This window comes from Mytilus californianus, unplaced genomic scaffold (genome assembly GCF_021869535.1).
Source record: "Mytilus californianus isolate M0D057914Y unplaced genomic scaffold, xbMytCali1.0.p SCAF_5, whole genome shotgun sequence".
Taxonomy (NCBI): domain Eukaryota; kingdom Metazoa; phylum Mollusca; class Bivalvia; order Mytilida; family Mytilidae; genus Mytilus; species Mytilus californianus.
The window spans coordinates 90,730,131-90,802,219 of NW_026262701.1; the positions used below are offsets into that span (position 1 = coordinate 90,730,131).

General features: G+C 32.0%; 1 protein-coding gene across 1 annotated transcript; it reads left to right on the forward strand.

Annotated features, from left to right (window-relative positions):
* Positions 1 to 26,021: 26,021 nt before the first annotated feature.
* Positions 26,022 to 57,236, forward strand: LOC127702811 (neural cell adhesion molecule 1-like). The gene is made up of 13 exons (XM_052207112.1): positions 26,022 to 26,337; positions 27,692 to 28,036; positions 34,072 to 34,383; positions 35,761 to 35,868; positions 36,684 to 36,702; positions 38,110 to 38,189; positions 38,916 to 38,931; positions 40,521 to 40,594; positions 41,356 to 41,374; positions 41,909 to 41,982; positions 46,281 to 46,299; positions 54,626 to 54,699; positions 55,302 to 57,236. Exons 1-13 carry the CDS (start codon positions 26,022 to 26,024, stop codon positions 55,337 to 55,339), a joined length of 1,494 nt encoding a protein of 497 aa, XP_052063072.1. The 3' UTR covers positions 55,340 to 57,236.
* Positions 57,237 to 72,089: the final 14,853 nt, after the last annotated feature.

A 72,089-nucleotide genomic window follows, 5' to 3' on the forward strand; every position in this document is an offset into this window, starting at 1 on the left:
CATGGGGTTCTTTAATATGCTGAATCTAACCGTGTATTTAGTTTTTGGATTTTGGGCCCCGTTTTTAAATTGGTCCACATTGAGGTCCAAAGGGTCCAAAATTAAACTTTGTTTGATTTCATCAAAAATTGAATTATTGGGGTTCTTTGATATGCCGAATCTAACTGTGTATTTAGATTCTTAAATTTTGGTTCCGTTTTCAAATTGGTCTACATTAAGGTCCAAAGGGTCCAAAATTAAACTTAGTTTGATTTTAACAAAAATTGAATTCTTAGGGTTCTTTGATATGCTGAATCTAATCATGTATTTAGATTTTTGATTATGGGCCCAGTTTTCAAGTTGGTCCAAATCGGGGTCCAAAATTAAACTTTGTTTGATTTCAAAAAAAATTGAATATATGGGGTTCTTTGATATGCTGAATCTAACCATGTACTTAGATTTTTGATTTTTGGGCCCCGTTATCAACTTTGTCAACATTGAGGTCAAAAGGGTCCAAAATTAAACTTTGTTTGATTTCATCAAAAATTGAATTATTGGGGTTCTTTGATATGCCGAATCTAACCGTGTATTTAGATTCTTAATTTTTGGTTCCGTTATCAAATTGGTCTACATTAAGGTCCAAAGGGTCCAAAATTAAACTTAGTTTGATTTTAACAAAAATTGAATTCTTAGGGTTCTTTGATATGCTGAATCTAAACATGTATTTAGATTTTTGATTATGGGCCCAGTTTTCAAGTTGGTCCAAATCGGGGTCCAAAATTAAACTTTGTTTGATTTCAACAAAAATTGAATATATGGGGTTCTTTGATATGCTGAATCTAACCATGTATTTAGATTTTTGATTTTTGGGCCCCGTTATCAACTTTGTCCACATTGAGGTCAAAAGGGTCCAAAATTAAACTTTGTTTGATTTCATCAAAAATTGAATTCTTGGGGTTCTTTGATATGCTGAATCTAACCATGTATTTAGATTTTGGATATTGGACCATAATAGGTGAATGTCCAATTTAAAATTTTTAAGTTCTTAGACCACATTCAATCTGTGTTAGAAACCTATGCTGTGTCAAATATTTAATCACAATCCAAATCCAAAGCTGTATCAAGCTTGAATGTTGTGTCCATACTTCCCCCAACTGTTCAGGGTTCGACCTCTGCGGTCGTATCAAGCTGCGCCCTGCGGAGCATTTTATTGTTGTTTGGATGTACAAGTACCCGGCCACGTCCACTTGTATTTGTAGTATTTGTATTTTTATCCATCTGATGAGTTAAGCCTCTTTCAACTGATTTTTATAGTTCGTTCTTATGTTGTACATGTTGTACTGTTACACCACTGTCCCAGGTTAGGGGAGGGTTGGGATCCCGCTAACATGTTTAACCCCGCCACATTCTGTATGTATGTGCCTGTCCCAAGTCAGGAGCCTGTAATTCAGTGGTTGTCGTTTGTTTATGTGTTACATATTTGTTTTTCGTTCATTTTCTGTACATAAATTAGGCCGTTAGTTTTCTCGTTTGAACTGTTTTACATTGTCATTTCGGGGTCTTTTATAGCTGACTGTGCAGTATGGGATTTGCTCATTTTTGAAGGCCGTACGGTGACCTATAGTTGTTAATTTCTGTGTCATTTGGTCTCTTGTGGAGAGTGGTCTCATTGGCAATCATACCACGTCTTCTTTTTTATATTTGTAACATAATTTCATACTGTAAATTCAGAAATTATTGCAATGTTTTTATTATTGCGAAAAATGCAACAGGGTTATAATCACAATAATTTAAACTCGCATTTTGAAATTTTTTTATTAATTAAACAGGATTTTTCTCAATATCGCAAAAATTAAAATCGCATTTGAGTCCAAAATGACAAAATCGTAATAATAAATGCACGCAATAATTTCTGAATTTACAGTATCAATTAACATGTAAATCTATCAGAGGTCAATTCCAATTTTAACATTATTTTAATATTTATTTATGAATATTTTAATAAATCAATGTGAAGATGTCACTAACATGACCATGTCATGACTAAACTGCATTAGATCTTTGTAAAATATATTAAATCTCTTTATGAAAAAGACTAATCATGATAGTTATAGGTCTACTTGATGTAAAAAATACATGATACATTTGTAGGATATGTTTGTTTTAACATTTAAAATATATGAAAAGGGTTGGGTGTTAGATGTCTCAGCTGTTCAACCCTACCACAAAAGCATTGAAGTGCACCCACCAAGTACATTTGTACATAAAGTACAAAGACAACCCACAGTCACTGAAAGCAACATTGGTTTTTAGTTTTTATTAAGCAACTGATCAAGTCTATAAGTTGAGATATCCAAAATCTGTCTAACCCCACCACATATTTTGGTCATGTTCATGTCCAAAATCAGGAACCTCATCAATAGTTGTGTTAGTTGATATCTTAATGGTCTTTTGTTGATGGCAGGTCTTATTCTTAGACTCTTATTGTTAGAATGATTTACAATTTATATAGACTTGGTGCGATATAGGTTTTGACAGATTATACATGTATATACTCTTGACTATTATTAAAGACTCTACATTGTTATCTTAATGTCGCTTGGTTATTTGTGTGGTTCAGTAACCCATGTTACTGTTTCATTGACATATACACCACATTTTTTACTTATTGAATAGGGAATGAGTGGAATAGTAAGTTTATTGTCCCCTGAGGTGCAACTATTGCCCTGAGGCGTAGCCGAGGCCAATAGTTGTATCTGAGGGGACAATAAACTTACTATCCCACAATTACCAGTTAGTAAATGTATTTTTATTAGGAAAGACACAACAGACGATAAATGTCGGGGCTAACTCAACTATAGCAATATAAAAAGCAGAAACACAACCACTGTTTTTAACGTTTAATCATATATAATATTTTGAAATCTATAGCTACGTCCCGCACTAACATGAACCCTAGATACAATAGATAAAAGGCGACATTGTAACTCCTGCGATATTCTCAACATTCAACATCCAATCCCGTGGCTGCATTTGAAATTCTGCGAATAATAATGATGCTTGTGGTCGAATAGTTTCACTGAGGTCCAATAGTTGGAAACTATTGACCGGTCAAATAGTTCAATGCTTGCAATTTAAAAAATAGTGAAAATATTGTGTACTTATTTTATATATACCGGTATATATATAGAATATGATATCTGAGGTATAATAATTACTATTATTTTGTTGTTACATGTACCTACATGTACGATATCAAATTGGGTTATGGATGTCTCAGCTGTTAAACCCTACCACTAAAGGATTGAAGTGCACACACCAAGTACAAAGACAACCAACATTGGCACAGTCACTGAAAGCAAGCTCAAAGTACTTAATCTTTTGATAGAAAACATGCAGTCCAGTATTAAAATGTGCAGTCTAACCAGGAACATATATAGATATACTGTCCCCAGGTCTAACATTTGAAATTGGTTGCTCATCTTTGAAATAAATGAAGAACATTGTCAATGCAAAATATACCTGGAGTCGGTTTCACAAAAAAACATAACATACGACTAAGATTGATAGTAAGTATTCTGAATTGTTCATGACTTACAATCTTAGTCATAAGTTTTTTTTTGTGAAACGGACTCCTGTGACCAATAAACAATCATTGACAATATGTACGTCCCAGAAAATAACAAAGACAAATGTTATCCAAGACGTTTGATATGATAAAAATCACTGCAAGAATTGTTACTTAGTTAATGCCATGTTTTTATTGAGATCAGTTGTGATTAACAATTTTTACTATTATTGTTCATTTTAGTCTGGTCTATTTTCATAGAACTGTAGAAATAAGATCACATCCCATGGGATCCCAATTTACACTGTTTCACTTCCAAAGGTGCATACATTTGGGGATTGGGGCAGGGGTCCCGGGTTCTGTCCACATTTTTGGTTAATGCATAGACTTGTCTTGTAGCTATATATATAGACGTTGCTTTGTTTGCTTTTTTCAACGGTATTATACTCTTACTGACACTCGGTTATTATCGCAATGTTCATCCCTCCCCCTTTTTAATAAAACGCAGCATATTTTAATGCCGAAACTAAATTTGCCACGTTCAATGATTGTCTTCAGTTATTTAATAATAAACACGTCGAATTGAGATGCAATAAATAAGGGAACGTACAAACCAAGAGTGGGATAAGATATCAAAATACACGAGGGTCAATGACATTGTTGTTTTGGTTATGCAATTATTATTTGAGACTTTATTGGTATTGCTGGAATTCTACAATGAAATAAAATAAACTTACCATAAAATTAAGAGTTCACAGTTGATAAAAATCACTTTCCAAGGCAGAATATGTGAAATAGGTCACCGCTTCAGGTATCCGCCATTATCACTCATATGTAAATGCCCGTATGTTTATATATGTTTTTAAGCTCTCTGAATTCTTAGTGCGAACATACACATGCTCGATATATATCCTTTTAATTTCTTAAACGCCTTAGGTCCGGAATGGTTTTTGTTGTCCAGAAATTTAAGAATACATTAAGATACAATTATATACTGTAGAAATTAAGATATATGTAGGTTTTCTGATAAATAATCACGTTTAAAATTGGTGGTCACCTTACTATCGTTTGTACCAATTCGGATATATACGAAATTGAGGGTGGGTCCATTAAAAGTTTAATAACTTTTTTATTCTAAAACATTATAAAGTAATTTTTGGTGTTTTGAAATTCTTAAATGTTGCTCTTTCGAATGGTACATTTTTCAAGCTCAGAATCTTAACAGTTCTCTCTGTAGATCATCTCAAAGTTAAGGTAGCCAGTCCAAAAGGTGACATTATGTCGAGGGCTACATAACTGATCAAAATACCCCCTAGCCGGTGACTTTCCTATGCAAAGATAGCTATATATATATATATATATATATATATATATATATACAAGTCTAAATTGAAAACAACGTTCATACCTATGATTGCGTTGGATAAAAACCGCATTTTTATACGTGTGCTTGTAACAAATTTCGTTGTAGAGGGGTCTAAATACAGCACAAACTACATTTTCCAAAAAGACCAAAAGAGTGAAAAAATATATAATAACAAAACGCATTTGACTAGCAGGTCGAACAACTGATGTTCTTAAACCCTGCTGACTGCCATTGGCGATTGCCAAATAAATTGATCACAAGGTGTAACAAAATGGATCTCTATATTAATTTAATACGAAGTAAAAAACAATAAATTTGCGGCAAAGATGGTAAACCACAACAAAAGGTGCTATATTTTTTTACACCATATCCGGATTTCGACAATAAATGTCTCTTCAGTGATGTTAGGGATCGAAAAGTATTTGCAAGGCCATTTAATATACCTCAATTTAGGATAGACTCTTGAATTTTAAAGAGTAAAAATAGGATGAACGGATTATATAAACCGGAGGGAAAATATAATAGAAGCCCAAACGAAATAAATATATACAAGTCTAAATTGAAGACAACGTTTATACCTATGATTGCGTTGGATAAAAACCGCAATTTTTATACGTGTGCATGTAACAGATTTCGTTGTAGAGGGGTCTAAATACAGCACAAACAACATTTTCCAAACAGACCAAAAGAGTGAAAAAATATATTATAACAAAAGGCATTTGACTAGCAGGTCGAACAAATGATGTTCTTAAACCCTGCTGACTGCCATTGGCGATTGCCAAATAAATTGATTACAAGGTGTAACAAAATGGATCTCTATATTGATTTAATACGAAGTAAAAAACAATAAATTTGCGGCAAAAATGGTAAACCAAAACAAAAGTTGCTATTTTTTTTACACCATATACGGATTTCGACAATGAATGTCTCTTCAGTGATGTTAGGGATCGAAAAGTATTTGAAAGGCCATTTAATTTACCTCAATTTAGGATAGACTCTTGAATTTTAAAGAGTAAAAATAGGATGAACGGATTATATAAACCGGAGGGAAAATATAATACAAGTCAAAACGAAATAAATATAAACAAGTCTAAATTGAAAACAACGTTCATACCTATGATTGCGTTGGATAAAAACTGCAATTTTTATACGTGTGCATGTAACAAATTTCGTTGTAGAGGGGTCTAAATACAGCAAAAACAACATTTTCCAAAACGACCAAAAGAGTGAAAAAATATATTATAACAAAACGCATTTGACTAGCAGGTCGAACAACTGATGTTCTTAAACCCTGCTGACTGCCATTGGCGATTGCCAAATAAATTTAACACAAGGTGTAACAAAATGGATCTCTATATTAATTTAATACGAAGTAAAAAACAATAAATTTGCGGCAAAGATGGTAAACCACAACAAAAGGTGCTTTTTTTTTTACACCATATCCGGATTTCGACAATGAATGTTTCTTCAGTGATGTTAGGGATCGAAAAGTATTTGGAAGGCTATTTAATTTACCTCAATTTAGGATAGACTCTTGAATTTTAAAGAGTCAAAATAGGATGAACGGATTATATAAACCGGAGGGAAAATATAATGCAAGCCCAAACGAAATGAATATAAACAAGTCTAATTTAAAAACAACGTTCATACCTATGATTGCGTTGGATAAAAACCGCAATTTGTATACGTGTGCATGTAACAAATTTCGTTGTAGAGGGGTCTAAATACAGCACAAACAATATTTTCCAAAAAGACCAAAAGAGTGAAAAAATATATTATAACATAACGCATTCGACTAGCAGGTCGAACAACTGATGTTCTTAAATCCTGCTGACTGCCATTGGCGATAGCCAAATAAATTGATCACAAGGTGTAACAAAATGGATCTCTATATTAATTTAATACGAAGTAAAAAACATTAAATTTGCGGTAAAGATGGTAAACCACAACAAAAGGTGCTATTTTTTTTACACCATATACGGATTTCGACAATTAATGTCTCTTCAGTGATGTTATATATCGAAACGGTATTTGGAAGGCCATACAATTTACATCAATTTAGGATAGACTCTTGAATTTTGAAGTGTCGAAACAGGATTAACGGATCATATAAACCCGAAGGCAAATATAATACAAGCCCAAACGAAAAAATATAAATAAGTCTAAATTGAAAACAACGTTCAAACCTATGATTACGTTTGATAAAAACCGCAATTTTTATACGTGTGCATGCAAAACAAATTTCTTGGTAGAGGGGTCTAAATAGAGCACAAACAACATTTTCCAAAAGACAAAAAAAGTGAAAAGGTATATTTAAACAAAACGCATTTGACTAACAGGTCAAACAACTGATGTTCTTAAACCCTGCTGACTGTCATTGGCGATTGCGAAATAAACGGATCACAAGATGTAACAAAATGAATCTTTATTATTAATCTAATACCAAACAGAAAACAATAAACTTGCGGAAAAGATGGTACACCTCAAACATAAGGTGCAAACATTTGTACACCATTACCGGATTTCGACAATTAATGACTCTTCAGTGATGTTAGGAATCGAAACGGTATTTGGAAGGCCATATAATTTAACTCAATTGAGGATAGACTCTTGATTTGGTGGGAGTCGAAATAGGATGAACGGATCATATAAACCCGAAGGCAAATACAGTACAAGCCCAAACGAAAAAATATAAACAAGTCTAAATTGAAAACGACGTTCAAACCTATTATTGCGTTGGATAAAAACCGCAATTTTAATACGTGTGCATGCAACACAAATTTCTTCGTAGAGGGGTCTAAATACAGCACAAACAACATTTTCCAAAAGTCCAAATGAGTGATAAAGTATATTTTAACAAAACGCATTTGACTAGCAGGTCGAACAACTGATGTTCTTAAACCCTGCTGACTGCCATTGGCGATTGCCTAAAAAACGGATCACAAGATGAAACAAAAAAGATCTTATTATTAATGTATTACCAAACGGAAAACAATGAACTTGCGGAAAAGATAGTATACCGCAAACATGAGGTGCAAAGATTTGTACACCATATCCGGATTTCTACAATTAATGTCTCTTCAGTGATGTTAGGAATCGAAACGGTATTTGGAAGGCCATATAACTTACCTCAATTTAGGATAGACTCTTGAATTGTGAGGAGACGAAATAGGATGAACTGATCATATAAACCCAAAGGCAAATATAATACAAACCCAAACAAAAAAAATAAACAAGTCTAAATTGAAAACAACATTCAAAATTATAATTGCGTTGGATACAAACCGCAATTTTTATATGTGTGCATGCAAAACAAATTTCTTGATAGATGGGTCTAAATACAGCACAAACAACATTCTCCAAAATACTAAAAAAGTGAAAAAGTATATTTTAGCAAAACACATTTGACTAACAGGTCGAACAACAGATGCTCTTAAACCCTGCTGACTGCCATTGGCGATTGCCAAATACACGGAGCACAAGATGTAACAAAATGGATCTTATTATTAATTTAATACCAAACAGAAAACAATGAACTTGCGAAAAAGATGGTATACCGCAAACATGAGGTGCAAAAATTTGTACACCATATCCGGATTTCGACAATTAATGTCTTTTCAGTGATGTTAGGAATCGAAACGGTATTTGGAAGGCCATATAATTTAACTCATTTCAGGATAGATTCTTGAATTTTAAAAAAGTCAAAATAGGATGAACGGATCATATAAACCCGAAGGCAAATGTAATACAAGCCCAAACGAAAAAATATAAACAAGTCTTCATTGAAAACAACGTTAAAACCTATGATTGCGTTGGATAAAAACCGCAATTTATATACGTGTGCTTGCAAAACAAATTTCTTGGTAGAGGGGTCTAAATACAGCACAAACAACATTTTCCAAAAGACCAAATGAGTGATAAAGTATTTTTTAACAAAACGCATTTGACTAGCAGGTCGAACAACTGATGTTCTTAAACCCTGCTGACTGGCATTGGCGATTGCCAAATAAACGGATCACAAGATGAAACAAAATAGATCTTATTATTAATTTATTACCAAACAGAAAACAATGAACTTGCGGAAAAGATGGTATACCGTAAACATGAGGTGTAAAAATGTGTACACCATATCCGGATTTAGACAATTAATGTCTCTTTAGTGATGTTAGGAATCGAAACGGTATTTGGAAGGCCATATAATTTAACTCAATTTAGGATAAACTCTTGATTTTTGAAAGAGTCAAAATAGGATGAACGGATCATATCAACCCGAAGGCAAATATAATACAAGCCCAAACAAAAAAATATAAACAAGTCTAAATTGAAAACGCATTCAAACTTATTATTGCGTTGGATAAAAACCGCAATTTTTATACGTGTGCATGCAACACAAATTTCTTGGTAGAGGGGTCCAAATACAGCACAAAGAACATTTTCCAAAAGACCAAATGCGTGATTTGTACACCATATCCGGATTTCGACAATTAATGTCTCTTCAGTGATGTTAGGAATCGAAACGGTATTTGGAAAGCCATATAATTTAACTCAATTTAGGATAAACTCTTGATTTTTGAAAGAGTCAAAATAGGATGAACGGATCATCTAAACCCGAAGGCAAATATAATACAAGCCCAAACGAAAAAATATAAACAAGTCTAAATTGAAAACGACGTTCAAACCTATTATTGCGTTGGATAAAAACTGCAATTTTTATACGTGTGCATGCAACACAAATTTCTTGGTAGAGCGGTCTAAATACAGCACAAACAACATTTTCCAAAAGTCCTAATGAGTGATAAAGTATATTTTAACAAAACGCATTTGACTAGCAGGTCGAACAACTGATGTTCTTAAACCCTGCTGACAGCCATTGGCGATTGCCAAATAAACGGATCACAAGATGAAACAAAATAGATCTGATTATTAATTTATTACCAAACGGAAAACAATGAACTTGCGGAAAAGATGGTATACCGTAAACATGAGGTGTAAAAATTTGTACACCATATCCGGATTTCGACAATTAATGTCTCTTCAGTGATGTTAGGAATCGAAACGGTATTTGGAAGGCCATATAATTTAACTCAATTTAGGATAAACTCTTGATTTCTGAAAGATTCAAAATAGGATGAACGGATCATCTAAACCCGAAGGCAAATATAATACAAGCCCAAACGAAAAAATATAAACAAGTCTAAATTGAAAACGACGTTCAAACTTATAATTGCGTTGGATAAAAACCGCAAATTTTATAAGTGTGCATGCAAAACAAATTTCTTGATAGAGGGGTCTAAATACAGCACAAACAACATTCTCCAAAATACCAAAAAACTGAAAAAGTACATTTTAACAAAACGCATATGACTAGCAGGTCGAACAACTGATGTTCTTAAACCCTGCTGACTGCCATTGGCGATTGCCAAATAAACGAATCACAAGATGAAACAAAATAGATCTTATTGCTAATTTATAACCGAACAGAAAACAATGAACTTGCAGAAAAGATGGTATACCGCAAACATGAGGTGTAAAAATTTGTACACCATATCCGGATTTCGACACTTCATGTCTCTTCAGTGATGTTAGGAATCGACACGGTATTTGGAAAGCCATATAATTTAACTCAATTTAGGATAGACTCTTGATTTTTGAAAGAGTCAAAATAGGATGAATGTATCATATAAACCCGAAATCAAATATAATACAAGCCCAAACGAAAAAATACAAACAAGTCTAAATTGAAAACGACGTTCAAACCTATGATTGCGTTGGATAAAAACAGCAATTTTTATATGTGTGCATGCAAAACAAATTTCTTGGTAGAGGGGTCAAAATACAGCACAAAGAACATTTTCCAAAAGACCAAATGAGTGATTTGTACACCATATCCGGATTTCGACAATTAATGTCTCTTCAGTGATGTTAGGAATCGAAACGGTATTTGGAAGGCCATATAATTTAACTCAATTTAGGATAAACTCTTGATTTTTGAAAGAGTCAAAATAGGATGAACGGATCATCTAAACCCGAAGGCAAATATAATACAAGCCCAAACGAAAAAATATAAACAAGTCTAAATTGAAAACGACGTTCAAACCTATTATTGCGTTGGATAAAAACTGCAATTTTTATACGTGTGCATGCAACACAAATTTCTTGGTAGAGCGGTCTAAATACAGCACAAACAACATTTTCCAAAAGTCCTAATGAGTGATAAAGTATATTTTAACAAAACGCATTTGACTAGCAGGTCGAACAACTGATGTTCTTAAACCCTGCTGACAGCCATTGGCGATTGCCAAATAAACGGATCACAAGATGAAACAAAATAGATCTGATTATTAATTTATTACCAAACGGAAAACAATGAACTTGCGGAAAAGATGGTATACCGTAAACATGAGGTGTAAAAATTTGTACACCATATCCGGATTTCGACAATTAATGTCTCTTCAGTGATGTTAGGAATCGAAACGGTATTTGGAAGGCCATATAATTTAACTCAATTGAGGATAAACTCTTGATTTCTGAAAGAGTCAAAATAGGATGAACGGATCATCTAAACCCGAAGGCAAATATAATACAAGCCCAAACGAAAAAATATAAACAAGTCTAAATTGAAAACGACGTTCAAACTTATAATTGCGTTGGATAAAAACCGCAATTTTTATATGTGTGCATGCAAAACAAATTTCTTGATAGAGGGGTCTAAATACAGCACAAACAACATTCTCCAAAATACCAAAAAACTGAAAAAGTACATTTTAACAAAACGCATATGACTAGCAGGTCGAACAACTGATGTTCTTAAACCCTGCTGACTGCCATTGGCGATTGCCAAATAAACGAATCACAAGATGAAACAAAATAGATCTTATTACTAATTTATAACCGAACAGAAAACAATGAACTTGCAGAAAAGATGGTATACCGCAAACATGAGGTGTAAAAATTTGTACACCATATCCGGATTTCGACACTTCATGTCTCTTCAGTGATGTTAGGAATCGACACGGTATTTGGAAAGCCATATAATTTAACTCAATTTAGGATAGACTCTTGATTTTTGAAAGAGTCAAAATAGGATGAACGTATCATATAAACCCGAAATCAAATATAATACAAGCCCAAACGAAAAAATACAAACAAGTCTAAATTGAAAACGACGTTCAAACCTATGATTGCGTTGGATAAAAACAGCAATTTTTATATGTGTGCATGCAAAACAAATTTCTTGGTAGAGGGGTCTAAATACAGCTCAAACAACATTTTCCAAAGACCAAATGAGTGAAAAAGTATATTTTAACAAAACGCATTTGACTAGCAGGTCGTACAACTGATGTTCTTAAACCCTGCTGACTGCCATTGGCGATTGCCAAATAAACGGAGCACAAGATGTACCAAAATGGATCTTATTATTAATGTAATACCAAACAGAAAACAATAAACTTGCGAAAAAGATGGTATACCGCAAACATGAGGTGCAAAAATTTGTACACCATATCCGGATTTCGACAATTAATGTCTCTTCAGTGATGTTAGGAATCGAAACGGTATTTGGAAGGCCATATAATTTAACTCATTTTAGGATAGACTCTTGAATTTTGAAAAAGTCAAAATAGGATGAACGGATCATATAAATCCGAAGGCAAATATAATACAAGCCAAAACGAAAAAATATAAACAAGTCTTAATTGAAAACAACGTTCAAATCTATGATTGCGTTGGATAAAAACCGCAATTTTTATACGTGTGCATGTAACAAATTTCGTTGTACAGGGGTCTTAATACAGCACAAACAACATTTTTCAAAAAGACTAAAAGAGTGAAAAAATATATTATAACAAAACGCATTTGTCTAGCAGGTCGAACAACTGATGTTCTTAAACCCTGCTGACTGCCGTTGGCGATTGCCAAATAAATTGATCACAAGGTGTAACAAAATGGATCTCTATATTAATTTGATACGAAGTAAAAAACAATAAATTTGCGGCAAAGATGGTAAAGCACAACAAAAGGTGCTATTTTTTTACACCATATACGGATTTCGACAATGAATGTCTCTTCAGTGATGTTAGGGATCGAAAAGTATTTGGAAGGCCATTTAATATACCTCAATTTAGGATAGACTCTTGAATTTTAAAGAGTCAAAATAGGATGAACGGATTATAAACCGGAGGGAAAATATAATACAAGCCCAAACGAAATAAATATAAACAAGTCTAAAATGAAAACAACGTTCATACCTATGATTGCGTTGGATAAAAACCGCAATTTGTATACGTGTGCATGTAACAAATTTCGATGTAGAGGGGTCTAAATACAGCACAAATAACATTTTCCTAAAGACCAAATGAGTGAGAAAGTATATTTTAACAAAACGCATTTGACTAGCAGGTCGAACAACTGATGTTCTTAAACCCTGCTGACTGCCATTGGCGATTGCCAAATAAACGGATCACAAGATGAAACAAAATAGATCTTATTATTAATTTTTTACCAAACGGAAAACAATGAACTTGCGAAAAAGATGGTATACCGCAAACATGAGGTGCAAGCAAAAATTTGTACACTATATCCGGATTTCGACAATTAATGTCTCTTCAGTGATGTTAGGAATCGAAACGGTATTTGGAAGGCCATATAACTTACCTCAATTTAGGATAGACTCTTGAATTGTGAGGAGTCGAAATAGGATGAACGGATCATATAAACCCAAAGGCAAATATAATACAAGCCCATACGAAAAAATATAACCAAGTCTAAATTGAAAACAACGTTCAAACTTATAATTGCGTTGGATAAAAACCGCAATTTTTATACGTGTGCTTGCAAAACAAATTTCTTGGTAGAGGGGTCAGAATACAGCACAAACAACATTTTCCTAAAGACCAAAAACGTGAAAAAGTATATTTTAACAAAACGCATTTGACTAACAGGTCGAACAACAATGTTTTAAATCCTGCTGACTGCCATTGACGATTGCCAAATAAACGGATCACAAGATGTAACAAAATAGATCTTATTATTAATTTATTACCAAACGGAAAACAATGAATTTGCGGAAAAGATGGTATATCGCAAACACGAGGTGCAAAAATGTGTACGCCATTTCCGGATTTCGACAATTAATGTCTCTTTAGTGATGTTAGGAATCGAAACGGTATTTGGAATATACATATAGATATATACCATTATCAAACCCAACAGTGTTAGAATTAGATGTTTATGCTGACAAAAGATATATAGATATATTATAAAAAACGTTTAGATATTAGTCAACGATCTTTCTTAAGAAGGCGCTGGATCTTTACAAGTTCATATTTTACACAGTCTCTTTTGTTATTTCTTTTCCTTTGTCAACTCTAAAATTATAGAAATAATACAGTTTAAATCGCAGGTTGCTATTATTTGAGATGTATAGTACACAGCCACGTTCAATTACTTAACTTGTTATTATTATTATTATAAAATTATTATTATTTTTTTTTATATTACAGTCCTTGGATAGTGTAAATTTCCCACTAACACCATACACCATTACACCATTCACCATACACCATTACACCATACATGCTGTGTCATTACACGATACACGTTACACCTTTGTACCATACACATTACACATTACTCCATAATGCAATTTAATTTCAAAGAAAGCGTGCGACTACAAAATTATTTATTTATTTTAAAAAACGAATTTTGATCACAAAATTAATGTATAAAATTAAAAATCAGTTCTTATCAATATTTTGCATAGTTTTTAATGTCGTACACCGTTCATTCACACCATTCCCGATCGCACGTTACACCATTACACCATTCCCCTTACACCATACACCATAGCACCATCCACCTTTTACCATTGCACCATATGCAATACACCATTACACCATACACGTTTTTTTGGGAAGTTTACACCATCCAAGGGCTGTATCAAACTCCTGAAATTTTAGAAATTTACCAGTTCATATCGCACTATTTTTGTTAGTAGCATATCTACGCAGTCTCTGTTGTAAATACCTCACCTACATCATTGTTGAAATTTCTGAATTGTACAAGCGTTGTTTTGTTCGGTTTTCATTGTATAAATTTCAAGATTGTTATAGTTACATCAGAATAGATTAATATGATTCATTTTACATTAAAATCATCCTGATGAATGATATCTATAATGATATCGGGAAACCGCCTCCACTGTGTCCAGCACTCTTGACCACTCGGATGCCTAGACTGAACTAAAATTCAGCTTTCGGTGGCCTAATTTTACCTTTCCTCAACAGAAAAATCTAGAGTTATAACATGGTGGCCTTCGGCTGTTTTCTGCTCTTTGGTCGGGTTGTTGTCTCTTTGACATATTCCCTATTTCCATTCTCAATTTTATGGAGATGGAATTGATTGCAGATTATTTTTATTATCTGTCGTAAAGGATCGTAAGATGCAGTAAAAAAATATTTGAAAAGTATGTCTAAACAAGTGACAACTCTACGACAGCTCCATCCATTGGATCATCAATGAAGGTGATACACTGCTGAAAACACATATTATATTCATAATAACTCTAAAATATCAGCACAAAAATGTTTAATCTGCAAATTTGCGAAAGCAAATTTTTGTTCTTGCCTTGGTTGGATTCGAACTCATAATATTGGGAAATCGTGACAACTCCGCCGGCACTGTGTCCAGCGCTCTAGACCACTCGGCTACCTAGACTGAACTAAAATTCAGCTTTTGGTGGCCTAGTGTTACCTTTCCTCGTCAGTAAAATCTAGAGTTATAACATAGTACATGATATATCAGGCATTTTCAGTACGTCTAAACAAGTGACAACTCTACGACAGATCTATCCATTGGATCATAAGTGAAGGTGATACACGGCTTAAAACACATATTATATTCATAATTACTCTAAATATCAACACAACAATGTTAAATCTGCAAATTTGCGGAAGCAAATTTTTGTTCTTGCCTCAATGAGATTCGAACTCATAATATTGGGATATCGTGACAACTCCGCCGGCACTGTGTCCAGCGCTCTAGACCACTCGACTACCTAGACTGAACTAAAATTCAGCTTTTGGTGGCCTAGTGTTACCTTTCCTCGTCAGTAGAATCTAGAGTTATAACATAGTACATGATATATCAGGCATTTTCAGTACGTCTAAACAAGTGACAACTCTACGACAGATCTATCCATTGGGTCATAAGTGAAGGTGATACACGGCTTAAAACACATATTATATTCATAATTACTCTAAATATCAACACAACAATGTTAAATCTGCAAATTTGCGGAAGCAAATTTTTGTTCTTGCCTCAATGAGATTCGAACTCATAATATTGGGATATCGTGACAACACCACCTGCACTGAGTCCAGCGCTTTAGACCACTCGGCCTTCTAGACTGACCTAAAAATTCAGCTTTTGGTGGCCTAGTGTTACCTTTCGTCGTCAGTAGAATCTAGAGTTGTAACACAGTACATAATAAATTAGAAATGAAGATGGAATTGATTGCAGCAAAGCTAAACTATCTGTCGTAAAGGATCGTAAGATTAATTCATTTAAAATTTAGCCCTACAATGTTTGATCTACAAATTTGCATTAGCAAATTTTTTGTTCTTCTCTTGCTTCTGTGCCATCGTGGCAACACCACCTGCATTGTGTTCAGCGCCCTAGACTGCTCGACCACCTAAGGCTCATAAAATATAGCTTTCGGTGGTCGATGTAATACCTTTCCTCGTCGGCTTTATCTAGGGTTGTAACACAGTACATGATATATAGTGGCAAGTATATGGTGTACTTTTCAGATTAGCTATTTTGTCTATCGTAAAGGATGATAATGTTAATCACCATGCCGGCACTTCAATTTTTTTATTCTATTATACTCGTCTAAACATGTGACAACTTTATGATATACATTCTCCATCGGATACCATGTGGTTATACAGGACTACAGGCCTTCAAAAATTCAAACTGATCACACGCACGATACACGAACGGACGATCCACGCACGGTGATTGAACGGTGAATGGACGATCCACGATCCACGCACGCTAGGAGATGAGCGTTAAATGGAGGATTAACGATAAATTAATGATGAATGATGAATCCACGATAGACGCATGTTGAATAATGAATGATGAACCCACGATACACGCACGGTGAATGATGAATGATGAACCAACCCACGATACACGCACGGTGAATAGTTCATTGACAAATGAAAGATGATTGCATAATAAACAAAATGCCATGTTGTTTAGAATTGCATTTGAAATTGGCATATGATAATGATAATTAAAATGTATAAGGGTAAACAATTAACGGTCTAGATGATTCTGCAACATTATAACACATTTAAGAAAATAGACTTTGCTCTCATGAATAGTTGGAATGTAGTAAAATATATTGAAACACGTTTTCTCTAATCATGTTACAATAAAAGATATACAAGATACAAATTTAATGTATTATACGAAAGGGTTATTAGCTACAGTGATTGGATGCTTATCACTCCCAATATATCAATAATACATATTTGAGAGGGTGATAGAGCAGGTTCAAGTTGTTACCCCGAGGAAACAATGTCAACTGAGGCGAAGCAAAGGCTGACAATGATTTTTCGAGGGCTTAAAAATATGCTCTATAACCTTCTCATTTATGTGTTATTTAAATTATTAGACTGAATGTTCTGTTACTACTGCCTATTAAATTTCAAATTCGTATTTAATAAAGCACGCAATTGATCAAGCGTCGTCATGAAGGGTAATAGACTATTTGTTCTTTGCTGTTAATATACATGCAGGAAATATTTGCAAATGGACGTTAGCGACGAAATCAATCGTACCATAAAAAGATAAGGACTCCCAGAAGCAAGTGCAGCAGACCTATATACTTCGTGCAAAAGCTTACTTGCGGGAATTCAGAATTAAAGATAAATTTGTGGGAATTAAGATTCAAAAATTCATTTGCAGGAATGCAGCAATACATCGTAATGTACATCTTAACTTGTAATCGATACTTGTAAACAAATAATGTTCTGAAAAACAATCTCAGATATTTCTTTCTTCAAATGATACCAATGTTAATTGTTGTTGTGCATTGTACTGTTGAACAGTTAAATAAATGTTTTTTTACATATAAATAGGAAATTCAACGCAAACAAGAAAAAATTCAGTCACGTCAATTATGATTTATTTTCGCTGAACTCAGGCTATTTCTTTATAAGATATGCAAGGTATGCAACGGTACACTAGGTCGTTGCGAAAGTATGTTTCGTAAATGATTTGAAATTTCTTTAAATGATTCTTTCATGACACACGCTTCTTTTATACATTATGCAAGATAGATTGATCCTTGTAGTTTGCCTAATGTTTAGTAGATGGTATTCGTGCATATTCATGACGGGAATAATAAATCAATTGAATAATTCGAGTTCTGTCAAGTGAGTTTTCCGGGATAAAAGTGAAAACGTTAGTTACAACTGGATAAAAAGGGTATGTCAGATAATTTCAGAAGGTATGCTTTGAAACAGTCCGCCTTTTGAACCCTCTTTATCCTTAAATAGCAATCTAGCGTGACATTATCATAACACGTGATTTGCGACTTAACGTCTCAATTCTGACCGGACGTGTATCCATTTCTATACATACCGCACATCAAATCAGATACCCTTTGAAGCATTGAATTTTTGCCGGATGTGAGAAATCAAGGCATGGGCTTATTTTATATATTGTAGCAGAATGGAGTGTTAGTTCCCCTTTTTAACTCTGAAAGCTAAGTCATAACATATAAGTCATATTTATTCGACTTTTGTATTTATAGTAATTTGTTTAGAAAAGTTTAAAAATAATTATGTTCAAAATTTAGAAACTTTGAGATCTACAAATATAGTATTTAACAAATTGTATCAACGAGTCTAAGGACTGGTTACCAGTCCACCTGTGGAAAGCCGTGCTTTTCAATCATTTAGTTACTGCATTTGCCACATACCTACAGTTCCACGTATTGCTCCATATCGATTAAATTTGAAGGTGATATTATAAAAGGTTGTATTTGGAAATTAGATTGTATATTTTGTTTACACTGTTTTTTGTTTCATTGACTTTAGATTTTTCCTTTATGGTTAATATAGTTGGCATCCATCGTCAATCAGTCAATAAGCTAGCATGTGGTCCGCAGTCCCGAATCTTATAGCTAGATATTTTTAACATCCTCCAATGCTTGAAACATTTGTAAATCTATACAGTGTGGGTTATTGCATATAGTAAAATTAAAACCCTGACTTTGAATAGAAATTATGCATGGGACGAATTGATTCGGCCACTTTCAATTTTATCAGATATATTTTTACGTCATCGGGTTATTATATATCAAGCAAATTGCTGCTGTGATGTTTGGTGTATCGACTGTGTTATATATGAAAAATAGGGATATTGTGTATGATTGCCAATGAGACAAATATCCATGAGCCATCAAAGGATGGGATGTAAGAAACTAGTGGTCACCGTACGACCTTCAACGATGAGCGAATCCCTAAACCGTATGGAACGCTTTATGTATTAAATTGACAACGGTTGCCACACGAGAGAGCGGAATCTACTAACCCTTCTGGAGCACCTGAGACCACTCTGGTTTTGGCGGGGTTTGTGTTACGCCATCCTTATTTTTTTGGTAGCGTTTTGTAAACTATTGTTTGTCTTTTTATCCTAGAATTGCAAGTCTGTCTTTGACTTAGGGGTTTCGAATCTCTCACCTCTTTTTTTCCTATAAATACATTCCCCATTTCCATTCTCAATTTTATGTATAGCTTTTGCGATCATTTTATGAAAAATATAATAAAAGCTTGGTAATGAACAGGATATCATACATGATAACATTATTATTAGATATTTACATGTATGGAATCGACCTCACTTCTAGAACGTAGTAATGGTAATTTTTAATACAAAAATCGCCACTATACCTATGCGTGTAGCGTTTGTAAAGTTTAATTAGCCTTTTTTCTGGCGGTCAATAAAATATTCAGTATTCCGGGATATAACCTTAACCTATTGTAAAAGATTTTAAGTTTTAAAATATCATTTTATATTAACTAATGTTTCAGCAAACATACCAACAAGTGTGAGTATAGGAAATGTTGGGTTGGACAAGAAATTAATTGCTACAGAAGGACAAAATCTGATAATAAGATGTTCTGCAGTAGGTGGAGACCCTGCACCTGATGTGAAGTTACTGATATCAGAATCTGCCGTTGCAGTAGCCAAGAAATCTGTACAGTATACATTATCATCAGTAAACAGATCTTACGATGGTCAGAATGTAACATGTTTGTCAGGTTATGAAGAGATACCTTACTATCCATTTAATGTTTCAGCAAGAATTTATCTGAAATGTAAGTACTGAATGCTGATGTTGTAGGGGGATAGAAATACGTTGAAAAAAAACCCTAACCAAATGACATCTAGAGGGCAACGCAAAGGGCATCAGCTATACGTTGTTGTCTACACATAATGTCAAATTTTTAAATTGGTCTAGTCTACGAAAATGATGAAAACATTCAACATCGAAAAAAATTAAAGACCCCATTCTCCAAAAAAAAAAAAAACACCAAAAACATAAAGATATGACAAACGATACTACTGACGAGGTTTCGGAATTGATCAGCATAAAAAATATGGCAGAGACGACACGTTTTTTTTCCAAAGGATTAAGCGCTCACACACATGTTTAACTTGACAACCTTCTTTATGCGCCTTTGTCTCGAAAGTCAAGATCCTTGGGATTTCGTTGGTTTACGCATAGATGTATAAATCTATAGATGAAGCTCAACTCTGACTTCAAAGGTTCTATGGGCGTTGTAATGGCTTTTACACTTATCTGATAATGACACGAACCAGTTGGTCATAGAGATGTGAAATGACAATCTAGACAATAGAAACTGACTATTTAAAGCTACTAAGCAGTAAACCTGCAAAAAATCAGAATGGAACAAAATTAAAATATATATTTTAAAATGACTTGGTTATGAAAAATAATGAATGCACTCAATATTCTAAGGTAAAACAATATTACAAATTGTTCTCATTTTGAAATTAATAAATACAAATATCTTTCATGTTTACCCAGAACTAATGTTTTCATTATATTTACATAAATTATTTACATTTTTAGATTTCATATCTTTTATCACAATTTAACATTTTTAAACAATGTATGTTAACTATTATAAATAATCGATATCAAAATATAATTAATAGAAAAATGGAAAAAGTTGAATATATACTCCATATTATTTATTTAGCATACCTTACATGGAATGTTTTGGAGGACAATAAAACTCTTTACTTATACTAATTTCAATAACATCATGTATGAAATTATTATAATTTAGCCATAGATGTGCATCTATGATTTAGTTGACTAACTTATTCGTAAAAAAAAGAAATCAAATTACTTAAAAAAACAAGTTTTCATCTAAAAATGTAGGATAGAAAAAAATGATGAAATGAAAAAAACAGTACTTTCTTTTTCTTTTTTTCCCAATTCGATGCAGTTTGACACATTAATGAAGCATATCAAAGAAAAGGCGTATTTTAGAAGGTCAACAACGTGGTATTCCCATTTTCAGGAACTATCAGGAACATAGTTTTTATAAAATATAAAGAAACACGCCTTAAAAAAATATTTTTGAAATTATTTCAATAATTTCCCTATAAAATGCGCCATTTCTGACCGATTTTGAGTGTATGTGTCTGCCCAGCGCTCTGAAAATAGACACACTCTCAAAACAAAAGGGAATTAACTCGAGAAGACAATTAAGAGAATATATTCTGCAGTGCTGGTCAATAAAGATCAACAGATTAGAGATATAGCTAGATTTACTTGATTGAGGACAACACACATGATACATCAAAGACAATCAATTTGGTCATAGTACTTTTTTTATCTAACAATAGATATAGAGAACAGTAGGGAACTTCTGACGAGCTTCATCTATGGGTTTATATATCTATGGTTTACGTCTGTCATATTTGTTTTTTGTTTATTGATAAAGCATAAATCAGGTCGTTGGATTTCTCGTTTAGATTGTTTAACGTTTTTCATGTGGAGGCCTTTTAAATCTCACTATCCGGTATGGGTTTTTCTAATAATCGACTATAACCGACTATACGGTGTGGGATTTTCTCATTGTTGAAAGCCGAACGGTGACGACCTATTATTACTTGTATTCACTTATTTGAACCTTGTTTTCATATTTGTTGGAATTTCATAATATGATAAAGTTTCTTTGATTAAAACCCCAGGGGCTTAATTCAAATTTCACTCAAGAGAGGTAAGACGCCAGGTAGGCAATTTGAATGTAGTTTAATTTTCTTATAACTTCGGTATAACTTCAATTTACTAAATTTCTTTAAATTTGTTCTGCTCATTATTATGCCATGATTATGTGATAAACACTCCAGCATTTCACTTTGCAATAAGATAACAATTAATACATGAAACATCCTCCATTTTAAATAACTGCTCCCCTTGAAACTGTAATAAGAATTAAAATAACACAAACGTTTGCGCTATTACAGAATAATTTGTGTTAATTTCCAAAGGTTTGCATTAAATTCAAACATAGGAAGAAATATATATATAAAAAAAGTATAGAAGTTTAATTGTCAAGTACAACAAATATACTAGGTTAAAGAGACTTTTGAAAGTGTAAAGTACATTTTAGAAATGATGTTAATGTAGATAAACGAGATTGTTGTTTGTTTTATTTCATTATCATTTTCAGTAAAGCCATATCCTCCTACAATCAACCCTGATTCAGTTAACACAGAGGAGATTAAACCACTGGTAATATCCTGTACATCAACTGGAAGCCGTCCAAAGGCTTCAATATACTGGTTACTTGGAGATGGTAAAACTAATATTACATCCAATGCAACACAATTACTAAACTCTCATGATCCAACGACTGACACATATAGTGTAACATCTACATTAACATACATTGTTGATAGAATATATAATGGGGAAAACTTGATATGTGGAGCAATTAATGCGGCTACATTGGAACAAGGATGTGGTGTAGAGACTTTTAAAACACTTAATATTACATGTAAGTTAAGAGCCATATTTTAAGTCTTTTGTAGATCACAAAATTGAATGAAATGTTTATGAGAAGACCGTATATTTTTCGTTCACAGAAGCCGCAGAGGTGCTATTAGAGTACTTATGCCTTGTATGTGTCTGAGATTTATCATAAACTTATAATCAAATACCAATGTCATGTTGTATTTAGATGCCTCTCTGACAGATTTTAATTGAGGCTCCTCCCATAACCCATATGTCATTGTTCATTGACTTTGATACAAATTCATAACGTCATGAAATTAAACTTACTAGTTTAGTACCTGGGTATTCCAGCATTACAAAGTTTAGGATTTTCAAAAAAAACATCTTTGAGCATCACTGAGGACAAATAAATTGTCCAAATGCTCATCTGGTGTAGTAAAATTGAAACCGTTAACGTTAAGTCCTAACATAATTAGTCATTCTCAATTCTATAACATCATGCACATGCTTCAATAAAAAGATGTGCAATCAAAAAGACCACAGAAACCACTGTACTTGTGCATGATCATATAGCTTTTGGATTATTTTGGAGAAAAGCAGTCTTCTAAGTCGTTTTGACAAATACTACACACTAAGATGAATTCAATTCCACTGGACTTGTGATCATAAAACTTTTTGTGAAAAAAACATATATAGATATAAGAAGATGTGGTATGAGTGCCAATGAGACAACTCTCCATCCAAGTCAAAATTTATAAAAGTAAACCATTATAGGTCACAGTACGGTCTTCAACACGGAGCATTGGCTCACACCGAACAGTAAGCTATAAAGGGCCCCAAACATTACTAATGTAAAACCATTCAAACGGGAAAACCAACTGTCTAATCTATATGAAAAACGAGAAACCAGAAACACTTATGAACCACATCAACAAACGACAACTACTGAACATCGGATTCCTGACTTAGGACAAGTGCAAACAAATGCAGCGGGTTTAAACGTTTTAATCGTACCAAACCTTCACCCTTTTTCTGAAACAATAGTGTAACATTACAACATAGAAAGACACACTATAAAATATCAACTGAAATAGCTTAACTCAACCAAAGGACATATTAACACCATTGAACATACACTGAACAAATAAATTTGACCTATGACACAATGTAAATAAAAAATAAATAAACTAAGGGAAGAAAAATAAAAGTAACATGTTATATCGGTAAGAAATATTAAACAATTAAAGAAAAACAATATGCTCGAACAAAAATATCAGCCATTTGCAATAACTTTAAACACAGGTAAATGAAAATAATTTTGTTGTTAGGTATATGTGTACAGTACCAATAGAGAAAGGAAATATTTTTACAAAATAAATAATTTTAATGTTCATAGTACGAAGTGAAAATTTATAGTAATACCAAACACTTATCAAAGCTGGTATATAGACCAGATACAACCCTGAATAACATTAAATAACAAAAAAGCAATACAATTAGTACCAACAGGTCAAATAAACAAGAAAGTACGATTTGAGAGTACTCGCAGTTACTGACAGCTAGTTAAAAGCCAAAACAATTAATAATAAAAAATCATGCATCAGAGACTAAAATCAACTAAAACACATCCCAGGGATTTAGTATTTTAACGTCATGGACAGTCAAAGAAGACATGACTAGTGCAATGCCAAAATATAAATGTATCGACAGACAGTAGGATAGTTAGGAGTTTAACCTCTTTATAGATCAAAACGAACGTGGGTGTGTCTTTATACATCTCGTTTGAAAAAAATACAAATTTAGTTATGTTTTAATTTGCTGATGACAAAATCGATATTAGCTATACATGTACTTGAAGTAAGTCGAAATAAGTCAAATACTGTACACTAAATTGAATTGAATTACTAGTAAGATGTACTTCAGAGTTAGAATTCAAATAGTAGCTTCACATACAATTACTCAATTACTTGTTCTGTATCTTGTGGAGTGTACAAGCCCCCAATAGATATTCGATAACTCTGGAGTACTTTTTGCGCTACACTGACTGATGTTAAGTGTAATAATTGAGGTCATTGTTTCATATAGTTAGTGACCTACACACTTCCTGATAAAAAAAACAAGGTGTTGTGTCAGAAGTCATCTTTGAGAGAATAACAACCGTAATCGTAAGCAAATTAGCTCAGAACTTTATTGAAGATATAAAAAAAGAAGATGTGGTATGATTGCCAATGAGACAATTCTTCACAAGAGACCAAATGACAGAAATTAACTATAGGTCACCGTACGGCCTTCAACAATGAGCAAACTTTTCTTAAATCAGTTAATTAGGATTGCGGGAAATCGTACATTCCTTTTTTGGTGTTAATTGAAACAATTTTGCGGAAACTGTATGTTACTTTATGATGTTCCACCAAATATCCTAATATCATGAAAAATAGGGAAAAAAAATTGTTCGTCACCATGTTGTTGAAGGTTTTTAGGAACATATAGTATATAGACCAATATCAAAATTTTGAGTCCTGACTGTTTTTCAACTTCGAACTCTATTTGGCCTTTTTACTTTTTTTGATATAAACGTCACTGATGAATCTTTTGTAGACAAAACACGCGTCTGGCGTACAACATTTCGAGCCTCTTATCAATGATGAGTTTATCGACCCTTACACCATTAAAACTCCCTTCGGTAGCATATTATTGTCAAAGTTATGAATATACTGATTTTGTTATAACATTACAATAAACCCATCGTACATTGTAGATACCAGGATCAAAATTATGTTCGCCAGACGCGTACAAAAGATGCTCCAGACATCACAGTTAACAGTCCTACATATACACAGAAGGATGCTGACTTTATAATGTTTATAAATTATCAATTATCCCTACAAAAATAAAAACAGAATAAAAAAAGAGTTTTAACATCGCCATGTTGTTGCAGGTTTTTCAGGACCATAGAATAAAATAACAAAAATTGACCCTCTTGATAACCATGCTTCTTTCAGGAGCATATTATTGTCATAGTTATAAACATACAAATGTTTTTTATTACGACAGATGTTCCAGTCATTACAGTTAGCAGCCCTACATATACACAGAATGATGCTATCAGAACAGTAACATGTAATCCTAGTGGTAACCCAGACAGTTATATTTATCATAAATGGCAGCACAAGTCTAAGTATGGAGATCTTATACGAGAGTTTGGTGGAAATAAAACCTTGACATTACCAGATATTACAGTGTTATTAAGATATCAGGACAGTGGAGAATACTGGTGTACAGCTAGTAATGGTTTTGAGGACAAAAACAATCAGTTTGAACAGACTGGTTATGGATTAGTTACTGTGAAAGGTAATTTGAGTTTGTTATTAATAAGAACATATAAAGCTGATTTGATAGTATTCACCTGTTCAAAGACCATTTTGCATAACGCTTTCATGCTTGGATGGGTTGTTTTTAATCCTATTTCCTCGAGTGCTTTGATTTCACAATTTGCATGAGAGTTATGACTTCGTCCATTTTTTTAACATTGTATCAATGACACCTTGTGAATGCATACTTGGTATGATTGTTAGCCTTTTTTTTGTATTTAACCATATTAAACTGTCATCCTATTATTTTTACAGACGTTTTGGGACTTTGTAATGAGCATATTTGAATGTCGTACCACAATGACACAATGATACACAATTAAATTAAATATTTATAAAACACAACGAGTATTGTTCTACGGTAAAGGAATCTTGCTAGAATTTTGGGACATGAGAATTGAAATACTGATGATACCAGGATAAAATGTTGCAGTATATCTTAAGAATATTAAAGTTATGAAATCTTAAGTTATACAATAATTTCTGATTAATTTCCAAAATTTCCTGATTTTTATAATTATCACTTAGTTGCACGTTACTTTTTTTATCTGAATATGATCATAACCATTATTCATCAACTTTACTGTCAATATAAAAATAAATTTACATTGTTATGTTTTAGTCAGGGCCCAACATATACATTTTAAAAACTTGTCCTTTAACATAACTCTAACAATAAACAATAAACAACACTTTGTTTTGGGGAATTTCAAAAGGTCATTTATTCAGCAATTTTATATAATGAATGATTTTCCTACATATTTTTTTTTTTACATTGTGACTAATGTCAACGCATATTTACAACAAATTTTATGTTTAGACTTGGCTCGATAAAATGAAATATTCACCATAAAATCAGAATTCTTTAAAACTTCTTAGTATCCATGTCAGCTTCAACTTGAATGACATCTGTAAAACTGAAATAAGAAATTCATTCAGGATATGTTATTAGTTCATGCAAAAACAAATGCACTACCAAAACATTTTGCCATTGCATTATGGAAGAGGTACCCATTTTGCGAGCTCTGCTCATATTATCACCAGTTTGTTAATATCTGCATTATATAAAAATATTAACTTTAGAACGTGATTATGTTTTTATAATTTATTATATTTGAGATTAAAAGTTTGTCAAAATTATCCACATCTTTATAAAGGATTACAGTAATGCAACTATATTTGATTGTGCTTAATTTTGTTTTTTTGTTTTTTGTTTTTTTTTTTGTTTTTTTTACAAAATTTTAATTAAAGACTAAAACATGCTTGAAATTATGCATACAACGTTTCCTATGCTTTCATTTTAGCAAAACACAAATATCTATGTAATATTTCAGCTCAGCCAGTGTTTACTTCAGACACCATTGACAGAGTCAAACAGTTCGGTGAAATCGATAAAACAGTAGTTATATATGTTGATGTGTATAGTGTTCCAAAATTTACCAGTTCTATATGGACTCGGGATGGAAAACCAATAACAACACAAAATTCAACAAAATATCAATCATCAAGTTCTCCGACTATTGTTAAGGATACAATTTATGGGAAGGAAATACAACAAGATGGTTATAATCTAACACTAACAATACATGACTTGAAAGCAGAGGACTTTGCTAAGTACACTGTAACACTTAAAAATGGATTTTCAGATGTAAACTTTACTATTGTATTGGAATCTGCCAGTAAGTAAAAATAAGAAGATAATGTGTGATTGTAAACTGGTCTATTGTACTTGAGTTTGAGAGTAAGTATATTTTGGTTCAGAACAACAACAAAAATTAAATATCAATGTTGTCTATCATAGTTCATATTTATCTCTCGGTATTTTCTTAAATCTTATTTTGGTTTGGGATTTTTGTTTCTGAGTAAAATGCTTTTGCATACAACAAATATATGTAAGCAGGTTTAAGAGCTTTTGGGCAGTCGGGTAACCATCTGTCAATATGTCACTGATTCTTTAATTTGTGATCTTATGCTGTGTAGGAGCATGCTTTCTTTTTGAATGTTTGATATATGCAGAGTACAAACAAAATTGGTACATCAATTTGATGTTATAGAGTATATCAATTATTTCATTATAGTTTAAATTAGTGTGTTATCCCCGTTCAATATACAATAAAAATGAGCCATTGTTTGGTAAAATGCAGACATTGGAAGAAAATCTAACTCAAATGGAGGTTTTTCCCAATATTTTAATAATGTGCTTAGTAAATCAAAATTTTATTCCACATTTTCCAGTCTACATAAAAAGATCAATTAAACGAAGCAAGATAGGACATTTTTATTAAAAAATCACATGTTATTCAGAAGATGGAATTTATTTTCATATATGCCACACATACACACACACACACATACAGAGAGAGAGAGAGAGAGAGAGAGAGAGAGAGAGAGAGAGAGAGAGAGCGAGAGAGAGAGAACACACATTTTCATAGTAAAGAACCATACTTAAAATTTCGAAGGGTTCAGCCACGTAGTGTTTAACAAAGAAATAAAATATTAATAAAAATCAAGTTTTCATGATTATCGTGTACTATATTATATATATCATTGTATTTAATGTAATTTGCATTGCACAAGATCTTGTCTTCCTGTACTATTTACATATAAAGGATTGACTAGGGTATAGAAACAATTTCATTCATGAACTTCTTTCGTCCGAAAATAAACATGTGATAAGGTTGGATGTCCTTCTGGCTGTAGTAGTTTCATAAATCCGCTACAAATCCGGTCATTTAATCCGATGCTTCGTGTATTGCGAGTGTCACGTTCTTTTCTCTTGACGTTAAGGAACCATTGGAATATATCTTTGAAGGGGACCAATAGTTGGCCTGTTGAAAAGCAAAATGTTTACCCTTTTTCATCATAACCTTCTATTGTTTTCCATGCAGTCATGCAATTTGCCACTTTTTATCCCTGTCATATCATCTTGCAGAACGTACACGCCTATTATATATTAATAGTTAATAGTTTTTCGTCCTTACTATGCATGACATAATTGACATTTGATACTAAGTATGAAACAATCAATTAGTTCTGTCGACCTTCTAGTTGTATTCAATATAAATTTGGTCGTAAATATGCCTTAAACATTTGTAATTGGACTTTATCACACCAAGTAACCCTATCAAAAAATGCGGAGGGATCCGAATCCCGAAGAACACAAATTACTGATGAAAATTAAATAACGATGGGTAAGTAAAATCTGGATTCGATTCCCACGTAGAAATTGTGCCTAATACATCGAGTACTGCATCATAGAGAATATAGTATGTAATGTTTGCCTTTTGTGAAAGAGGATATCTTCATCAATTATTCAAGAATCTCTTTTAAGTCCGTTATATTGTTTATGTTTCGTCTGAACATCTGTTCATCGGTTGTTTTGTCCAAAAAGTGTTGGCTTCATGAATACTTTAAATTGATCTCCCCTATGACAAAAATTGCAATGGCTTACTAAATATTTGGAGGAAAAAAAGTTCTGTTTAATTGGGATGGGTAGTCGACTCCTTATTTTCAATTAACGACCAGTTTTTACTAATGTTAAGTTTTACACACAACATAAAAAAAAGGATCTACACACTAGTTAGGTGATCATAATCTGCAGTTCAATCATAATAGGCGTAATTGTTATTTCATGACGAGTGAATAACATGTAGTCATTATAGTTTTTTTGATTGTTGTAAAACCTACACCTATTAGACAGACATTATTGTAAACAGCAAAGATGAGTAACAAGTTAATATCTGCAAATTAAGTCAATATGACCGAAATTGTAAGTCGACTACTAATAAAAGTAATTGTCCTTCGATTATAATTTCATCAATTTTCCATTTTTGGCTATTAACATAAATAACTGTCATAAATAGAGAACACACTTTAAGCAGCAAAAATGGTCAGCTAGATCTACAAAGAAAACAAATAAGTGAAATTGCCAGTCGCCTTATAAATGACGATTTTTACGAACTTGGGGCTGATAGTTAAAACAATTGTAGATACAGAGAAATTTTAAACAGCGAAACAGTAATCAGTACTAGATCAACATAAAATCTAACCGCCTTATCCTTATTGAAACTATTGTCATTCAGAATATTTGCTGATACCTTTTGCCTTTACGTAAACTAGGGAGAAACTAGAGTCAATACGACAAGATCTGTAAATAAGTTTAAAAGACTTTGATAGTAATTTGCTTCCATTTAGGATACTCTACACTACGGTATTGCCCTTTAGTCAGTTATACTTCCCTTCTTCGAGTATAGCTGGAGTTGATACTTGTGACACCTGTTTACATTACTTTTGAAATGGAGGTTAAGATAAACGTGAAACGTAGCACATCAATATCAGACAACACAGTAAACATATTTTGAGGTCAATAAACGTGCTTGGATGATAGACAAGTGTCAATATATATAATTAAAATATATTTAATGAGACTGTTGTACAAACAACTTTCCAAATGCCTAAATCATCTACTAGTACAAATGTATCCAGCGTACTGAGTTATATATAAATAACCCTTTTGTTTTAGAATTTGAACTATTGAAAATCCGAAACAAAATCATCGTTTTTCAACTATTTTTTGTTAGTTGGATGTATATTAAGCGGAAAGATAAGTATATATCGATAACTTTTATTCAGATAAAACCAAAATTGATCGCTTTGATTCAAACTTAAAAATTAGTTTTGATTTTTTTTCTTACGTAGGATCCCGTAGTATAGAAGTATTTGATCAACACCATGCAAAAGCTTATTCAAACAAATTAAGTCTACTAAAATTCTTGCTTAAAAACAGAATATCTAAAAAGAAGAGATCTTGTTGAGATAAAAAAAAAAACACTAAAAACTACAAACTGTATAGGTTACTAAACGAAGCTGATATATCGATTGCTACCTTTACCCACTGTGACAAATATGATAAGGACGAGATTCAAAGTGGTTGACCGGGAACAAACTTTAAAATGGAAGAGTGACACTTGAATAAGATGGTACGTTTGAATGAGGCATAAACTTTGTCTGACAAAAATACAAGATTTAAGATGAAAAATGACCATAAGATACATATAAGCTAAACAATAAACCCATTCCTCCCCCCTGTGGTGGACAAATGAACAAAAAAACGGATTTATTGTGTATAATAATCATAAATTCCCATTGCAACCAAAATTTTCAAGTTTAGGACTGGTTTTAATTTCCCTTCTACATGTACATGTAATACCGTCTGATATTTTATTGAATATGACCAATCAATTTACTTTAATTCTTTGAAATTATGAATGATCGTACTGTGATTGCCGTACTTTTTTTATCCTATTTTGAACTCCCTTTTTCTAAAGGGGCTTATCTAATTACTCATGCCTGATTAAATTTAAAGGAATAAAATCTCAACTTAAAGACCTACACTGGGTTAATAAGTTCGGAGTATCTTAAGTAAACAAGAGAGATCTTTTATGACATAAGATCGTCCAAAGTATTTCAGATAATTAGTTGTGTTGAATAGCAAGGATACATTGTACCTGCACGAAAAGATTTGTAAGCGTTAATACATATTTCGTGATGTTTTTTGGTTAAGTTCAAGACTTCTTGGTATAACATCTGCTTCTTTTCTTTCTTTTCCATATGTTTTTCTATTAACAGACGTCATAACAAACACTTGGTGTACACAGGATGTTTGCTGATTGATATTTAGAAGTCACAGCAAATAACACAAAAACGAACTTGATAAGTTTAAGTTATCTATACATTACAAAAAAATGATATAACCTTGATATTATTACACCAAAAGCATAGTTTGAGAATTGTTTTTATAAAAATAGCAGCGAACAAATAAAATAAATCTTATTAAGTTCATGTACATGTATATGTCAACAAGTGCCCCCCCCCCCCCCAAACAACAAAAACAACAAAAACGCTAAAATAAATCGCCGCGAAGTCGGATAGGAAGTTACAAGATTCTATACCTTGATATATATGACATAACGTTAGATTATCAAAATTACACCTACATGTAGCACCTAAGTTGCAAAATTTGTGCTTTTTGTGACATAATTTTATAGGCTTCTTAAAAACTTAAAGAACAAATCGCATTTTAGATATATACCATATTCAACATAGATAAATATACTTGAAGATATACAAAACTATCACATTAAATAGTAGTCTGGGTAAAACAAAAATTGAATTTTAAAAATGAGCAAAAAGCAAAAATGTCACATGCATTCATTTCTAACTAATATTGTCAAACTGTTCTACACATTGTGTGAACTAAAACAAAATGTACGTTTCAAATTTACCTTATGTGTAGTCAAGCATATGTGCAATTGTGGTACTCGTCATAACGAATCCTTGATCGTTGGAGATAGAAAAAACTTTCAAAATATATGTAGGTGCAATCTTGATACCTGCACGTTAATATTTTGATCGTTATTATATTACCCGTAAGAAGTATTGTTACACACAGTGAACTTTAATTGCATAGAACGCTTATAATAAATTACACCCAATATGATTACTCCAACCCAAAATATTGCTGTCAGCGATCAGTTTATTGTTACTTTGGTCTCTTTGACCAGTGCACCGATTTTTTACTTTGAAATCAATTGGGATCGATTGAAATGAAATATGCCAAACGGTGCTACAATATTTTGATATTGTTGATACTTTGGTAATTTCGAGAACTGCTAGACAAATTATAACCGAATAATGTTTTGCCTTAAAATTAAAAAAACTACACAAAACATGTGTTTCTTGAGTATTGTCGAGACCAAAAGTTTTCGATGCCAAATACCTGCAACACTAGTAAGCATCATACATTTATTGTTATAATCAGAACAGATATGATGATCATTCGACATTGTAACGTACATGATACATAAAGCATAAGCCTCAAAATTGGATCATCTGTCAAACGGGAGTAGTATATGTATCTTCTGTCCCTTTTTTATTCCTAAGTCAACCGTGAGCGGTATATCATATTACAAGACGATATGCTACATAGTTTAAAGGATTCGTATTTATGCTTTCAACTGTTCAGACTGCGTTCGAAAGTGTAACTTTCTATTATTTTAAAACTGGATATAATTCAACAATAAATATAAACGTTTGTGTGCATTCTTAACAATAATCAACAGCCTCGTGAACATTTAGAATCTTCTGTATTCGTTTTTCTTGTAAAAAAATACAGTTTCTATCAAGTATTAGTGTGTATTTCTTTGAAACATTTCGCATTCTTTCCTCAAAATTTATTTCAGTTGCTGAAAAATGTACCTGTAACATTAATAAGTCTAAAAGAACAAGCAGCGCGACAATGGACTAATCTTCGAAGTTATCGCTGTCTTTATGGCACATTGAAGAAAAAGGCATTCATTCAGATTAAAATTTTTACATAATGATCATGAATATTACGGTATCTTCTTTAAATTGATTTTCATGACAAGTTGATGATGTCAACATAGGCTATAATTCCAATTTTCAATACAAATTTGTAAATATATTTGACAAGCTAACGAAAAATTACAAATGAACCTGCACACTTAATGAAAGAAGAACGTAGAAGGAGTATTTACAAGAAAAGAATGTACCTATCTTATACACTGTAGTTTATAATAGATTCTTCATTATAATCAAACAATTTAGAATTTATAACTTAGAGAATAAAATGTTGCCTTGTTTTGTCATATCGGTACATATACGAATGTATAGAACGTTTAAATATAATCGTTAGGTGTACCAGAAACACCAGGAAATTTTAGCCGAATAGATTCAGCATCTACAAGTTTCACAGTTCAATGGGATCCAAATTCAGGTGGTGGATATAAACAAACATTTTACATACAGTACAGAGTACAAGGATCATCAGAATGGACCACTGTATCAGCTGGTGAGGAAGATATCAATGAACAAAGGAGACGTAGAACATATGAAGTAAGAAACTTAGAAGGAGGCACAGCCTATGAACTAAGAATGTTTGCTGAGAATACAGCTATGAAAAGAAGTAATTTCACAGATGTGCTTATTGTCTTCACAGAAAGTTCAGGTACAAAATGTCCATTTTCAATGTTAGTATGAATCTATAATTCGCTATTTATTTTTTCATGCTGCCCACACCTGTTTCATTATTACATTAGATTCCCTAACCCTATAACCTGATGTAAACCTTACAAAGATTGAACATTTCATGAATGTTGACCTCCTTGCTCGAGAGAAACAGATTGTTTTAAACAATAGACTTTAATTAATATGTAAATATAATACAAACCAGTAGACCAGAGGTAGATGCAAAATTAAGATGTTAGAAAACAAAATTTTTCCATAAAATAAACGTGTTCGTAAACCGCGCATCTATCTGGTTTTTGTTTGTACATTTTACGGTCTCTTTATCTGAATTACATACAGAGGTGAAAGAATGCTATACATCATTGGAATATAGTAGCTTTTTTTTATTATTTAAATTGCATTCATTTAGGCAGAAAACAAATTGTAACTCTGCAGCTGTAGTACATAATTTCATAATCAAACAAATATTGTGAATATATATGTACTATAAAAGGCAAGCGGCAATTAATCTGTGTACATGTAAATATCATCGGATATATATCATAACATGTCTACATGTATGTTTTGCTATATTAATTCATTATATTTCTGTGTTTTCAGAGTAAATATATTCAACACACGTATCATTTTCATATATCATGCGCATAGTTTCTTTGACAATTGACGGCATACATCTTTGCGCATGACTTGTGACTGAATTCAAAATTACTACATTAAAATAAACATATTGATTTGCAATAATGTAGGGGAATACTTTAATATATGTATTAATGTTTACCATGTAAGTACTTCACGTGAAGTCATCGGTGAATATGATAATCTGGAGTCACGGAAAAGGTATTGAAAAAATATATCAATATTATTTTATTATGTTAAATAGTTTTGTTTGAAGTAAACACATCAGCTAAAATCATCAATTATCAGATTTTATCTAATTATAATTAAACGACGAGTTATACATGTTATAAATACAAATGAGACAAATATCAAACATATGAGAAAATAAAGACGTAAATTATACATATAAAATTATATATCTTACTAAGCATGTCTATTATTTTAATTGTACGTGTCCGTAATTGTGAAAGGAATTGTTATGTTATTTTAAGGTTTGTACTTTAAAAAACAAAACATAAAGCAGTTGATGGGAAATTGTCAAATCGAGCACTTCTTATTATCAGTAATGTAGTAAGTGCTACTTAAATGTAGTATTTATCATATTTAATAGAAAATTGATGATACACAATAAATTGTTTGCAAGACAATCATAATACATCTATATTTTATATATTTGGAGATTATAAAATTAAATCTAAAATGGTCAAACTTGCTTCTTGTTAATTTATTTTTGTTACAGTATCTACGACATCAAGTGCGGTTATTGGTGCTGTAGTAGCTGTCGTTGTCACTTTAGTGATTGTGTGCGCCTCTTTTATAGTGATACTGTTAATCAAAAGGACTCAAGGTAAAATCTTAAGCAAAAGTTAACATCGGCTAAACATCAAAATAAACGGTGACCTCTTTTTGCTGACATCGCTGACTGGAAACAGATTAAAGTTAACGACATGGTTGTCATGTTTTCCTATTTTTGTATTGAATATACTTTTACTTTCATAAAATATATCACTAGTACCTTAATTTAAATGCAATGAAAAGTGATAAGTAGTTGAATACATAAGACAATGAATACTATTGTATACTGGGAATAACGTAGTTATACATTGCTCGTGAATTTGATACACTTTTTTATTTTGTCAATGCACGTAAATCAAGACTCCATCTCCCGTTAAGCCGCAAAAAGTTGAAATAATTGCTTTAAGTAAACATTAAAGGAATTTATTTAATCGGATAAGGAAATGTTTGAGGTACTGTAGTAACTGCCTATTGTCCGACCAGTTTCAATAAACATTAATGTAAATAACATGCTAAGATGAGTCGTTATAGAGGTTATTTCTGTGAGGTATGATTTTTTTTAGTGCAAGATATTCGTTACTATGAAAATAAGCAGTTACTTCAATGTGTAGTTTCTGCGAACTGTTGGAGTTTTTTTTAAATGTTTTCATCTCGTTCAACCTCAATAGCTGAACAAATACGGAAGAAGAGGAGGCAAAGCATTTCCTTCTTAGCGTATACATAGAACATTCAAAAGCTAACATTCATAACCAAGCTTAATCGTCATTTGATTTAATATGTTATTTATCTAATGTGTTTCATATTTCTAATATCATTAGATACTGTTTCAATTTGTAATCTCACATGGTTTAGTGTTTATACTTACAGGGAAAGATAAAAAGGAAAAGTAAGTTGACTATTTTCTATTCAATCATAAATAGTAAAGATAGCATCGCAACGGTATTGAAAATACTATTACAAGAGTGGGTGTAAATTGTCCAGCGTTGTTGGTTAACTTTTGCAGTCAGACCAAAATTATAATTAAATATACTTGTTTTTGTTCTTTGTATCAATCTGATGAGTTAGTCCGTTTTCAACTGATTTTAATAGTTTGTTTCATGTTGTGCTGTTACACCACATTACCAGGTTAGGGAGTAGGTATGCGTTGTCAAAATGTTAAACACCGCTTGATTCTGTATGCGCCTTTCAAAAGTCAAGAGCCTGTCATTTAGTTTTCTTTTGTTTGGTGCTGTAAATCATATTTGTATTCCGTTTATTTGTGTGCATAAATCAAGCCGTTATTGTTATCTATGAATTGTTTAAAACTTATAATTTCTGTACCTTTTATATCATGCTTTACGGTATGCGTTTTGCTCTAATCGAAGACCGTAAGTTGACCAATAACTGCTTACTTATACGTTGTTTGGTCTCTGATGGAGAGTTGTCTCATTGGTAATCATATCACATTGTTTTTTATCATATTAAATTTATAATGGTAATATAAATGATAATAAGAAAATATAAATGATGTATTTCCCGAAACGAACAAATTTGAAAATAAACTGAAAGTAAGCCTAACATAAAAACTAGATATATCATATGGAAACGCTGCTTCAACATTATCTAAAAGTTAAATGACTTACATTAAAATAAAAAGTCACAATGATAACGTTTAATATGTCAAAATGAATAAACATGTTTAACATGGATTGCCTTCATCTCAAAACAGCATCGACAGTGTTTTGTATTATTCAGCTTTTTTTTATAATAATGGTTTCCTGAGGTAAAGATGACCTTTGATGATTTGATGTTACCTTTTCGGTGCTATTGGGTTTGATAATCTATCATTATTGTCATGCGCTCTATATTTGTTTTACTATCCAAATCATTACTTTAAAACGTACTATAACTAAATGCATTTATACTATACAGACGCACCATACTCATTAAAATCGGTAATTTTGCTATATTTGCTTTAAAGATGGTCAACATTAAAACAAAAAGACACTTCTACTGCCCTTAAAACGTACTTTTTAAGTGTTTGAAATATTGTTCAATTGAAAAATACACCACATGTTGCGAAGTAACTAGCATTTTACATATTTTTTCAATTTATCACAAATCTTTAAGAAAGCACAAATCTCTAAACGGATATCTAAAAAGTACTAGACAGATATTTTTAAAATATTTCTTCTTTACTTTCATTTTGTCATAATGCAATACTCAAAACAATATTTTGGATGCTCATAGTAAATCAATCTTTACTTATACAATTGAAACTTATTTTTTATATCAATTATTACTTCTCTTTAAGAAATGATACATACTATGAAAACACTGGCTTCCAGGATATTCAGAATGGAGATGAGTACGAAGAAGTGGAAAATAAAATTGGTAATTTAGCATTAAGAAAGAATATACGGAAGATATAAAGGTGACATTCAAAACCAGTTAGTCGAGAAAAACGGAGAACATCAATAAATAAAAAAAAAGTGGAAAACAACGAAAAAAAGACGAACAAGTGCACACAACATCTATCTAAAAAAAAATAGTGAGCAACACAAACTCCAAAAGCCGGGGTTGTACTTAGGTGATCTGCAAAGCTAATCAGCTGCTGTTTCACATGCGGCACATTATCGAGGAAATTCTGGTAATGACAACAAGAACATATCAGTAATCATTTGAGACACAGATATTATATTACGGTAAACTAACTCAGGATGACGTCCATAAAACCTTGGAAGGGAGGACAACTTACAACTTAGAAACCTTTGTTCAATAGCATTTTTTGTAAGGAGCATTCCTTTATCAATGAAATCATAATAAAAAAATCAACCCCTGGAATATCGAATCATCTTAGGGATATGTATGCCATATGTAGGTGCTTCTGGAATATGCAAACGCAATACGGTACAAGATGTAGCACTACAAAGTAAAAACAATATCTGAATTATGTTCTTATACATTTGAATTTGTTTGAAGCTGCATCATGATAAAATCATTGTAAATTAATATATGGTTGGATAAAAAAAAATCAATTTTATTCAAAGTCTTGTTATTGTTTGTATTATAATATGGTTCTTTACTGAACATTATTTTATTGCTATTGTTTTGTTGCAGATGTTGAGCATACATCGTGAGTATATAAGGATTGTTTGACATTTACTTCCTCAAATAAAATGACATAAGATAGATTTCACTATTATTTGTATGTTCTTTCTGGTCATTAAGCTCTACAGATGTTCCGCTTTTTATACATCCTTTGCTTCCAAATATTTGTTTCAGAGTGGTTCCGATGAAAGTAAATCCATAAAAATGCTTTGAACGGATACAATTTATCAAGTATTGCAATTATTTTCATTCGTTTTGAAAACAAGCAGTCCAAACGTGTTCATTAAAATAACCACAGGTTTAAAGAAAGCATTATATATTTAACATATTTGCGCAAAGTGTGTTCATATATTTTGAATTAAAAGTTAACCATACTTCCTTATCCATCAAATTTGTTATTAACTTCAAAACTCCTTACAATGCTAAGATAACCATGCCTAATGAACGAAAAATCTGTTAGTTCAATATCCAAGTGAACTTTAAAACAATAATACAACCGAAAGTATGAGGTCTGCTTTTTATCTAGATCTTTTCTATAGAATTGCAACAGATGGACGACTTCAACATTGAGTATATGACTTAATGAATTCCAAAATTCTTTTGTAAACTTCCAATTTCCAAGCAGTAGCACTCACTGTCCCATCTTATCACTGCTGATTGCGGTTATTTATCAAAACAATCCGCTACGCTCGGGCATGTTCACACTACTGTAGTTTATAAGCAGGGTTGTGCTTTTGACACAAATACTGCTACGTTCTTTCGTCAGGTTCCCTTCGTCAACATGATTCTCTACTTTGTAACTTAATAGAATCAGATAGATATTTTCCCGTTTTTCGAAAAAATGTGTAATTTCATAATACTGACTTTCGAATGTTTATGTTTAAGCATTCCAGATAAAGGTAAATCAACAAAAGCGCGTAGGACGCGCGACCTTTATAAAGTGTAATTTTCTGTTCATAATAAGTTAATCTGGAAAGTAAGGCTTTGGCCTATTTGGCGTTTGTAGAAGGATTTCTCGTTGAATCAAAGCTATTGAAAAACGGAACTTCAAATTGTCAATGTTATGTTACGCAACAGCAATAAATCATTGATCCCTTTCATAGGCATTTTGAGGAAAACAATATGAAAAAAATTTTATACATTTTGTTTGATTTTTACAAAATTGCAAATCAAAAAGTATTTGGATTTCATACTTTTTTTAGCACAACTATGTGAAAGGTTGCAATTAATGCCTCCGTCAGTATTAATAAATCATAAACATGTGTTGAATATTTATAGATTTCATAGTCATGTCATTCTACTGAAATATTTGGAATAATCCAATGCTTGACAATTGCATAATATTCAATATATTGATATGTCAGAAATTTGGACACGGCAAGAATAAACCAACACAATTACTAACATGTTGCGTTTACCTCCTCTCTCAATCGTGTTTGTCTGTTTTATACCAGAACTAAATAGATTAAATGAACTGTACAAATCAAAATTTAGTTCTTCATTACGTAAGATATTTAAAAACCCTTAGTTTTTGATATATACTAGCAAATAATATTTCCGTATTAAACTAATATTTTTCATAGAATTTTCAGTATTATCCCATATATTTTTCAGATCTAGTAAAACCTACGAAACACTTAGTACCAAAGACAAAATTAGTGTTTATGATGATTTAGAAAATGCCAAAGGTGTGTATGGTAAAATGTCATCGAAAGAACTTTTCTTTTGTGCAAAGGAACATATAAATATGAAAATAGTAGATGTTATCTAAGTTGCATAATAAAACTCTAAAAGAAAGAATTCGATTATATTGTTCTTACTGCTTAAATGAAAATATATCAAAATCAGATTTCTGATCATAATGTATTTATAAATATTAATTGGTTTAATTGTATGATCATATGATGCGAATTTTATTGAACGTCTAGAACATAACGAAAAGAAAATCACCAATATATCGAAGAACAACTGTTTTAACGATAAGTGTCACATTTGCAGTGACTCGTCTTTGAATGCCGTAAGATGACCATAAGTTGCTTACATCCAGGTCATTTTGTACACATGGTGAATACTTGTTTCATTTACAGTATTGATAATACCAACTGGGCTTTTTTTAAGTAACGGATTGACACATTGCAATACGACGCTCACTAGTTACTTGTGTCACTCTATTGCACAATGGGTTGTACGTTGTAAATACTGATAATAAACCAAAATTTACACAAAATAGGTCTGACTTGTTTACTTTATTGTGTATGTTTTACAATAACTGTCAATATCTTAGCTCGTTCAGGGAATTATTTGACAATTCACTCGGATGACAATATTTACAACGTTGGATCACCGTCTACTTCTGTTGAAATGTTGCTATTGTATTGCTGTTATATCAAAAGCTATATTTTAATTGATTGAGAACTTGTAATATTTTTTATCAACTTCGTTTATTTAGATGTAACATCATCAAAATCGTAAGTGTCATTATTATATGTATGTTTGTTTGAAAATTTCAAATTGCATATTTAAAAAACAATATTCCTTTACTTCTGACAATTAAATGGGGATTTAAAAAATAAGATATTTAATTTGGTTTCGAATTACTCTTTATTGATGAACATTTAAACACAAATCAGCTTAAGTAAAAGAAAGTGTACAGGAAATATCAAACTACACCAAACTTTCAACTATTGATCACGCAGAACGCAGCTAACAGATTTGCAACAAAACAGCTAAAAATGTACTTTCAAATTCAAACACTATTTAAACTGTACAAAACAATGAACACAATTATAATGTTTGAATTTGATATCTCAAACTTCAGTAGGTAACGACGAATTGAAAAGTGATTCAGAAGGAAAAGCAGCTGCTAGCAAATAGTATATTACAAATCATTATTTGATCAGTAAATAGTGCCACTTTGTTGCGAAATGTCTTCAAAATATAAAAAAATTAGCATTAAAATAGTCAATATCATGTATGCATGTATACAAAGTCTTTTTTTATAGCTCGATTGGCGATTACGAAGCACTAGGTGTCCAAGATAAACCAAGCATTTATTCTGAAATGAAAAATCTGAAAGGTATTTTAAAATTTTAAAAACATTTGCTGTTGAGCTTAGATTGATTTGGCTATGATTTTAGGACCCTTTTGCCATATAGCTTTTTTTTGTCCATGGCTATGAATGTTCCTAATGATGATAAATCCAGAAAAAGGCTCTGGGCGCATATACTGCACAAAGAGTTATTTTCATTACTAATTATATAAAATTAAGATGTTTCTATTAAGATTATCTTCATTTTGACTATAACAATTAACGAACATCTTTATTTTTCAATTGTGACATAGTCAGATTCAATTCAAATGATATTAAAATACATTGTTGAGTTAAAAACAAAGGTATGTGTCGTTGTTGTTATGTTTAATTTAAAGGGACGGTTATTCGCTGTTCAAATATCGTATTCTTCAGTTTAAAGGAGTAGGGGCTATAATGGTCTAAAATGGCCCAAGATTTACAACAACAAAAATGTAAACCGAGCAGATTTTTCTTCATAAATTATTAGAATATGAGTCAATGATTTAAAAAAACGGTTTTTATCTAGCAAAAAAACGGTTTAATAACGTCAAAATGGTAGGTGCAAATGACGTCATAATCGGGGAAAATAAGCAAAAAATACAGAAATTTGGATGGTTTTTCTACATTTTGACCACCGTACCATGCTTGCACCAATTTGAAATTTTGACATTTTGACAAGTTCATACATATCAAACTTCAGATAAAAAATATATTTGGTGCAAGGTTGGTGCGATAGTTTATTTTATATTTTTTCATGCCAAGCAGAGCAATGAAAGGCTGAAATTTCCCTGTCAAATGAGACCTCTGCATCTAACAAAGTTTGATTTATACATTATTATGCCTACATGGAATCTACTATTTTGCTTATAAATCAGTAACATGTATTTCTATTATTATTTTTGTAATTATACCTAGTTTATCTTTTAAAAAACCGAAAAGCATATTGTAAGGGAGTCAAGGATAACTTTGAGGATTTATTTTTTTTTAAATATGAAATTTTAGATAGACATACAATATAAAAAAACATCTGATCAATTCTTATGTTTCTGCTTATCTCAATTCAAAATGGGGTGTTCGAAATGGGACAATCTTCCCTGGTATGGGTCGGATGCATGATTTATGATTTACAAAATATACTGTAAAAGATTTTAAAGATTTGATGCTTAAATTTACATTATTGGTGATGAACATGAGATTTCTTTTGAAAATGAAGCCATCCTAATTCGAATTTGATATGTCTTTGGTGGTAATCTCCATTCAGTACAATCTTCATAACATTTGGTTATGGCAAAGTAAAGTAAGAGAACGGAAACTGCAAAATCGCTGATTCTTTTCACTTATAAAGGGACATTACTCCGGAACAGTGAAAGTTACGCCTCCAAAAATCTAACTTGATCTGTTTTTGGTGGTAAAACGATTGTGTATAAGTTTTAGAATATTTGGTTGTGGCAAAGTTAAGTTAGAGAACGGAAACCAATTTCGAGACGTACGGATGTACAAGGGTAAACCGTAATGAATCCGGGTCTATTAGCCCTAAATCATGTTCGCTCATTCACGTTTGCTACCTTTCATTTTCCCTACCTAAAAATCGCATACTGGGTCCGTTCGCACCCTACATTCATGCCACCTGTTTAAAGGTTATGTTTTAAATACATTTTAAAGTATGCTTCAGTACATGTAAGTGTATTCCTATAAAATAAAGATAATAAGTGTTTTTATTGTTTAAAAATTAAGTGACATTCAAAATATGTAAAAAGTTTTGTTTTGTGATTTATTTTGACATAATGAATAATGAATATTGTCATCGTGATCAAAGGCAAAGCCATTCGTCTGTAAGACTTGTAAAAGAAAGGCAAACCTTACCAAACGATATCAAACTAGTCACAATGACAACAACGAATAAAACAATAATATATATAAAGAATAGAGAAAAATTTAAAGAATACAGATATGAAGGACCCAACATCCAGACCCTCTACCATGTTTGGCGCTGTTGTATATCATACTTTTCCAAATACAGACGAGAATAAGGGGTCAAGCTGTTAAAAACAATTACACTTCATGTTTTCTATTAAAAATCTTCACTGTTTTTACACCTACCAAGCAAACTACTTGTATTTCTCTTTACACCACTAGTTAAAACAGCAATCACGATTTTCAAACACATTACAATATTACCAAACAAGCTTTGAACATATAAGTAATAGTAATCATAAATAATTAACAATTAATAATTAATCATCCAATCACCCAAAAAGTTATTTCATCCAAAAAAATTACAATTTTTAATTCATGAAAATATAAAATGGAGTAAGTTCGGTAAGGGCCAAATATGGCCCCGATTATAAAGTTCAACGTTACAAGATAAAACATGTGTTAAGTTGACTTAAAGTCATGTGAAAAAGTTAAATAGAACTATTTGTGTCAAAGTTTTATTCTAAAGCGTTGATTTTTACATCCCAAATACGTTAAAATAAGACATTTTGACGAAATTTGACAAAATCGGCCGGATTTTAACCAAATTTAGGCCTAGGAAATACAGAGCGCAGGCGTCGACAAAATAAATATTCAAGTTAGTCACATGGTTAGAAATAGGGGCCATTTTAGGGCCATATCGAACCTACTCTTTCGGTATTTACATCTGAAAAATACAAATGTACATTTTATATTTCAACCTGTATTTGAATAAAAATAGTGTCGAACGTATATGGTACGAATGTATTTTTTGAGCGAAAGGACCCGATACCAACCGTAATGCCACATCCGCCATGGCGGGTGTTCTCATCTATAATAAACATTTAGCTAAATTAGAAGAATTTAGCGACAATAAGAAAATCTTGGCGACAAGAAGAACAAATTAGCGACAAGAAGACAAATTTAGCGACAAAACAGTTTATACACTACCAAAACTATGAATTAATAGAAAAAGTAAATTAATTAGAGCTGATTTTTTGTTGTTTAATAAAGTTTCAAATTTGGTTTATTTAGTAGCACTACAGTTTTGTAATGAAATTTTAGTGAAAAAAATGTTACAATATTTAAAAAAAAGAATCCACAGAATAATTTGTGTCATGCATATATATATATATATATATATATATATGAGTCTAAAAGATTGTGTAACAATACCGACAAATAGATGGAAAACAAAACACTAAAAAGTGTTGAATATCATCGCACAAAGATGGAAAAACTGAACAGATGATATAAATTATACAATAATTGCAAATATTTCGGCTCAACAAATGGCCTTCCTCAGTGTTAAAAGTTTTAACAATACTGATATATATATATATATATATATATATATATAACATTTTCAAAATTCAAACCAAATTATAAGATAATAATTTGGATTGAATTTTGAAAATGTCAACCCTGCCGACTCTACATAAGTACTGTAATGAAAATACACTGATATATTAACATACACCCTTTAATGCATGTTTCTATATTTATTTTAGATAATTTATATTACGATTTCGTGGTGCTAAATTAGTCTTATTGTCTTTAATTTAATCTTCTTGTTGCTAATTAGTGGGACCCCACGGCGGAGGCATAAAAAACTTAAAAGGTCGTCACCTAGCACTATCTAAAGACAAAATATGTTAATATCATCAATACCCGGTGTACACGTATCAATTCATGAAAAATGTAATAACCAGCAATTTTACTGTACGGGCAACGGTACATGTTTAACTGCACATATGGACTCTAGACGTTCATTTCGTTACCAAGTTCTTTTAAAGAAACACTGTTGTGATTCTGTAGTTTTGTTAGTTGATATTTCAGCATTGATTTGTATCCTCGACATTTTCTTTGGAACTAGTTGCAACATATTAAACATTAAATCTTGTAAAATAGAAAATAATTTGCCTTGCTATGGGAATAGATTTGTTGCTAGGAAAAAAAATTACAATGATTTTGCCAAGAAATGTGCATTCCATTGTGTTATATTTAAACAGTGTATTAGTGTAAAATTCACTACATGTAAAACATGTTTGATTGCAAATATAAATAGATTTAAGCTGTGTATTTTATTTATTTAAAATTATATAAATTATTGACTGAGTTTATCTCCGCCATTATACTGGTTGCTAGTCAACAGAATATACGAGATAGGACCAAAATTCCACAATTTTCAGAAGTTCTATGGTATAGAGTTACAACATGACAAATTAGATGAAGTTTGGGGGTGGGGCCAAAAATTGTCCTCATTACCCCTTGTCTATTATTATAAAAAAGAAAAACATATTGTCCATATCTACAGTTGTAAATAATGAATAGTTTCATTGTAATTTCAGAACACAGACAACTTAGAAAGTAAGTACCCCTTTAAAACCGATGACAAATAATTTTGAAACTGCAATATTATAAACTCTCCAAATTGTACTTCTTTTAACTTTCAATCGTGGAATCCGTTTGTCTTGTTTGTCATCGAGTCCACTCTCCAGCAATAATCTAATGACGGCTTCGATTTGAGGACTTTCATCAGTATTTGTTTCCAGCAGAAAATGTTCTTTTCCGATATGATAAATGAACAGATTTTTGTGTTTTGTTGGGTATCAAATTTCACAAATATTGTATTTTCTGAGAAATTGATTAAAAATATTAAATGGTATACTGATGGTATTTCATCGGGTATCTATTTCAGAAGTACACATTAACTTCGACGAGATTTTAGACAATTCAAAATTTTAGAAAGTGATTGAGAACATTGCAAAATGTTATTAGTATTTCGAAATATATTATAAAGTATGTTTTTACAAATTGTTCAGGTTCAGTAATAGTTACCCCACGAGGACGCGTTGTGTCAGAGTAAGATCACCCCGACGGCCGTAGGCCAAAGGGTGATCTTTCACTGACACACCAAGTTCGAATGGGTTAACTATTTTTCATCCCAGCTGTTCTAGATTATTTAAAAAACCATTTACGCTTCAAAACATCTAGTTTAGAACGCCAAACAATCATTATAACATACTTTATTTATTACTATATAGTATATGCCATTTATGAGCCCCGAACACAATGTTTTAATATTTTAAATTAACAGAGAGTTTACATCCAGTCGTCCTGATGAAGGGGTATGAATCGTGGGTCAATATACTGAAGGTCTTGAGCTCGAATCCCAGCATAGACACTGGATTTTTTGTACATAAATTTTGATAGTTAGTCTTTTCCTTATAAATAGTTCTAAGTTTTATTGTGGATTTGACATTCCCGCCAAATGTTACAGAACAACGGACATGCAGAACAAAGATACTCAAGCTAGGGTGATCTGGTAGGGTGATCTGGCTCAGATCACCCCTTGTTCGGATCACATTAATATTATCGATAAAGTCGAGTATGCGGTTAAATAAAGTATCTTTATTCATCAAATTTCATTTTGATTCATATACTATCAGTATCGTTACAACCGATTGTCTGCAATAAAAAGACGAATACACATTAACATACATCGTAAGTAAAAATATATATTAAAACACTAAAATATTAAACTTAACAAACAATTGGAATCACTTTCTGTCACGCTCCATAAATAACTTGTTAAATTAAAAAGTTAGATGAAATAAATATTAAAGTTCTGTTACATTTCTTAATAAAAGATACAATAGTTTCTTTTTTAAATAAATATTGTTCTAAAAAATGTACATCAATATTTCTTACCGATTAAAATCTCTCTAAACAACTAACAATGTGTCTCTGAATCATAAATAACTTGCAATGAATATGAACTCTAGACAACGTAACGTACGTCAAAGGCGTAACTTCATAAAACTTAAAAAAAACGGGAAAAATTACAATGTATATGAGCGTAACGTTACATATGCGCAAATGCTCAAATAGTATCTACAATTTTTATAGATAGAATAAAAAAATTCAGTAATAAAAAAAATAAAAAAACCAACAATCTGGAACACCATTTCAAATCTAACACTCCCCACCATGACATTTCGTAAAAATTGTCATCACACAAAAACTGACAAATATAAATTCATTAATGTAAATTCTATTGTGAACATTCAAGTAAGCATAATTTAGTTACAGGTCTAAAAATTTGTGACTCTTTTGTTCTGATCACACAACTACGGATAAGACTATCACGGCTCCTACTGACCTCAATTACTCGTCCTAATGGCCACTGTCCTCTCGGTGTATGATCATCAACAACGATTACAATGTCGTCAATCTTTATATCTCGTTGTTCTCTTTGCTATTTGTTTCTCTGCTGTACAGTTGGTAAATATTCACGCAACCACCGTCTCCAGAATACATTGGCCGATTTATTGTATCTGCTTCCACCACCTTTTAGCATAGCCATCTTTCTCATTAAACACACCTTGCGGTATTGAAGTGTTGTTTTTCATTAATAATAACATGTTCGGTGTGAGAACTGGTAAATCTCGAGAATCATTACTGACTGGTGTTATCGGTCTATCATTTACGATCCGTTCGGCTTCAGCCATAAAGGTAAGTAACTATTCATCAGAGGAAGTTGATCATTTACAAGAGCTCTGAGAATTTTCCGTGTCGTACGAATCATTCTTTCCCATACACCACCACGATGACTAGCGTTTGGTGGATCGAAAGTCCAATGAATATCCTTGTGTGACAAATAATTGAATATTTTTTGTTTTGTTCCATTGTTCAATAGATTTCCGAAGTTCCGATTCTCCACTGACAAGATTTGTCCCGTTATCACTATAGACCCTTTTAGGAATGCCTCACCTAGTCGTAAAACGTTGGAAAGCAGAAATAAGGGAATCTGTTGTCAAGCTATGAGCTACTTCTATGTGGACAGCTCTCGTTGTGAGACATGTAAAAAGGCAATCGTATCTTTTAACGACTGAACGTCCAACTTTAACATTTAAAGGACCAAAGTAGTCTATTCCAACAAAACTAAATGGTGGTTTATCAGGAGTTTTCTGGTCGTCTATAACAGAAGCTGAAAACAAAGCGGTGCTTGATATCGTCTACATCTGTTTGGACAGTACTAGGTCCTTTTAAAATCAAATAAGTTTCCCGTAATGATGCTAGCACTTGTGCCATTCCCATATGTCCATGTTGTTCGTTGAACGACCTGATTATTAAAATTGTCACGTGATGCGATTTGGTATGATGACAGGACATTTGTTTGGTGACAAGTTGAGACAAATATGTCATTACATCGCGTATTGGATCAGTTGTAGTGGGGTTAATCATAACAACCCTTTTGATCTCAATGTCTTGATTGTCAACGGATGATACAACTTTTGGTTTCGGCCACTCACATGAGTCTTTCAACAAGTAATCGGGCCAATGGAGCCAAAATTTTATCTGTTTATTGTCTGTTGCATTAATGCCTCTAGATGCTATGTCGGCAGGATTTGATCTTATATCTATGTATCGCCACTGACCTGGTGATGTCAATTCGTGAATGCTACTTAATCTATTTGCAACAAATGTTTTAAAGCGACGGGATTCATTTTTGATGTATCCAAGTACAATCATAGAGTCAGTCCAAAATACTACGTTGTCAATCTTAATCTCTAATTCGTTTCTAATTATTTCGTAAAGTTTGCAAGCAACTACTGCACCTAATAACTCTAGTCTTGGAATTGTTGTCTGTTTTAATGGCGCTAAGCGGGATTTTCCCAGTATAAGTGAACAGTTCACCTTTTCATTAGTGCCTACGAGACGTAAGTAAGCGCATGCTCCATACCTTATTTCGTACCCATCGCTAAACATATGAAGTTGAGCATCAGATATATCTTTCATGTCTTTTGTCTTGAAGCATCTAGGTATCGATATATTTTCAATTTCTGGCAGTGTCGACTTCCATTTTATCCATTCTTCTTCTTTTTCTTTCGGAATAGGATCGTCCTATCCAAGCTTTATTGACTGTTTACTTAGGTCTTGTAATAAAATCTTCCCTTTCAAAATGATTGGCGCAATGAGTCCCAGTGGGTCAAATATCGAACATATCGTAGAAGTTATTCCGCATCTTGTCAGCGGCTGCTCCTCGAGTTTAACTTTATATTTGATGGCATCATCATTTACATCCCATATAACGCCTAGTGTGCGATCGGTCGGCAAAGCTGTGTTTGACTTCAAAATAACAACTGAAGGTGCTCGTTCCGAATTCGGTATTTCGCTTATAACGGCTTTACTGTTACTTAACCACTTCGTTAATCGGATTTCACCACGTTTCATAATTTCTCGTAAATCAGTTGCAAGCTGAACGGCTCTTTCTTCCGTGTCCACTGACTTCAAAGGGTCGTCGATATAAAAGTTTCTCTCTACGGTTGATGCTACCTCTGTTTCAAATAACTCACTCAATGGCTGTCTTTTTCAATGCGTATGCAGCACAACTGGACAATGATGTTACACCAAACAGATGGACCTGCTTCTGGTAACATTTTTGCTGTACTTTTAAGTTTCCATTTGGCCACCATAAAAATCGTAAAGCATCACAGTCATCGTCCTTCATGCGGACTTGATGAAACATAGCCTCGATATCAGCAGCTAATGCAATGTGGTCTTGTCTAAATCTCATTAGAACTCCTACCAAACTGTTCATAAGGTCTGGACCTTGTAATAATCGGCTATTTAACGAAACATCTTTAGGCTGCACAGTCGAAGACTACTCTTACTTTTCCAGGTTTATGTTCATTTGTGACAGGGTGATGCGGAAGGTACAATATGTGACCTGACTCATTTCGTACATCAGTAACTTCCTTTGCATGTCCCTTTTGTATATAATCACTAGCCGTTGCTGTATACATCTCATGCAGCTTAGGATCATGTGACAATTTGCGGTGTAATTGGTTTAATCGAGCGTGTGCTAAAGGCAAATTATTCGGCAGTTTTACATTTTCATCCCGCCACGGTAAGCCGAGTTTGTTATGTCCATCTTCATAGGCTATTGTTGACTCCATTACTTTCAAGGCGCGTTTATCCTCCAAAGACATGCATATTTTCTCCGTGCTAGGCTGATCGAGAAAATCAGTGGTACAAAGCCGCTCTAATTGCTGCTGCAAGAGTACATTATCTGCATACTCAAAATTGATGTTAACTACATCACTGGTGCTTACATTGCTGAGGGGGCCTCTAACGATCCATCCTAAGCGTGTTCGTACGGCATAGGGCTCATTCTTCTTCCTGAACGCACTTCAATGGGAATGTGTGCTTCTGGTGTATCAGTGCCTATTAGAAGCACAACTTTATTGCTGCTGAACTAGAGTATATGAATATCGGACAAGTGTTTAATTCTATTAAAATCTTTATTATTTGCGGCTGAGTGTGTCGATATCGGTAGATTTTTAACTGACCATACCTTACTAAGTGTTATCGGACAATTGCTTCCAACTGATTGTACATGTAAGTTAACCTCTTGACCTTCGTGTCGGACTCTTTGTGCTGTTGCTGTTGTCATTTTAAACGTAACTGGTCTACTTTCTGTTTCTAACATTTGTATTATGCGCTCGTCACATAACGTTTTATCCGCTCCATCAATAAGTGCATCGGCAAGTTTTCCCATTTGACCCTTTAACCTCGACGGGTATAATTCCTAGACAATTCTTTATAACAGTCCCGGCGGATGAACAATTAATGCTTACTTGTGTAGCAGTGTGATCAGTGTTGTTATTTTTACCCCGATTATGCATTAAAATGTGATGTTTAGAGCTACAATTTTCTACAGTGCACATTTTAGCTTTCTACAGTCCCTTGAAAAAGGTTTACTCTTTAAACAATTAAAACATAGCTTAGCATTTCTCCATCAGTTAAGTTCATAGACTTGAATTTTACACATAATTCTAAATTATTACATGTACCTTCACAATAAATACATTTACGATCTTGTGTTGTAGCCTTGCTTACATACATGTTATTAGAAGCAAATGTAGATACCTTCTCTCTTGTATTCATATCAGTATGTCTGTCTAGATTTTTTCTACATGTATTTGAGTTTTCTTTTACGAGATCAAGACCAAACATTGACGAGGCTAGGCGAGACTTCTTATCAATAATTTTCGCTAAATCGGAAAATCTATGTTCTCTTACCAGTTTCAGTTATGGAATGAGCAACCCATTTTACCCTTAAATGCATAAGTAAACGCTTTACAATCTAATATTATCAGTATTATCTATATCAGACACATATCCTAATTGTGATAAAGTTATCTCACACTTTTGCATTTCAATAGCTAATTTTGAAAGTGACTCAAAATCCGATGCCTTTATCGGAGTACCATATACAAGATTTTCAATATATGATCTAACTATCATGTGTGACTTGCTTTAACATGAGTATAAAATAGACCTAGCACGTTCATAACCTTTTTGCTCTAATAATACACCATCTTCTATAGAAGATTTAGCATCACCTTTGCAATACTGAATTAAATAACTTAACCTTAATTGATCATCTGTTACTCTACTTTCAACATTCGTTTCAAAGATCTTTATGAATTTACAATAATCTGTAGGTTTACCATCAAATGTCAAAATTTCAGGCTTAGGTAGGTTGAATCATTCTTGAAGTGCTGCTGCAAGTCTTTGAAATGCGGTATCGATGCTGCTATTGGACTGTAAACTTCCAGTGGTGCACTCTATCCTTGAAACGGCATTTTCAGTACTCTTTGTTGTAACATGTTTATTAGGAAGTGTCTTATTTTCTGTGTTTATCGGCACGTTCATATTCTGATTGTTCTTAAACGTTACCTCGGTTTCTTCTTCCTGCCACACAGATTTTTCCAACTTCAAGCTGACTTTTTCTTTCTAACATCTACTCCTTCATTTCTATTTCTCGACGAGCGTGTTCTAGTTCCTGTTTTTCAGCCATTTTCTTCATTTGAACCTCGGCCTTTAAGCGGTTATCCCTCGCCAGCTTCAGTCTATACTGTGATGACGATGAAGTCTGAGATACAGATGTAATACTGCTATTCTTGTCTCTTCCTCCTTTTCCTTTTCAGGTTCGCGTACCCACTCATTAAATCTTTCACTGAATTCAATGAGGTTTTTCTGTGAGCTGTCAAAGTTCATTTCTAATGTCTCAACAATATCAGATTTTGTACAAAAGTCTAAACATTCCAAATGTGCAACTTTAAACTGTTCATAGCGATCACACAATTTGTTGTACAATGTTTTCACCGTTTCCCCGTGATATCATCTTTGTCTCCAATTCATTATATAAATTTGTAATCTGTGCCAAGTTAGTTGTTCTTATTTTCCGAGATTCTTCATACGCTCGCTCCGCTTCTTCACTGTCCATCTTTTCGGAAATAATCGAGAAGTGTTCGGATCACATAAAAAAAATCGATAAAGTCGAGTATGCGGTTAAACTAAGTATCTTTATTCATCAAATTACATTTGGATTCATATACTATAAGTATCGTAACAACCGATTCTCTGCAATAAAAAGACAAATACACATCAACATACATCGTAAGTAAGAATATGTATTAAAACACTAAAACATTAAACTTAACAAACAATAGGAGTCACTTTCTTTCACGCTTCATAAATAGCTTGTTAAATTAAAAAGTTAGATGAAATAAATATTAAAGTTCTGTTACATTTCTTAATAAAAGATACAACAGTTTCTTCTTTAAATAAATATTGTTCTAAATAATGTACATAAATATTTCTTACAGATTATAATCTCTCTAAACAAATAACGATGTGTCTCCGAATCATAAATAACTTGCAATGAATATGAACTGTAGACAACGTAACGTACCTCAAAGGCGTAACGTCATAAAACTTAAAAACGGGAAAAAATACAATTTATATGAGCCCAACGTTACATATGCGCAAACACTCAAAAATAGTATCTACAAGTATTAAAAATAAAATGAATAAATTCAGTAATAAGAAATGAATAAACCCAACAATTTGGAACAACATTTCAAATCTAACACTCCTGGTAGAACAAAGGAGCTGAGATGTTATTAGATATACACGTGCCATTACAGTAAAAAATAAACCCATACGCTTGTCACAATCAGTATGCTAATACAATTACTTTCCAAGTTTTCCCTCGCTTTTAAACTTAATTTGACCTTGAACCTGAAAGTAGTTTTTAAATCACTAGTCTTACATGTAGGTATTTTCTTGGAAGTTCATGTCGCGTGTTTCTGTTGTTTTTTAAAGCTCCAGACCTCAGTACTGCTTATACCAGCCATAGATAGCCATGATGTATTTATATAGAACCTTATATTTAGAAAACATAACAATAATAACTACGGATTAAGGAATATGCACGAATTTTTAAATCAATAGTAGACAACCAGCCTCATTTCGTATAGAAAATGTGTAGTAAAGGCGGGATCGCATTTCTTCCGCAAGATAAGTTTTAACTGGATGACAAGGAGATGTAGATTTCTTTAAGTAATCTAATATTCATAAAACGAGATATTGGGTAAAGTCAATGAGCCAGCAATCCGACGACACTAGAAAAATTAATATATTGGGATCGACATATGAACTTCGATATATGATTGATGGCAGTTTAGTATGTAATATTCTACATTGCCAATATTTAAAAAAAAAGGTCGGAGTAATTTAAATCAATTCTATTTACAATACTATGTTTTAAAAAATTTCTATCTGTAATGTTTCATAAAATAAATGTAAGTCATGAACGAGGAGTATTTTATCTTTCTAGACAACAAGCCGATAAAAAACAATTTAAGAAACCGAATGATCCTGGCGAAAACACTGAACTAAATACATCACAAGGTAAGTGTTTCCTAATATTACAGTGAAAACTGTAACAGAATCTATTTTGTTTTTCATATCTTGTGTAGTTTGTGTTGAATAATAAACATAGCACTAAGAAAATTTCTGCAAAATATATGTTATAATGATAGATGCAAGTCCTCTTAGTTCCCCGAAGAACTAATATTGTACATGTGGATTTTGCTGTCCTTTATTAAAGCATTTCAATGTGTTCCAATTTATTGATGATGATACTTGTGGTAAAAATTATTCTGTTAAAATGTCTTCTCAGATTTGTTGGAAACATCAAATAGCATATTTTTTTTCTTAATTTAAAATAAAAGGATAAGAACAGTATCATGCATAAAACAAAATTATTATTTTACATGCAATGTGTATTCTTGTTATTTAGATGCTGGCAAAGGAGAAAATAGTACAAATCTATTAATTTCGCTTAATTCAACAGAATAGATCTTACTTATTTGTATGAATATTGCTAATCGAATGGTTTTTTTTTAAGATTTCCAAAATGGTAGTCTATACAGTTTCTAGCAAATTTATTATTCGAATGATAACATTTAGATATTAATCGTACATTCACAGGTCATTTGCTTTTATTTCAGTGCCAACAGAAAAAGTCTATGAAAATGAAGTATTTTGATGCAGATTAGGCAACCTACAACGTTTGTACTGAAAAGAAAACAATTCAAAGAGATACATGAATGTTTCGTCAACGCATATATTTGTTTTATTGTTGTGTAATCTGTTATTTTAGAATAGTTTGTTTGTGTATATAGTTAAGAGAACAAAAGAGATAAAATAGAAAATAAATTCTTTGCAAATTTTTGCGCTAATTATATATTCCCGTTTAAATTGGATTTGCTTTTAAATCTGTATAATTGCGTTCTAAAATTATTCATTATGCGAATAGTTCTTTTTTCGTCAATATATGTCCACTTCAGTTTCACATCTAGCTTAAAGGTCATTTCCAAAGCACTCAAACAACAATGTTTAAAAACCCTGACACCAAAACCTATATACAAATGACATACAGGCGAAATATAAATCACCAGAGCCTAGACCAGCTGTGAAATTGCATTTAACAAAATCGATATAATATTTCAGGTCAAATTACAGTTAATGGTCTATTTTACAGATTTTGATAAAATTTGGCATACAATTTTGGCTCGTTGAACTTTAAAATGAAAATCGAAAAAATAATTCATTTATGATTGTTATCCTCTGACATAATACTTGTTAAATTCTATCAAAATAGATGAACATTAAAAAAAGAAAAAGAAATCATCAAATCTCCAATATCAAATCCATCAATTTTCCTTATAATATTATGTTGTCAATACATAAATTTCCGTTTTAACGATGTAACAAATAATAATAGTTATCAACTGTGTTTTCAAGATATTCTTGGTTAAAAGTGGTGTTCTAGGTGAAGAAATACCACAAAACGTCAAAATAAGAGTAACGTTATCGCGCTGTCAGCCGTATAACGTCGATTTTTCTACGTTTTTACTACCAACTAGGTAACAGATTAGTTGATACATCTAAAACGAAGTCGGTGACCATCTGATTATTTCATATTATTAAAGCGGAAATTAATGTTACACCAACATATAGTGTTTAAGAAAAACTATGGATTTGAAATCGGAGATTTTTAGATTTTAAGACAAATTTAAGAACGTTTTACGCCAATGTTATTATAAATAAGATAACGCGAGTAAATGGTCGTTTTTGGTAAAGCCTTCGATTATATCTATTTTGTCTACAAAAATATGTGTTATATGGTAATATTTGGTCAAATATGTCAATTTCACCATGTTTTGACGTCATTATGAAATTACATATGACTTTTATACTAACATGTTCATTTATTTATAGAATGCACATAAGCTTTTTAATATCAAATAATCTAACTTTTTGCAATTTTAGAAGCAAAATTAGATATGACAAACAGCCTTGAGCTAGAATATATTAAAATAATATTTCTCTAATTCTTACACAATTTATCCTTTTCCTGTCATGTTAATTATTTTTATCTCGTTTTATCTCAGTTCTTCATTGGTCAAAATTCGATTATGACGTCAAATTTTCTTGCTTTCCTCTGAATTTCCTATTGTGACGGCATGAAAAAAGGCGACCATGCCTGATGACGTCACATAGAAAGAACACATCTTTTGCCGATCATTTTTAAAGAAGGAATAAGTTTGCTTGCATATTGCATAAAAATCATTAGAGAAACAGATTCCACCACCAAATCTCATGTAAAACTTTGTAATCTTAAAAATTGCTGATCCTATAGAAATGCATTTATAAATATTGACAACATTTGAGATCTTTAAAAGTTTCGTTAGGTCTAATATTGTATTTTTGCAAATAATATATTTCAATTACTTCTGTAATATTTTACATACTGCAATTGCATTTATATTATAAAGCATCTTACGTTTTACAAATGATGCTTATATAAAACCCAACCCACAATTGCATGTTTATTTAGATAATACCAATTAAAAGGGAAAAAAAATTTAATTAAAACATATAATACACCTTTGCGTAGTTGATTTTCTGCGACAAGTTTTGAATGTCTTCTTGGTATCTTCCGCTTCTTAACGGCTTGCTGGGAGTTGATGGATTAATGCAATGACCTTGTGTGTGTCCATGTGTTGTTTAAAATATGTCGTCCCGTTCCTCCGGAAATAGCTGTTTGATATTCAGCCTGTATTGTTACAAATTTTAACTAGTTTGTCTTTTAGTTGTTTTTTCCTTTTATGCCTAACGTTGTAAGTTTTCATCAATTAATGAGTTTTAATATCCAATTGGTATCCTCCTCGTGACTAATATATTGTACTCTGTGTCTAGATCTGCTCGACGGGGTAGCATTGTTTTGAATTATTATCTTACTCTTAAAGCATTATATTTTTCGTCTACTTCCAATAATTGTAGATTATAACATGGCAATTTCAATATTGGCCTAAGTATCAGCCCGAGACTACCAGCGGATTATGCGTTAAACGTAGTTTTATGGGGTTTTTTTGTACATTTAAATGCGACCAAGTTGAATGAATTTATCAGTAACGTATCTTCGTCTAGGTACGTGTTAATCGTATGTTTATATTGCGGAGTTCGTTTCACATATGAAATTTGATAATATATGTACACATTATGGGCGGTATCCTAGATAGGAGGCGATCTGTGGTGATTGATACAATAACAATGGGCGTTTGCGATGGTGTATACAGTCAGTAGTCAAATGACGTTTAAAAATTAATATATATCGGAAGACTTTGATAAAAAGTAGGATTATTTTGTTAGATTTGAAGAATCATGGCTTTAAGTCAGAGATTTCGTTACAAAAATAACTTAACATTTGTACTTGATTCTTTTTTACATATAAAGATTTGTGTTTGGAATGTGACTGTACATGTAGCAGTGTTGTTAAAAACGGGATATAACTGCCTAATGTTTACGGTTATGTTGTTTATAACTTATTGATCCTTTAAATATACTCATTCTTAAAGGATATAATTTAACGCGATAAAAACATGCTGGAATATAGTTTTTATCGGTACTAGCATTGATTTTATTTTTGAAAAATTAAACACAACTGAACATGAATTGTTTTACATTGACGAAACTTTATGGTCCTACATCCTGTCTATATTGCAATTGAATACTTTATGTTTTGGCATGGCATAATGTCATGCTTTTTTCAGACTGTTTATGACGTTTTTACACTAAATACATTAGATGTTTCCTCATTGATATTTCAGTCTGGGGATCATGATTTATTAAGTAGTTGATATTTGCTTTTAACTAGCTTAAACTAAATTTTGGAGAACTGAGCGCTCGCATATATGTTTTACACCGCCACTTTTTGTATGTGTCTGTTTCAAGTCGGGAACATGTTATTCAGTGGTTGTCGTTGGTTGTTGTATGTTAAATTTTTTTTCGTTCATTGTTTTGTCATACATCAGGCCGTTTTTGTTGAGTTTGAATTATTTAACTTTTATCATGTTAGGTCCTTTCATAACTGATTGTATACGGTATGGCCTTTTTTTATTGAAGGCCGTATGCTGATCTATAATTGCTTACATCCACGTCGTTTGGAGTATGTTGAGTAGTTGTTGCATGTCTTATCATACCCAATCTCCTTATCTTATATCATGTACGATATTTCAGTATCAGCGATCATAATTTGCCAATTCAATCTAACCTGTTATGAATAGATGACGATGTTTCTTTTTTTGTTTTAATGCATTAATATTGTGCCAAATAATCGTAAATATTGCATGTCTATGACAAAATTATAGCATTAATAAGTTTTTCGTAATAGAAAAAGGCATTGCTATTCTCTTAGAAAAATATCGCACATATGTAAGAAAAGAATGCATCAATTACACGTGGTTATAGCATACATAGCAATCAAACAAATTGAAAGTGCATCACATTGTCTGTGTTGCATGAATGCTATGGTGTTTGTATACATCAAATTCATAGATCGTACAAATAGGTTTCATTTAATCAATATCTTTATTTTCTAGTATGAAAAAAAAACACCTGTGATTAGATGTACATGTACACATTGCACAAAACATCAACAGACATTTGTACCGTTACATGCATATAGGTCCCTGTTTCAACTATGAAAAACACTAATTGCCCGAAAATTATTCTTTTGTTCTTACAAAAGTCAATACTCGTCTGCAATTCTCACTCAATGCATCTCGTTGACAAAAGAAAATATTGCTATTCCACATAAGAAACTTTGTCGATTCGCCCTGTCCATAGACAGGTTATCATATCTCTACTCTGTATACTAAAGTATAATACAACTTTATATATATAAAAAAAAACAAGTTCGTCTTGCTATAGTCCCAGTGAAGCTTAAATAAAGGCAATAGTAGTATACCGCTGTTGAATAGTCATAAATCGATTTAACTGAAACAAATCCGGGTCACAAACCAAAACTGAGGGAACACATCAACTATAAGAGGAAAAAAAACGGAACAATAGAAACACTGAACTGCTACAAAAACAAACGCCAACATACATAGAAACGGACTATGTGATAATAACTGCCATATTCATGACTTGGTACAGGACATTTTAAGAAAAAATGGTGGGTTGAACCTGGTTTTATAGCTAGACAAACCTCCCGCTTATATGAGAATGTTAAAAATACCACTAAAATGACAACATGACGTCACAGGAATACATTACAAATAAATGCAAGAACACTCAGGACAGAGAAATACATAAATAAATAATGTAATAGTATTTTTCAACATGTAAACCACAGAATAACAACGACCACCTTAAATTAATTTACGACAGAACACAAATACAGCACAATAGAATAATGAACAGTGCGTCACACAAATGTATCAACGCCACAAAAAGTGACGTCACAGGTAAATTTCTAGAAATAGAATATAAAATTGGGATTAAGTTTGTAATGGTGTTATTTGATGTATTTTCTAACCATTACAAGAATATTAGTATAGAATTGTGTTAGTAATGGTGTAATTATTTGTATTTTATAACCATTTATTCTAAATCAAACTGTGTAAAAACAAATAAATCCTGTGCATATAGTTACTTTAAACTAAAAATCATTTAAATGAAATAGGTGATTAATATCTTTACTTTTACATACATATAGAAAATAAAAATAGAATTAAAACCACAAACGATAAGACATAAAACAACGTCGAACCAGAATTACAAATGAAACGTCATAACTAAATACATGAATGTTGGATGTACAAATAACGAGACACGTCTAATAGCAATGCGAATTTACACTCAGCAAAACAGTCATATTCAGGAATAGGTCACGTTCGGTACTTAGTATAACAGACGACGTAGATGGTTAACCACAATCTAAGATGTGTTAAAAATGTCGTTCGTTAGTTTAGACACAGACACATCGTATAGATCAACCAACGGAGGGTCATTTTTAAACTTGCCTCCTCATACAGTCCGTGTAACGTAAAAGTTAACAATACGAACGATGCCCGAATCATGTACGGACGATGCCCGAACGATGTACGTACGCTTCCCGAACGGTGTACGAATGCAAACGAAACGCTGACCGAACGTTGTACGGACGCTGACCGAATGATGTACGAACGAAACCATGTACCATAAACCATACCATAAACGATAACATAAGCGCCCTTTTATCGTACATCGTATGGTTTTGCATACATCGTTTCGTTTAGCGTATACCGTATCGTGTATCGTTTAGCGTATATCGTTTCGTTTCGCGTATATCGTATCGTTTAGCGTACATCGTTTCTTGACGTGCAAAGTTTCGTTTAGCGTACATGTTTTTCTTTAAATATAAAACATGAATTGTGTTCTGTTAAATCTTTTTGTATACCCGGTAGGTGGTAACAGGCGTAAAATTTAGATTGGATGCATATTTCAGTTTTAATTAATCATTTAGTAAATCATAATTTAATCTGACTCGATGTTGATCCAAAATTATTTACATAAAAAGTTTGAAAAAAAAACACTGAAATAAATTGAAACAAATTAAATGATACGATTATGAATTTTGTTAGCCGTGGAAATACGTAGTTGGTGAATGTGCGCGTAAACAACAGTCTGCAGGGTATTCAGACAGTTTTTGAAAATAGTCTAAGGTATTAACTAATCCAGTCGTTATATTACGATCACTACGATCACTCCGAGAAAAGTAGTGGATAGAGGGCGCTGAATTATTCGAGTTAGGTACTAACATTTTTTTTACCTAAATGAACAATTTATTTTAGATGGAATTTGGAATTAATCTAATGTTCTTACAAAAGTATATTCGGGCAGGGACTTTCTATACTTAGTCATGATAGAAAGTCCCTGATTCGGGGTCTTAAGGTTGACCTATTGTTCAAAAGGTTCAATTATTTTTATGTATTCTCTTCTATCGCATGTATTTTAACATCGACTGAATAAAAGTATATATCGTAATTAAACCATTTTTTTAGATTATAGATATGTTTTTTATTCATCTATCAAATCAGTCGAAAAAAACAATTTATTCGAGAAATTTCAAATAGAAACAATTACCCGTTATGTGCCTCCAGGGACTTTCTATACTAACTTTAGTATAGAAAGTCCCTGGTGCCGTATCAACCCTAAACATAAATCCCTACCAATGTTCAAACGATTGTGTATTATTTTTACTACAAATGCACTTTAAACAATCATCAAAAAAGAGCGTGTCCGGCAAATGAAAAATTCTAATTCATAAGTGAAATTATAATTTAGCGTTTCATTTTTGTATTTTCAAACAACAAAAAACTAGACCATTTCCCTCTATTCTTTAATTTTCTAAGACCATTGTCCTCTATTCTTTATTTTGCCCGTTATATTCTATTCTTATTTTATATTTGATTGCTTTATTTTCCTGTATCTATATATATATATATATATACCTCCTTTATTCGGAGCAACCCCACCCTAAATATACATATGATACACAGTGTCTATAGGTCATCGCTTGTGCCGTGATACACATGTTTTCATAACAAAAGATATCCTTGTTCATATTTATAACATTTTAAATGTCCTCCTAATAATACATATAATAGTTGCCACTGGACGTTAAACAGCTAACTATAAATTCATCCGTCATATTTTTAATTTTGCTATAATGTGTTAATCAAACAGCATAATGAAACAATTGAAGATTTTCACTATTGAAATAATGGGAAATAATTGTAAACAAATCCACTAAATCACATTCATACGACACAAAGTCTAGTCTTTTCACATGTAAATAAATTGTTTTCGTTAATCTATTTCAAACGATTTTAAATCAAACGGTCATTTTACTAATTTGCCAAAAAAAAAAAAAACCAAACAGTTATTTGTATTTCTTTTTTAAAACAGTATTCGAATAAATCATGTTTTATTTATGAAAATTTCGTATTACTGACGAATGTTAAATATTGATCCCTATACATTTTCAATTGTTTGATTGTTGGATTACTGTCTGATCTCGCAAACCTGACATTTTATGGTCATTATTTTTTTTGCATCCAATTGCACCAATTTATTAAAAAGATATCAACGTACGAGAGTCGTTACTTTACATAAACTTCTGGTATTTTTTTTCTATAACGAAATACGAAACCACTTCTCGCAATTCGCTTTGGAGTATTTGTGCTTCTCTTTTGACAAAATATGGCCTTGTCTCAAAAACAAAAATATACAATATAATATAGAGTAATATATAAAACTGGACTAGAGTGAAGAGTTGGAAAGAAGGAATTCCGAATTTTAATTGAAAGTTCTAAATCTTTGTGTATTTTCTGATATATGATTGTACAGAGTCAACAATTTCTTTGTTTTGCTGAAATGAAAGGTCACCGTCACCAGCCAATAGATGCAAAATGGATATAGTAAATCTTTCTAATTTTGAAAAACAATATTTCTCTTACTTCGTTGTGAAAAGGGCACTAAAATAATAGTGAATATCATCCTCAGCAGGATGGCCATATAGCTGCATGCGGGATTGGGTTTAATATTAACAAGGTTTAAATCTGAATTTTAAGAACTGCACATATGTCTCAAACGTGTATCAGTGATATTAAGATTCTATCACCACAACTTAAATTGAATTGCGTACTGTGAATAAATACTCAGTTTACTATTGTTTACAGCAATTTATCACATATAATACCACGTTAACAGTTAGGGTGACGGTGTTTGACAGTCTGAAGGAAATAGCAACAAGGATTTAATAAGGCAAAGCTTTTGTTGTACTCAATCTTACTAAAGTTTTCATTATTATATTTAATACTAAGATATGTATACGAGAAACGATAATGTAGTTGTCTTTTTTAATTACACATGATCATCTATGATGGGATAAAGTCTAATGAGAGAATTTAACCAGAGACTGATTAACTTAGAATGACCAATTAAAGGTCACTGTACGGCCTTCAACAATGAGCAAAATCTATACAGCATAGTAAGATATAAAAGGCTCCGAAATGACAAATATAAAATACACCCAACGTCTTCTCAGCGGTTGCAAAGTACTTTTTCAAAATCAATTAAGTTTTGAATCAGGATAACAGTCACAACAGTATACAGTAAATAGCCTTATTAAGAAGGGATATAGGTACGATACTGTTGTCAGGTCATTAAAGATTGCATATTTTAGCTTTAGTATTGATTCACTTATAGGGTCTTTGCATCGGAATTAAACACATTTATTCTAAAACCAGTTGTTTGCATGACACGGGTTATGTTCTTTTCATATATTTTATAATGGTATAATACTAAACCCCTAACAGGAGGGATTGTGCCTGATATTCATATGATGAAGACATAATCTTTCAATCAGTTTAATTGAGGTCTGGAGCTGGCAGTCAGTAACTGCTAGTAGTCGTTTGTTATTTATGTATTATCGTCATTTTGTTTATTTCCTTTTGTTTTATATTCTGACATCTGACTCGGACTTCTCTTAAACTGAGTTTTACTGTGCGTACTGTTGTGTGTTTGTTTTTTCTACATTGGCTAGAGGTATAGGGGAGGGTTGAGATCTAAAAAAAAACATGTTTAACCCCGTCGCAATTTTGCGCCTGTCCCAAGTCAGGAGCCTCTGCATGGCCTTTGTTAGTCTTGTATGATTTTTAATTTTAGTTTCTTGTGTATAATTCGGAGTTTAGTATGACGTCCACTATCACTGAACTAGTATACTTATTTGTTTAGGGGCCTACTGAAGGACGCCTCCGGGTGCGGGAGTTGCTCGCTGCATTGGAGACCCATTGGTGGCCTTCGGCTGTTGCTTGCTCTATGGCCGGGTTGTTGTCTCTTTGACACATTCCCCATTTCAATTTTCAATTTTATTTCATGTTAAAAGACAATGTCATAATACTATGAGAGAGGGGCAGTCAAACTCCCTAGTAAGTCGAAAATAAAATGACTACGCCAGGGCTAATAAATAAAAAGACAAACAGACAAATAATAATACAAAAGGCACAACATAGAAAGCTAAAGACTAAGCAACACGAACCCCACCAAAAACTGGGTGTGATCTCAGGTGCCCTGGAAGGTTAAGCAGGTCCTGCTCCACATGTGGCACTCGTCGTGTTGCACATGTTATTACAAACCCGGTAAATAGTCTAATTTGGTAGGTCACATTCGTAGTGAAAATGGAAGTGGATTGTAGTTACGACATAAGGAACATATCCGATATCATCTGTGAAACGATTATTCCATAACGGTCAACCAACTCGTAATGGCGTCCGTAAAATTTACAATAAACAATGTCATTTACACTGTTCAAACATCAACGCACGTCAAACTTTGTACAACATAAAAGCTGACTGGACATTCGTGACAATTTGTCACGCCCTCATGAATTGGCGTACGTCCTATCAAATACCTTCAGAAAGCTTCCATTTAAATTATTTTACACACAAGTAACTGCGTATTTTATTTTCTTAACAAAACAAAAAAAAAGTCAATATATTTTGCGTTAAATGTGCAATCAAGCCACGGATTCGTAATTTTCAAAAATTGCTCACAAACGGTTGATGAAATGTGGAAAGTCTAAATAGAAATATAACAATTATGTCCAGTGCGCGTTTATAAAACTGGCTCTTTTTGTACATTTTGAGATACTATAAGTACTCGTTTTATGTGTATAGAATTGTAGAGGTCAATACGACTTTTAATCAGTTGGATTTTCAATTTAAATAAAAAAAAATGTGTTGGGTTTTCTTCTTTTCTTTAAACTTACATCATGATTCTTTGATATTTCCCATTATCTTCTGATTTTTTTTAAGATGAATAATATAAAATTTATACCAAACATTTACAATTTTACTCTGCGTTTATAAATAGCATTGAACGTACAACATCTTATAAACGATAAACATTGATAGAGGTAAATGAGCCACTCTTTCTCAGGTTGAGATGGAATATGTTCGTTATTTGATTCAATGAGTTAAATAATCGAAACCCCTGAATATCTTCTCATGACAAGCACGAAAAATGGCGAAACTGAACTTCCAACAGCGGGCGATGATTTCTAATTATACAATATTCTTGCGATGGATTTTTTAAATGCAATGTAGAACTTATTAATTTAGACATTTCCGAATTACTTCTTTGTTTCATGAAGACCCGAGAAGTCAAATGAAATATAATAAGGGTAATTGTTTCATGATATATTTCAGCTATCATTTGTGACTTTCAGCAAGTTGCATTCCCTGTTGACTATATTGAACAGTGCACAATAATGAATTAACATATACGTTTATACATGAGCTTAAGAATGATCGAATGGACTAATTTTATTTTTATCTACTGTACCCACTTATCAATCGATGGGCATGCAATTCCCTTTTCAAATTACTTAATCGAATATGAAGTCACATGCACGAAGAAGTTTGTCTGACGTGAAAATACGTAGTCCCATCTCACGGCTACATGGACACACACAGTGTACTAGTCTTCACAACATTTTAATGTTTGAAACTACGTTTTCAGAAGAATGAAATTTATAAGTTTTAACTATACATCACAATAAGCATATCTAAAAGTAAGTCGACACGCAGCTCATTTTATGAAGGAATGTCAAACTGCCACTACTGCTAGTTTGTACTTTATTGTCGGAGGAAAACTGATTCAAAATAAGGGAGCTAAGATTTGATTTTTAGGGGGGGGGGGGGGCTAGAGTAAAATTTGAAAAAGGCATGACAGGAGTTTCGAAGAAAAAAAGGCAGGATGGGCAACTTGCCAAAAAGAAAAGGCAGGATGATAATTTATTTAAAACAAGTCAGGATAAATTAATAACTAATTTGAAGTTCTATTTTAATATCATCTGAGCAAGAACTACAGGAGAAAAGCATAGCATTTGTCTTGTTAGAATTTAAATCAATAAGCCAATCTTTAGACCATGCTGAGATTTGTTCTAAGTCGCTATTTAAGACATCTTCTATCGTGTAAGGACTATTACTTGAATAAGAAAGGGATGTTTCATCAGCACACAATCGAGTTAGACTTATCAAATTACTAGCTATGTCATTTACATGAATAAGGAATTATCACAGTAGGGGACCTAATACAGAGCCTTGTGCACTCCTGCATTCGTATTCTCAAAAGGCAAATATAAACTTAAAAAAAAACGCTTTCTTGTCTATTTGAAATATTATAACTAATTAAGTGATTAAATACGTTTTTAAGTATATATTTTTTTAAATACTTTGCCTACTGCTGATAATAATGTGATTGGTCTATAATTGGAAATCAGTTCTCCGATTTTGAATATATATATATATATATATGCGCCAAGTCAACACATTTTAAAAGTTTTTTTTTTTACATAAAGCATAAATAAATTTACATACATTGTCAGATCAAAATATCTTAAAAACCCCAGTCCAGTGATACCGTGTATATTCTACTGACTAAACCATATCGATAGTTTTACATTCGTACTTGTTACGTAATAAGATCTGTGTCCAGGTAAAAAGATAACCAGCAGGTGGTATATATTCTAAAATGTTTATCGCCTTCCATTATACATCTGACGATGACATTTAGCTTTAGGGCCATTCTGTTTTCACAAAGAAAAAACTAAAATTTAAAAATTTTATAAACATAAAATTCTGTTGAAAAATCGATTTATAGGTAAACTGATCAGCATAACGTCCTCGCAATTTCTTGTTCAGACCCAGGGACACAGATGTCCGAATGAGTAAGAATAAACTAAATTCTTAAACAATTATATAAAGTTAAATGTACCACAAGCACATTTTGATAGTATAATAAGAGGTTTTCTTGTGTATTTTCTATGTTCTGGAAACTTCAACATTCCATCAAAAATACTTAAATTAAAGTCATAAGTTTTATAAATTAAAGTTATTTTTTTAAATATAATTTGCACATTGTACCTATTGTTTTCATATATTTATTTTTCGCCATGCATTAGTTTAATGCTTACTGTGACTTCTAAATACATCTATATAGTGTGTTAAATAGATCGATTTATAAACTTTGTACGCGAATTATTTTGATATCCTAATGATAATCAATTATTTTTCTTTTGACAGCACTTATATTTTGTTGATTGTTCAATATATTTTTATGGTATCCGGCATTTATATACATATACATGCATAATGATAATCCCTTGGATATATTTTAGTTGGTTGATTGTCGGTTGTTTAATGTCCAGTGTAAACTATTTCATACATTTCTATGAAGAAAGAGTTTCTCATTTTAGGATGAAATTGATATTTTGTTCAAAATGTAATTTAAAGTTCATTGCATTAACTCCGTGTTTCAAAGTCAAACAAGTGAATTATTATTTTTCTTTATATTTCTTTAAGACAAAAAATGAATATCCATATAATTCAAATCTGGTTTGGATTTGTTTTGTGCTCAATAGAATTTACTACGACAAATCAAATGTTGTTGACAATTTTGGGATCAAATGATATTTAGGTATGTGCTAAACAGGGACACAATAAAATGATAAGTTGAAGACTTCTTGTCTAGTAATACATTTCTTGAACGAGTGAAATTCTGAAATATCTTTTTTTTAATTATCTCTATTACGATGGCCTTTTTGTGAAAAAAAGTACGATTTAATTTCAAATTGTATGAAGTAAGATTTATTCCCCTATTTACAATTAACTCGTTCTTGTCCAATAATGAATTCCTCGAACGACCAGAGTTTGAAAAGGGAAATAAGATTTGAATTTCTCATCAACATTTCTCCTTAATTTTCAAGAAGCAAGATTTTGTTTTGTATCGTCATTTATCGTAGGACATGAACGAATTTTAACTGAAGAAGCTCTTTGGTCGGGTTGTTGTCTCTTTGACACATTCCCCATTTCCATTCTCAATTTTATGATGCATACGGGCCCAGTATTAAAAGCCTGGAAGGAATTTAGATAATCTCCGTTTTCCTCTCAGTTTCTGTCATTTATCCTATTTGGGTATTTTTCTAATAAGTAAAATTAAGTTTTTCGTGATTCATTTTCTTATCACACTCCGTTCGTGCAGTGTGATACGAGAACTATGTATCTACATGCAAGAAATATTTACATGTAACAGACAAAGATTATACGAGAAACTGAAAAATGCATTTTTTTCTTCATAATCGTACAAATAAGCAACGCATAAAGTAAACATGAAACAATTCCGCAACAACTGAAAAATAACGTATAATGTGTGTAATTTAATTTACTCAAAACACTGTTTTAATAAAAATTATATAATATTCATAAGCAATAAGGATAATCCAATCAATTTTGTTGATTGGATAATTCACGGATTAATAGTTGTGTAATCAGTGGCACATGCCCTCAATATTTAAAAAAAAAATTAGATACCTCTCGAAGTTAAATATCAAAATTTTCCAAAATAACAACTGGAAAAAAAAAAGCGTTCAACGAATATTTACATTCGTCATGTGTGCATATACGAGTCATGAGTGCACAAAAACAATTTTTCGACAAAAATTGATAGCAAGTTATACTTTAATGTTCATGACTTATGAGTATTTTTCTTGTTAAATTTCTAGTGAAATTGATTGTTGAGCGGTTTTTTACAAAATTACAAATACCGAAAAAAAGAATATTGGGTAAACGTAAATGGACAACAACCCAACGAGAAAAATAAAATTTTAAATAAAGTAATAATATAAGTTTACAAATACGTACTATGTGCATTTAATAAATCAACGTTTGAACTTATCATTATCATTTTATTTTATTTGTAATTTTATTTTTATGTATATTTAATGTTACCCGATATGGAGTCCTTTTAAAGATAAAATTCACTTGAATTGGTAAGTCTGGTGTATATATGTTACAGGGAATTTGTAAAATCAGGGATTTTGTAAAATCACTGGACTAATCAGTGATTTTGTAAAATCGCTAACAGTTTCAGTGGTTTTGTAAAATCCCTGAAATTGTCTGGGATTTTACAAAATCACTGAAAATAGAGCTAGGGATTTTGTAAAATCCCTGATTACAATTAAGTATAACTTGCTATTAGAAATGAGTTTTTCTTAATATAAAAATAGAGTTATCATCACTAATGATTTTGAAATATAGTTGTTTAATAAACACTATGAGCTAGAACTAGTGTATAATGATTATGACTAAAAGGCATATAAACGGATATTTAGACCACTGTAAATTTACTTATTTTTGCATGGCAAGTTTGGGTGACATCTATTGTTACATAATTGCCCTGCTTTTCGATGCATGTCTGTATCAAATCAACCAAAGAAAAACTTTTTTATTTTTGCTTGGTTAGAACCTATTCATAAACATGCAAGTACAAAACAAAGTATTCATACCTATATTTTCTGTTGTCTTTTTTTATTATTATTTTGTGAATATAAATGTTATTTTGTAGGCAGCAAATTGATGATACAACACTTATTTGCTTTTTATATATCAATTTTCATGCAGCAATAAGATGCTCTTGCTCTGAAAATGCATGTAATATTTGCCACTGGATCACATACCCTAACCCACTCAATTTCTTATACCTAACATATGTGTTTTTCTTCTTTTATGACAGCAATCAACCTAATGATCCGTTTTTATATTTGGATTTTTTTAAAATTTGATGTAATTGGTTTTATTTTTTACAGTAATTACAGAAAAAATATAATAAACAGTAACTTTCTTTCAAATAAGGTAGTGATAAGAGCTTGTTTTGTCTTCTTTCTGTGGCTCATTGACAACATGTTCCAAAATTTCATCATATTTTCCCCGGTTCCATACGCGGTACGTCTAAACACCGCTCAGGACCTCCTGAGTGCACTCAGGACATACAAAGTGCACTCAGGACATGAAATAGTTCTTTTAGTGAGTAGTGAAGGTATGCATTCGATAGATAATTTAATTCTCCATCTTATAATTTTTGTTTTGATAAAATCAATTTAATATTAACGAAGTTATTGAAGTTTTCATTGGCACGCGCCGATTTTATGAAATATGTCAGGCATGACCGATGATTATATTGAATATCAATTATCATGTTGATTAGGTCGTTTGATCTTTAATAATTAAGAGTGATTAGTAATGGTACTAACCTCATACAAGAAAGCTTGGCAAACAAACAAAACCAAGATGTCTTTTGAAAAATAAAGAACAATGAAGATATATTGTTTTAGAATAAAATGTTAAGTAAACTTTTCGTTTTGTTTGTAATAATTGAAGCCATTTGAAAAATATGAGAAATCTGCATATAGTTGGGAAATTTTAATTCAATTCATTTCATTTGAAAACGTTCAAAAATATAGATATAAATTATTGCAAAATGTGGCGATTATTTCTAAACAATTTCATGTAGTAAGATTTGGTTTTATATTGAGCTCGTTCTTGTCCAGTATTAAGATTCCTTGAGCAGTTTTAATGTAAAAGTAAATTCTGAAGAATGATTTGTTGTAAAACAGTGAAAAAAATATGTATAAATTTTATTTCTGAGTAATACGAATGTTTAACAAATCAGCATTTAGTCAGATTTTATTTCTCATTTAAATCGTTCTTGTCCATGCAGTAATACAAGCCTAGAACGAATTTCAATGTGTAAATAAATTCTGAAAAAAATGAATTTGTCTCCGTTTTCTGAAAATTATCATATTTGGGTATTATTTCTAAACATTTTGTAAAAATAAGAAAAAGAATAAGAATACTTTAATAATCCAATTATGGACCCTTGTGGGTTTTAAATTTCATACAATGATTACAATTTGTTTTATAACAATGAAATAATAAAATAAAATACATCACAATAGAACACTGAACAGTTATTGCAAGCACATGGAAGAGAAAGTAATATGGGAGACAATCAATTTATGTAAGGATTATTCCCCTTTAAACAGTATCTAATATTCTTTGAAGATATGGTGTTTTGAGCTGCATAAAAATGCAGCCCCAACTGATTAGATATAAGGGTAGTTTTCTCCCATGTACACACAGCAACCAATTACTAGATATTTATGTATATAATCTTTTTTAAAAATTGCAAGAATTGGATAAGCACCTTAGAAATTTGACTGCAGTTTATTAACGCATATATAAGCATTTACATATAAATAGATGAAATATGCATACACATAGATAGAGTAATGTGCATTAATTTATTTTTTTTGAATTTAAAATATATATATAGATAAACTAAAAGAGATTTAGCCATTTACAGAATTTATTAGTATCAGATAGAGAATTTAAATCTTGGAAGTATTTTGTCCATGTGGTATTATTTATAGAAATTTCTGGGGCATCCCGAGCTTCTTCTGTTTCCCCCTTTAATTTATTTACAAGGTTCCAATATTCCTTTGGATTCTTAGTTAGCAGATTATCAAGTTGTTAAACAATGTTTGATTTAAACTCCCTTCTTTT

What these genes read in the sequence shown, in the direction of transcription:
- LOC127702811 (XM_052207112.1), top strand. Translation starts at nt 26,022, where the DNA reads ATGTTTTTTATTACGACAGATGTTCCAGTCATTACAGTTAGCAGCCCT. An exon ending in TGGATTAGTTACTGTGAAAG is followed by an intron (nt 26,338 to 27,691) that starts GTAATTTGAGTT and finishes GTAATATTTCAG; the next exon opens with CTCAGCCAGTGTTTACTTCA. An exon ending in TGTCTTCACAGAAAGTTCAG is followed by an intron (nt 34,384 to 35,760) that starts GTACAAAATGTC and finishes TTTTTGTTACAG; the next exon opens with TATCTACGACATCAAGTGCG.